Source organism: Capsicum annuum, chromosome 3, assembly GCF_002878395.1.
Source record: "Capsicum annuum cultivar UCD-10X-F1 chromosome 3, UCD10Xv1.1, whole genome shotgun sequence".
Classification (NCBI taxonomy): domain Eukaryota; kingdom Viridiplantae; phylum Streptophyta; class Magnoliopsida; order Solanales; family Solanaceae; genus Capsicum; species Capsicum annuum.
Genome location: NC_061113.1, coordinates 32,040,251 through 32,112,339, shown reverse-complemented (window position 1 = coordinate 32,112,339; position 72,089 = coordinate 32,040,251). Strand labels below are relative to the sequence as shown.

The 72,089-nt window shown below is 32.3% G+C and overlaps 1 pseudogene; it reads right to left on the bottom strand.

The window, feature by feature from the left end:
* Positions 1 to 39,814: 39,814 nt before the first annotated feature.
* Positions 39,815 to 63,773, bottom strand: LOC107865482 (annotated as a pseudogene).
* Between the last annotated feature and the right edge of the window lie 8,316 nt (positions 63,774 to 72,089).

Sequence of the window (72,089 nt, the reverse complement as noted above, 5' to 3'; positions counted from 1 at the left end):
ATAAGGTTTAAACATTTATAATATCTCTAAAATAGTATGCCTGAAAAAAATACTATAAAGACTGTCAATAACAACTAATAAACTGACTATCTGAAAATGTCTAAAAGCCTCTAACTAACTGAACTATAGAGTTGATGGGACAAGTCCCCAAATAACTCCAACTGACTACTTGACTGAAATAATGAAATAAGCATAATCTATTCTTAAAGTATGAGGACTCACCACTGCTGCTGATGCTGGTGCATTAAAATTTCTAGGTGTGGTCGAGAACTTGAGTATCTAAACCTATACTATGAGACATCATAGCATAAGAAAAGAGTATAAGGTTAGTACTTTGAATGTACTAGTATGCTAGATGAGGTTAGGCTGATATGCATGGGCTCATTTGTATAAATAATAACTGGCTGAAAAGAATGGCATGAGATAACTGATGAAAAACATGCATGGAAACTATAAAATCTGAGAATGTATGAACAAGCATATAACATGACTCTAAGACATCTGTTAACTAAAAGTACTGAGAACCTGATAATGAATAACTGATAACTTTATGATATGGTCAATATAAACCTGAATTGAATTACACTGAAAAACTAAATTGAAACTGTAGTAGCTAGCTATAACCGACATGCCCTAATATATTATCAGGTTCCAACCTGTAACCCCAGTTGGAAGGGTGAGAACCGTACTACGGGTACTAACATTGGCTGTGTGGATCCACTATCTAATGTCCCAAAGGACGAGAGTGTCATTCCTAACTAATGGAGGGGCCCTCAAAGTCTACGGTTGTGCCATAGGTCTAGAATCTAGGGACTCCTACTAATGCCTTATGCCTAACTAATGGGGAAGACGCCATCCATAATTTCTCTCGGTGCTAATTCTTACTCCCAACTGAAGACACTAATTCCTAAACTGAACTAATCTTGACTGAACCAACAACTGATCCTACTAACTGATTTGAGGATGATGCCTATGGTTTATATGAGATCGTTCTACAAATACTGAAACTATGTAAAAAAACTAATTTTTTTGGGTATTCATAACCTCCAGGACTCGATAAAAATAATAGTAGAAACATACCAAAACTTCAAAGCATAATAAGTAGTCATTGTTCAAAATTCATCTCTTAGGAATTCCATCAAACACTTGAAATTCATGTACTTAAGCATAGGAATGATTGAAATATGTGGGAATAACATAACCATAACACTAAAGCCATTATTTGGGGATTTAATCATGGTATTTCATTCTTCAAACGTGTAAAGGCTACTTTTCAACTAAAACACTTATACCCATCATGTATAATTGAAAATTCCCAAAAGATTCATGAAAATAACTATTTGTAAACATGTAAATTCATGGTTTAAAAAACAAAAATAGGTTCTTGGACTCCATAGGTGAAAAGTGCCCATGGATGAACATTTAACATACCTAAAGGCTTTAATCTTGCAAGAGAATTGACATTCTTGATTGTTCTTGGGTGGTGAAGCTTAAATTTGTGAGTCTCCTTGAATAGGTAACGGATGAACTTGATAAATTTGGGTGAGGTCTAGGGTTTATTTTAAAGAGGAATTGTGGAAATTGGGCATATAATGCTTTAACTGATGATAAATCTCGTATTTTTATGGATTGGGCCCATGGGAATAGACCAGACTAGCCCTGAGAAATTTAAATTCATAATTGGAACGTTGATTGAGCCCTCACCACGATGTGCTAAGTCCTCCATCACTATTCCACTGCGACGCATCCCAATAACGGTGACTTACTATTTTTGAAATCTAAATATGGTCTAAACGGCCTCGTCTAAAAAATCTAAAACTTACCCAAGACATACTACTTACACCCCTGAACATGAATTATCTTAAAAACCATCGTCTTAGGGTCGGGAAGGCCACTTTAAAAATCATCGAAGTTAAGAGGCCAAAAATAAAACTAAGTCTCCAACACTTCAGTAAATTTTTAGGTGCTAAGCCTCTTATGCATGCACTATGGGCTGAACTGAGATAAAGCATATACGGGGTATTACAACTTGGAAAGAGGAAGTACATTAGAAATCTAGGTTGATAATCAAAACATCAGTATCACTATGGAGCAATATGGAAATCTTACTAATCTACTTCAACAGTTTCAGAACCAAAATTTCAGATAACTCAGACAACATATAGATGACTAGTCTAATTGTGAACTTTGCAGGTATTATTGCTTGCACTTCTTCTATAGACTTTGACAAACTCTCATGTATATGTTATAAGTCAAAACCTGATCTATGGATTTTGGACTCGGGAGCATCTTATCTTATTACTTTTGACAAAAAACATCTCACAAAAGTCCTAGTATTACTATATCCTCTTCTAGTTAGATTGCTTAATGGATATAGAGTGAAGGTCACAGAAGTGGAAAATGTGCAACTTACTCCCAAAATCACATTGAACAATGTCCTTTTTATTCTATCTTTAAAGTATAATCTGATATCCATCAAAACTTTGACAGTACATTTGAAGTGTATTGTGTAATATTTCGACACTTCTTGTTTTCTACAGGCCGCTTCACTGAAGAGGCCTCTGGAGATTGGAAAAGTGAATGATGGTTTGTACCTCCTCTGTTTAGAGTGTTTTCAAAAGAGTAATTCTAGTATACCAACACAAGTTTCTGTTGCTTGTTTTTCTTTTAATAGCAATGATAAAGTGCATTGTCAGTGTAGTTTTTATTCCTACTTGTCTCACTCAACTACATCAACTTTGCAAATACCATTTCTGATAATAAAGACAATGTTGTTAGTGTTGATGTTAATATAGTCTCTAGTTTTTTTCCTATTGATAATGCAAATCCGTTATGGCATTACAGACTTGGTCTTGTTCCTTTTGTAAAGATGAAGGGTATATTCTCAATTCCTATAGTTTTCAATACCAAACAATCCTTTTTTGTCCTATGACAAGACAAATAAGATTACCTTTTCAGCAAAACATTCACAAAGTGTTTCCATGTTGATCTAGTTCATGTTGATCTAATTCACCATTGAATCCACCTTGTTTTTTCAATCCAAAGACATCCTTCATAAAAAATCTTGCCCCCACACACCTCAACAGAATGGTGTGGTGAAAAAAAAATTATAAGTACTTTCTTAAGATATCCAGGACACTCTTTTTTTAGTTAAAACTACCAATAAGATATTGGGGAAAATGTATTTTAACTTACACCTATATCATAAATAGACTTTATTCTGCATCTTTCAACAACAAATGTCCTTGAGTTGTTGTACAACTAAAAACCCTTCTATTCACATTTAAAAAGTTTTGGATGCTTTTGTTTTCCAACTACACCTAAGTCCCAAAGAACCAGGTTTGATCATAAAACATCTCCATATGTGTTTGTTAAATATTCCTTTGGTACAAAAGGATATAAGGTGTTGAGTTTGGTAACTAAGAAATTGCATATCTCTAGAGATGTTACTTTTCATGAAATAAGGTGTTGAGTCTGGTCACTAAGAAACTGCATATCTCTAGAGATGTTACCTTTCATGAAACAATTTTCCCTTTTACACTCATTGAAGATCCTATTTATTTTTATTTTTTCTCCTCTTAAGTCTTCTTCTTTGTCTAAGTATTCTTTGTTTCCCACTTCCTATTCCTTTTTCAGATACTTTTTCTAATTTTGTCTGATGTGATCAGAGGGTGCCAAGTGATATAGTTCCTATTTTGTCATCGAATTTCTCCTTCTCTTATTCCTATTCCCCAGTTATTCCTTCACCTTCTCCTCTTTAAGGGTATTCACCCCTGCCTCAGCCTGCTCCACCACTTAATTTTGAACCTAGAAAGTCTACTAGGATCCACAAGGCACCCAGTATCTTATTTGATTTTGTACATTATCTTCCCACCTCACACTCAACTTTATTAAATCCTTCATTACTTACTGCATGTTTCTCTCTTAATAACCATATTGCTCCAGAAGATTTGATTTCTACTAGTCAAATTTTTGCATTAAACGTTACTCGTGATTGTGAGCCATCTAACTATGAAAAGGCAGCTCTTGATCTTGCTTGGCAGACAGACATACATTAAGAATTTACTGCTTTGCATGACCACAATACTTGGTCTCTTGTTAATGTACTTGTTGGGAAGAAATCAATTGGTAGTAGGTGGGTGTATGAAACAAAACACAAAGCTGATGGGACTGTGTATAGATATAAAGCTAGGCTAGTGGTAAAGGGTTACACCCAATATCATGTCATAGATAGAAACTTTCTCACCAGTAGTCAATGACAACTACGAGACCACTAATTACTACTGCAAAAAAGAAACATCAGAATATATATCAATTTGATGTGAATAATGTATTTTTACATATTGATTTGCATGAGAAAGTATATATGAAAGTGCCTCCAGGTCTTATTGTACCTAACACAGGAGTGGTATTTAAGTTTAAAAAGTCTCTTTATAGTTTAAAACAAGCAAGTAGACAATGGTATGAGAATTTAACTGCAACGAGCTCTCAGTTCAAGAGGTTACACGCATTCACTGTATGACTATTCCTTGTTTTATAGAAAGAGGGATACTTTCATTATTTTCTTGGGGATTTATGTGTATGATATTTTTATCATAGGAACTGACATTGAAGATATCACTCTACTCTAGAGCTTTCTTCGTGATGAGTTCAAATTTAAGGACCTTGGGAATCTGCACTATTTCCTAGACATAGAGATCTTGTATAAAGCTGATGGATTCCTTATCTCTTAAAGAAAATTTGTACATGACCTTCTTAAGGAGTTCCATTGTAGTAGTCTCACCCCCTTAACATCTCCTTTGGATCCAACAGTGAAACTTAGAGCTCGTAAAGGGAAGCCTTTGAATGATCCTACTCTATATAGAAAACTAGTTGGGAAATTAAATTTCCTCACAAACACCAGACTTGACATTGCATATAAAGTGCAACATTTGAGTCAAATACATCCAAGATCCCAGGAAACCCCACCTTCTAGCTGTTTTTCATATCTTGAGATATCTCACGAAAGATCCTACCCTAGGTATTTTCATGTCATTTATTCCTGATTTTGGAGTTCAAGCCTTTGGCGACTCTAATTGGGATTCTTGTCCTAATTCTAGAAAATTTGCCACTGGTTAACTTGTTTTATTGCGAGGCAGCCATATCAGCTGATAGTCTAAGAAGCAAAAAATCCTTTCCTTATCTTCAACAGAAGTTGAATACAGGTCCTTAAGAAAGGTAGTTAGAGAGCTAGTCTGGTTGTATAAGTTGTTCAATAAACTGAAAATTCCTTCTCTTGGTCCTTTTATTATATATTGTGACAGTTAATCTGCACTTCACATTGCAAAGAAGTCAGTTTTCTATGAAAGAACCAAATATATAGAGGTAGATTGTCACTTTGTCAGATCTAATCTTCAAGAGAGACTGACTTCACTCCGCCATATCAACACTTGTGATCAGTTGGCGTATGTTCTTACCAAGGCTCTCATTGGTATCAAACACTCTATTATGATGGACAAGTTAGTTGTGCTTACCTTACCTCCAACTTAAGGGGGAGGGGGGTATTGAGATTATTTATTGACATTGTATTGATTTTAGTTAGTTAGTTAACAATATTAATTTACATTGTTAGTTATTAGTTAGTTAGTTAGTTAGTTAGTTAGCATTTTTTGTTAAGTCAGCTGTCACCGGCTACTAGAAGCAGTAGGTTAGTTAGATATTTTTCCATTCTCTATAAATATTGTACTACATTTAGTTTTTCATTTTTTTAGCTTCGCAATATAGAAATGATAATTCCTTTTTCTCTTAATTTTTTTCTCTCTGTTTCAGAGCTTGGTAGCTTCTAGAGTCCACCACTAATGGTGAGTTTCAAGCTCCTCATCACACTTTAGCTTAAACTTAACAATATATATTGACGCTAAGCACAAATCTTACAAAAAAACATGACCTATATATATACAAACAATTGAAGTGAGAGGGCAACCAAAATAGGCCAGCCAATTAAAAAAAAGTACCAAAGTATGTCATGTATATAAAGTGACACCAAAATATGCTTAACTCAAAAAATAAGTGAGTTATGCCTTTATTTTTTAACGAAAAGATTGCTGAAAACTTTATAAAAAGTGTATAACCCACTCTTTTTATTAGTTATCCTTTTTATTTATACATAACTCACAAAAAAGGTGAGTTATATTTATCAAAATTATAAGACTCACTTTTTTTGAGAGTTATGTATAAATAAAAAGGATAACTCACAAAAAAAGTGAGTTATATCTATGAAAAGTATAAGACTCACTTTTTTTGTGAGTTATCTTTCTTATTTATGCAAATCACAGAAAAAGTGAGTTATATTTATTTTTATAATTTATGTGATTTTTTATAAAATATGATGTGAAATATGAATATAGCTCTAAAAATATATGAATTATGTGCACAACTTTATTAGTAATGTGAAATATGAATATGGTGCTAAAAATATATGAATTATGCAAGACAAATTATATAATACAACTAGACATGCGGATAAAGTGTATACAAATTAATTTTAAATACTACAACTAAAATCTTATTTTTTTTAAAAAAAACACATAGATATGTGAGTTTTATAAAATAAAAGTTAGAAAAGAAAAAATAGAAAGCTCACACGTCTATTCTTCTTTTTAATAATTTTTTATTTTATAAAGCTCACTGATTATGTATTTGACCTTTATTTTTATCAGATGCCTCTATTTTATTATATAAAACCTTCTAATTATGTGAATTATTCAAATATAAAATAAGTAACTCATTTTTTAAGTGAGTTATCCATTATATGAATATAACTCTAAAAATATATGAGTTATTTGTACATAACTTTTTCCCCCAGATCTCAAAATTCTCCTATTTAAATAGATGTATGCATTCATTCTTTGTTCACTCTCTTCTTTTCAAATTCCATTCAATTCTTCTTATTCAAACTTATTCAAATCCAATTCTTCTTTTCAAAACTTAATTAAATCTTAAAGAATAAATTTTGAACGTGTTAAAGTTGCATTTTTTTGGGCTAACAAAATTATTCACGAGGTAATTACAATATATTATAGTATTTTTCCCAAGTCCAACACCAAGTATCCAATTTCAATTGGTTACAGAGAATCTGTAGAATCAATTTTTAAAAAGGCAGCCCGGTGCACTAAAGCTACTGCTGTGCGCGGTGTTCGGAAAAGGGCCCCACCATAAGGGTGTAGAATCAATTTTTAGAAGAATGAAAATAAAAAGTGATGATTTTGATTTATTTATAATAAGAAAATATACAAATTTCTTCTCATCACAAGGATTGGTAAATTATGGAGAATGAATTATCAGTGACGATGAGAAGTTGACTGAATTTCTGAGGGCTCCTTATGACTAGGTTAGTCAAATAAAGCTGAGCATTCTTCAAATTTATGTTAAGGAGTGTAAATTAAAAATCGTTTGTTCACTCTTCGACACAGACGAATGTGTATATGCAATTTGATGAACCAACTAGTGTGAGTTATCTATATAACTCATTTTTTTTGTGAGTTACGTATAAATTAAAATGATAACTCAAAAAAAAGTAAGTTATATACTTTTTATAAAGCTGACGCCATCAACAACCTTTCCGTTAAGAAAAATAAAGGTATAACTGACTTTTTTTGTGAGTTGAACATATTTTGATACCATTTTACATACATGACATATTTTGATTTTTTTTTTTTTTTACAAATTTTCATATATCAGTAGAATACATTAGATAATATAAAGTGTGATAAATATCAAGGATATAAGAAATAAAAAAACATATTCATATAAAACAAAAATAATATTTATAAACAAAATGGTGGGATGAACCTTACACATAATATGCCTACTTTCCTAGATGTACTCCAGAACAGAGTAGATAGAGCCATTTTATATCACACATCATGAAGCATTCACAAATTCTCTCTTACATGCAGGGAGGAGCTACAGTGTTGTATGGGGTTCGGCCGAACCCACTAAATTTTGTGTAGATCCTATATTTATAAATAAAAAATTTGAAAAACATATATGATTATATATGTCCGAACTCACATTCAATATAGTCTGTTGGTCTAGTGGTAGGTGTATCAGCCTAGTGGCCCCAAGATGGGGGTTCAAACCCCACTAGGTAGGTAGGTAGGTAGGTAGGTAGGTAGGTAGGTAGGTAGGTAGGTAGATAGATAGATAGATAGATAGATAGATAGATAGATAGATAGATAGAAAATTGGATTATTGGTATTGGATCTTAAATCAGACCCTGTTGAAAGAAAATCAACTACAGAATTTCCTCCAAATGTACGTGATCGGATAAGGAGATATTACATAAAAAAAAAACCTTGTCAACCAGATAAATTTGAGTTTCCCATAAGAGATATTGGAGGTACACCACGTCACTTTAATCCTGAATGGTTTAAACCTCTATATTCTTAATGTTTAGAATATAGCATTAAAGAAGATGCAACATTTTGCTTATGTTGTTATTTGTTTAAAAATGATCTTAGAGGATATGGAAAAAAGTGAGTGAATCTTTCGCAATGAAAAATTTTTGAAGTTGGAACAAAGTCATAGAAAGGCTTAAAAAGTATGTGGGTGGAGTGAATAGTGTTCATCATCGATGTCCAAGATGATGCTAGGTTTGATGAATTCGGAACAATCAATTTTAGCCTCACTTGATAAGCAATCCGAGAAAATTAAAGGTGAACATCGTATTCGCTTGAATGCTTCGATTGATGTGACAAGATATCTTTTAAAATGAGGTTTATCTTTTTGGGGTCATAATGAGTGTGTAATATAACTTCTACAAGAAGAGGCAATTTTATTGATCTCTTGAAGTGGTATGCGAACAAAAAGGAAGAAGTAAAAACTGTTGTATTAGAAAAAGTTCGAAAAAATAGCATCATGACTTCTCCCAATATTCAAAAAGACATTGTAAGTTCTTGTGCAAAAGAAAAGGTGAAAGAAATTATTAGACTTAAATGGGGATTTCTTTGAAATTTTGGTTGATGAGTCTAAAGATGTTTCTCATAAGGAATAAATGGTGCTTTTTTTGCAGTATTTCAACAAAAACAGTAAACTTATTGAGCGATTTCTTGGTCTTGTGCATGTTAAAGACACATCAGCGAAGTCGTTAAAAGAAGTGATCTATTCTTTGCTTTTAGATCATTCTTTGAGTCGATCCCAAATATGGAAACGAGGTTATGATGGAGCTAGTAACATGCAGGGAGAGCTTAATGGTCTTAAAACTTTGATTTTGAAAGCTAATACTTTAGCATATTGCCTACATTGTTTTGCTCATCAGTTTCAATTGATTTTTGTAGCTGTTGCGAATAAACACGATGATGTGAATAATTTTTTTGACATTCTTGATAATGTTTTAAATATTGATAGAGATTCTTTTAAGCACAGGGATATGCTTCGAGATGATCAAGCTGAAAAATTAGAGGAATTATTAGTGCTTGGTGAAGTTCATACGGGAAATGGATTAAATCAGGAACTTGGACTTCAAATACCCGGTGATACTCGTCGGGGGTCCCATTTTAAGACAATACGTAACTTCATTTCTTTATTCTCATGAATTGTTCATGTACTTGGAGTTCTTGAAAAAGAAGGTGCAAATTATCACGAGATAGCATTGGCAAAAAGTCTAGTGAAAGATATTCGATCTTATGAGTTTGTCTACATGTTGCATTTGATGTTGAAAATTTTAGTAGTTACATATGATTTGTATATGGCTTTACGACGAAAATATCAAGATATCGTTAGTGCTATGAAGCTTGTGGATTTCTCAAAGAGATAATTTCAATTGATGAGGGAATATAAATGGAATTCTTTGTTAGAAGAAGTCTCTTTATTTTGTGAAAAGAAATATTATGATTCCTCAAAGAGACAATTTCAATAAATATCCTTATTTGGTAGTTACTTTGGCTAAGATTATACATTAGCTTGAGGTCGTTGTGTTAACATAAAATTCTGAACCCCCAGACTTTAAATTTTGGCTCTGTCTCTGCTTACATGCACTCATTCACAGAACTTAAATGAGGATAAAAATAGTTGTGGATTCAGGATTTTCCCTTGAGGGAGTTTGAAAAATAAAAGTGTAGTGCTTAGGATTTGAAATGGAACCTCAACGTTAATTTTTAACCCCTCAACCACCAAGTCAAACTCTAACCTTATGTCAAGAGATTCAAAATCTCTATATATATAAATAAAAAAATAAAATTAAAATAACCTTATATATACGGTGTAACTTTTTGTCGAGGGAATCCTTTCACTACCCTATAGATCCGCCCTGAATAAAAAAAAATCCACAGAAGTTGAAACTCTTTAACTTCTTCCATTTTTAGATCAAAGAAGAGTCACATCTTATCTAAAGTGAAATTAAGGAGGGTATGCTTGATGTCACTCATTTAAAGGGTAAAATAGTCATTCAGTTATGTAAGAGCATTTTGGTACTTCAACATTTCAGTCGAGGTGTTCTCATTTCTAATATAGTGTAGTATAATTAGTACCAGAATTGTTATTAAATGTGTAGCACTTTCTATAGTGCCTCCACACTAAATTGTTATGAACACTAGATCATATGTCTGCATAAAACAGACGAACTATATTTATAAAGAGGCAAATAATACGCAGAATGAAAAGCAAACATGTTTGTGTCTGAGAGGATCGAGTTTCTAGGTTCCTCGAAATGTCTGATAGCAACAATATATTAGGATCAATTGACTCTGAGCGAAGAAGAAGGAATTTAAGAAGCAAGATAGGTTGTTGCCAATAGCTATTATGGGATGAATTATGAAGCATATTATTCTTCCTCAAAACACTAAGATTTCCAAAGAGGCCAAAGAAACAATGCAAGAATGTACATGTGTATCCGAGTTCATTAGCTTAGTTACTAGAGAAACATCAGATAAGTGTCACAAGGAAAAGCGCAAGAAGGTGAATGGAGATGATATTTGCTGGTGAAGGGTTGGGATGGGTTGAGCATCAACTCTGGGACCTTTTCCCAGATGTACATACACAACAAGAACCAGGAGATATATCAAGTAGATATGGTGGAGTACAGTAAATAAAAGATATAGAGTTTTTACGTGGAAACTCCTTGTTTAAGGGAGAAAAATCACGACCTATCTCCAGGATTTCTAAGCTCTACTATATCCAAGAATCTTCTTGAATACAGACTCCAAAGAGTATTCTCCTAATCCTTTGTTTCCTAGCAACAACTCTATTACAAGGAAACCAAGCAGTAACTCTACTGCTACACCCCCAGCTAACTCTAATTGGACTCCTCAATCTAACTCTAGCTTTGACAATTACCTAACTCTAGATAATTTATAAAGAAAGTTACACCACAACACCTACTATAATCATAAGCAAGTGTAGGCAATAATTTAAGAACAATATTACAAAGACTTAACTACAATAAGGAAATAAAGATACAATTCGATAAACAATAGGTTTCTTGTTGCAACTACAACCTTTGATTTTACCACTTCAGAAAGATATTTAGTTGTGAGAATATGAAAGTGTTGGTTTACTTGTCGAGGAAGATGGGTAATATATATATGATACAAGAAAACCTAGGAGCGATCTCACTGGTCAAGGCAAAACAATGGCAACAACTTTTTCCACCAATTTTTGTGTTATGTGTCAGCTGCAACTGTTGACTGTGATAGTGACTAGTAGCCCAACCTGTTCCCTAATTTTTAGCAGCATTATCATCATAAGACTCTAGGAAACAGGTCACAACATACAACTTACATACAATTTGTCAAACATCAAAACTAAGAACTTAACAATTTCCCCCTTTTTGATGATGACAAACCTATGCAAACATTCAAAATTTTCAAAACATCCACAAAAAGCACACAGTCTATACTTCAGCAATACACCACAAGCCAGAAGGTCAAGCCAAACCAGTTTACCCAACCAATCCCCCCTATCACTAATTCCTATAAGAATACATGCATCATCTACCTTATTCCCTCTAATTATGAACATCAAGTTCCCCCTGAGTGAGAGAACATCCTGTCCTTATCAGCATAACCACAAAACTACATTATACATCAAGTTCCTCCAGAGTGAGAGAACATCCTATCCTTATCATCACAACCACACAACTACATTATACATACATATCTTATACCTCACATCCCATTTCTCAAATGTATAAGTTGCCTCAACTTTCCCCCTTTTGACATCATCAAATAGGACAAGCAGTAAACCAGGTAGGACAAGCATACATTTTAATTAGATAAAGATAAAGGAAGAAATAGCACACAAAAGTTGACATCAAAATAGATCAGACCAAAACTATTCAAAGACAATGACAGTGAAATAATTGTATATCACCGAAATAATAAGAGTATGGGTTGAGCAAGAGGGGGTAGGGATGGGAGAAGGGGATTTTAGGGAAAAACTTTTGACTGTCGAAGAAGGATTGTCATCCTCTCACTTTCCTTAGCAAGGGCCTTAAGAATCTATTAAGTCAGTTTTTAATTTTTGATAGTCAATGTAGCAACCTTGTCTTCAAACTTTTTCACCCTTTCCTGTAGGGCAACATTTTTAGAGCATAACTTTTCTTCCGAATCTATTCCTACTTTACCTCCCTTAGTAGATGTTGCCTTCAACACAACAATCTCAGTATCTTAGAGGCCAATTATGGCAGTCATAGACTCCAGTTCTTCTTTAAACCTCTTTTGGATCTCCTTCAATTCAGATACAAGAGATTTGGACTTCCCACTACCTCTTCTGGGGACACACTCATTATCCTACAGAGTGGTCAAGTTGAACACTTATTTAACTAATCTAACTTTCCCTTTCTCACATACCATATTGAAATAATCAAAGACTGTTGAGCCAAAACCCATATTTGAGTCCATGTTTCCTATCCTTTGCAGTTATCATTGTATGCAAGTTCTTATCATTGCAGCTAATATTTTCATGAGATATAGATCAAGACCTATTATAGTGGTTCATTTTTCTGATCTGGGAAGAAGACACTTATTCAGCAACTCAAAGAGGAGTTGGTACTTACCCTTCAGTGCCTTCTTTTTTACATTCTTCACATTCATATCATCCAAATTTTACATTATTCACATTTATATCATCCAAATCACTATAAATTAGCAAGAACTTGGTGGATCCTTCTTCCTTCCTTACTGATTTTATCCCCTCAATAAGGACTCCCAAAATCTTAGATAAAATTTCATTATCAATAATAATATTTATTCTATTTATCTGAGAGGTTAGGTACATATAATCCATAGAGAAAGTCTAGTGGTGATAAAACATATGCACTTCCTATTCATAAAAAAGAGGAATAGGTCCCTCAGAAAGTGCTCCCATCCTTGAAACCTAACCTACTCAAGTAGTGCCCTCATTCCTGGAAACTCAGCTACTGCAAGGTTAAACACTCTACCTTTTAACACTTTTTGAGTTCTTAAAATTTCTTACCTTATTTCTCTTGACAGCCCTTTACCTTTTCAGCAGAAGAAGAGGCTTTTTCAAAGGCACTCATTCCCTTAAGAGATGAATTAGGACCTCTTGAGGTCTTTACAACTTTGGGATTGCTACCAGATATTTGTTGCCTGCAGATTGTCCCCTTTTTCTTTTCCTAGTTATTTTAGACACAGAATCTTCTAGTTGTACTTTTTTTTATTCTCTTAGAGATATAATTTTATTTTCTCTCTTAGAAGAAGATACTCTCTTCTATTGTGCCTTAACTTTATAGGCCTTCATACTTTTCTCCATATCTAAATCCATAGTGTCGCTGTTAAAGATGCTATCATTGTTATCATCATCATCGGGTAGGGTAGCAAACAGATCATTAATATAGTCAAAATCATTGTCCTGGCAATCATCCTCCTCTGTTTCCTTATCAAACTCGTCAACAACAACTGGTTCAGCTATATTTGTTCCTTTTTTCTTCTCCAACCTTCTCCTTTTGGTGTCATCCTTGTTTTTAGCTAAGGCTTCTTTCATTACATTTTTGGAGCTTACCTTGGTTTCTTGCGTCTTACCTTCTCCCAAAGACAATGATCCTTTCTTAGATAATTTCTAAGACAATTGCTTATCGGCATCACTATCTGAGCCATTTTGTCCATCCTTATTTCCTCCTATGAGATCAAACACTGGGGGAGGTGTCTCAAGTTTATCATTACCAACAATTTGAGAAATATTTTTCCTATAGGTAAAAAAAGTTGCAGGAGGAGTATCCCATCTAGGAGGTTCTGCACTTAAATTAGTACGACCCTGTACTCTTATCTTTTCACTTATATCTTGAATGTTAGAAAAAGGGTCCTTAGAAGTCAGTAAGTCTTCAAATAGAGATTCATCTAAGGAAGCACTCCCTAACTTTCTACAGACAATAGACTTATCAGAGAAGAGGGTTTGGGTTTTTGAATAAGAGTTAAAATCCTGACTAGAAGGAACTGGTTGATTAGAAATCGATTCCTTAGATCTATTGATTTGAGAGACAAATGCAAAAAAATATGCTCTTAAGAATTTCAATTTTAGATTTTCCCTCACCATGAATAGGTTTTCTAGATGAGACAATTTTGGTATTTTATAGGGCATCTGTAATATTTTATCCCTTAAGGTGAGAGTCATCAGGAATCTCTTTCTTCTTAGAGATGAAATCCCTAGAAATTTTGTGTAGGGACAAGGGGGAAAATTCAGTGATGGTAAACATCTCCTCAGACCTGGATGAAATGAAAGGTGTGTCAATGACTTTTAGGGGAGTGGGTTCATTATTTTGGTAGGATGACGAGGGCTTTGATATAGTAGAGATCGAATGAACTAGTGCAAGAGTAGCTAGTATAAGTTTTAAGTGTGTCAGGGAACTAATGAGGCTCGTGAGAAAGAGATAGAGTTTTTCACAATGAAGGAGAGAGAATTTGATTTATGATTTTAAATAGGACAAAAGAGAATGGTTCAAATTTTTTAAAAGATATGTCTTTAGAGATATGTCTAGTTCGATGAGCGCATCTCTTGGACTTAAAGTACATGATAACTTTTTAGAAAAGGGTAGGAGAGTGATGTGGCACATATCATTATGTCTAAATAGTCACTATATAAGAAAAGCAAATGATACTGACCTGATTTGGGACCTAGTCCATAATTGATCTTTGAAGACAACATTCTGTGCTAACTCACTGTCCCTTTTTTTTATCTTCTCCTTCTTGCCGAAGGTGTATATCTACAAAAGATATGGAGCTGAATTAGACATGTAAGAGATAATCCAACCAGCATACCTACTTACCAGTTCATAGCCATGTCAGGAGAATTATGAGAGTAGTTACATTTCATCTAGATCCCATAGACTCTATCTCTCCTTTGTTCTTTTGGTCATTTCCCTATTACCATTTTCAAGAAACACAAATGATCACTAGGAAACTTTGTCTCCTTTAAGGTCCTAATTCAAGAGGTACTCTTTTCAAACTTTTAATTGTATGCACTAGACAGCTATCCCTAAGCAAAGCTGCATTAGCTTGCACCCTTGCATTGTTCTGTATCACACATCAGTTATTAGTTTTGGGAACCCATTCCAGTCTGAGTTCTCAATAAAGAGATAGAGGCTGAATTTACTTTTTCTTAGTCCGGCTGGGCAATATCTTTCCTTCCTTTTGGAGTGGCAAGTTTTCCCATCTTTCTCTTTTTTATTTCTCTAAAGGAACATATTTCTCTTGAGTGAATAACCTCTCTACATTGTGAGCATAAATGATCATCCCTACCTTTTTCATGCCTGTCAGCACAGTTATAACCTTTGCCTTGATAGTAGTACTTTGAACCACTCCTGCTATTTAGATTTTGACATATAAGAATAGTGAGAGTTTGTGGTGAAGAAGTCCACTTAAGTGCCTTTTGTAAGCTCAGTTCTTACTCTATCCAGTTTCTTTTCAAGAAGGGAGTATCTTTCAAGAGAAGTGACCATATTAACTTTAGCTTCAACAACTTCTTCCTCTAACTAAAATTGTATATTATTTCCCTCTTCCTTATTTTTAGAGTTTGACTTGGTGATTTGACTTAACTATTCACTCAGGAGATCATTTTCACATGAGAGATTCTTACAAGTTGTGTAATGACCCTTCAGGTCATTAGCCTATTCTTGATTATTTTCACCGATAGAGCTTCTCCATAGCTGTCCCAAATCATTAGTGACTTTCTAGAGCTAATATTTTGGTTACCTGATGATTCGTTTGGCTTTTAGAATCAATTTTTTATTTAGAAGTCTTCGTCAATTTCAATTAGTCGCCTAGAAAAAAATTTAATAAAATAATTTTGGATGCAAATTTTAACTACACCAGCAGCTATGTAATATCAATTTTAGGGTAAGTAGACCCTTGATTTGGATCCCACAACATCCGAGCTTATTTTGACCCATTAGTCGAAAAGTCAAAAATCGAGATATATGGGTGTAGGAAATACAAGTGGCTTAAATGACCTTGGATGGAAAATATTACTTTACTAATACATCTAGAATGTCAAATTTAGTGGGGTTACATACTTCATTTGCAAAAAACAAAGTCTGAATGAGTCCGTAAGGCCAAAAACAAGTCTTGACCTTGCAGGCCCATCTAAACTCGTATAAAAGGGTCTTTTGGCAGATTTTGGGGCATTCTTCAAAATTTTAAAAACCATAGCAGCCCTAAATGTTTGTTGACAAAAAAATGAGTCTTGTGGGTTGATTAGAAGATTAGTAACTTGTGTAATTCATCTTTTTGCTACAAATCTAAGGTAAGAATTCCTCTAATTTGATATTGATTTTAGGATTTCTGACTCAAAAACCCATAAATCATTATGGGTCAGTTGTATCCTCCAAATTGAGTGATTGACTCAAATTACTTGAGGGTTTTAACTCCTTAAAAATAATTAGGCTATGGGTCGATCTTGGAAACTCCTTTCCAATAGTGAAACTCAATAGGAGTTTTGGTGTCCATTTGAAACCCATAGCACAATGGTGCTATAAAGGGTATTATCATTCTTGTTGTAATTCTTAGATTATTTTGTTGATAACATTGCTTGTGGAAGGGGAAGCTTCTCGAAAAAAAAGTTTATGGGTTCATGAGTTGCTTGGATTCAAGGTAGGTTAGGCTTACGTGTAGTATAGATTGAGCTTGTTGTAATATAATCATTGATATATTGTGACATTGGGTGGGGAATTGAGATGATAGTTGATTAAATGGTGAACTTGGAATTTACTAATTGTTATAGGTCATGGATTTGTAAGGTATGATATTTGACCCTTAGTCTAGGACCTTGGTTAGCTTAATTATTGTCGCATTATTTGTGTAAGAACACTATAGTTGTTCTAAGTAGACATGAATGTTATACTTCTCTATCCTTAGGAGTGTATTGACCTATATAATCCCTAGATAAGAGATGACCTTGGTGTTGGGTTGACTTAGGAAGAATACTTGAAGAAGATTCTCCTATAGGTTTAGTAAGGATTGATAAGCCCTTATGGTGTGACTTAGATAACCTAGCCTAAATCCGGATAGAAGTTAGTCCTGTAGAAGCGACTTTAGTATTATGGGAGTTAGAAGTGGGACTTAACCCACCTTAATCTTGAACTATATAACTCCTTGGTAACCTAGATACTTGATGAGCGTCTAAATTAAATTATTAAGAGGGTTAAACCCAATTGTCGGTTTATGAATAAGGTCGATGGTTGGAAAATATGTATACTTGATTGTTGTCTTATTACCGTGTTATGGATAACCATGTAAATATGGTAATTGTGTATCCCATCTAGATACTCATGCCTATGGTCCTACTCACATATCATGATGATGACTAGTAATAAAGTGTGATGGTTTATGTATCTTACATCTCTATTACTCAATTATTGTGAACTTGTGTATGTTTATTAATTTGGGGCCATTTATGTGTATGTTGCTATCTTGGAAAATATTAATACTATGATGGTGCCCGGTAACTCCGGAGGAATTATTGATACTATGATGATGCCCAGTAAATTTGGAGGAAATATTGATACTATGATGATGCCCGATTAATTCGGAGGAAATATTGATACTATGATGATGCCTGGTAAGTTCGAAGGACTATGTGATATTATGATGATGCCTGGTTTGAGTACGAAGAAATATGTGATATTACGATGATGTTCGGTCCGAGTCTGGAGGAATATGTGATATCATGATGATGTTCGGTTTGAGTTCGGAAGAATGTGTGATATTATGATGATGTTCGATGAATCCGGAGGAATATGTTGATATTGTGATGATGCCCGGTGAATTGGGAAGAGGTAAGAACATTATGATGTTGTGTGGGGTAAAATTACTTATATGCATTGATATTTGTAAGGTTAGGCCATGTGGGGCCAACCGCCTATGTTCTTGAATTATAAGGTCTCTCTTGATAAATTGTTATTCATTTCTTGTTCCAAATCACTATATAAGATATGTGACCCTTGTTGATGCTAAATTAGCTACTAGAGGAAATTTTATGCCTAATATTAAGTTAAGACTTAGCATTATATGTAAACTTGCATAAAAATTCAAGGGCTAATATAATAGATATACTTGACTTTAATAAGAGGTTATATTATGAAATCTTGCCTAGTAAGGTGGCTTATGTGATAACTAGCTACTCCTAAAATATATGATCATTATTTGGAACCTAGAAACCTAGTAAACTAGTTGGTGGACTTTACTTGATTAAAATATGAAAACTAGTCCTTAAGGTTCTGACATGCTTAGTGATGATGGATCTAGTATTGCGTGATGATTAGTTAAATTATCTCCTAAAATGTGAAGTTGAGATGGCTTAGTTGATAACTTATGTCATGATGATGTTAGTTAAAGAATGGCCTTATGATAGTTGAATAACCTATATACTATGGGTGGCTTGTAGTTTTTTCCCAATTTGATGTCTAGTGATTTTAAGACTTGTAATCTTTTGACTTTTGAAAAAATAAGGTTAACTAGTATGGACTTTTCAGTATTTATCAATGAATTATAGAATTAATGATTACATGCCTATGCTATGACAATGTTGCTTTCTTTATGTTGAATTATGGCATGGGTATTTGGAAGTGGATTTAGGTAATGAGTCATGGCAGGGTTGTGCTACACGTGGTTTTCAGTAAATTGATGGAGTAGTTGTGCTTTATGATATTATTGGTTGTATTCTTTTGTATACTCTCCGATAGTATGGGATACCGTGATGAGTTCTTTGTTGTGCTCTCTTTTGTGTACTTTCCAGCGGTATGGGACGTCATGGTAAGTTCTTGTGTGTATGTTCTAAAGATGGTTGATGATGATTATGGCAAGTAGATGTTTTGCTATTGTGTATATGGTTGTACTCTTTTGAAATGATATTCAGTTGTTATGGTGATTATGGAGTATATTGAAATAGTATGTTATGTTATTGTTTTAGTAGTATAGATGTTGTTACAGTGGTATCAAAGCAGATTTAGGTCCGATCCTACCCCTTGACTTTAAGATCATTGTCTTAATTTATATCGTCTTTACATTATATTTGAGCTTAGTCAGCCAATGATACCTACTGAGTACCCGTGTTTTGGTACTCATAATACACTTCTGTACCTTTTTGGTGCAGACCCAGGTTCTAGTTGCCGCCGTTGAGCTAGTTCGTGCGAGTTGACTATTCAGAGACAGGGTAAGCTCTTGGAGATTGAGTTTTCCTCTTTTCTCTCTATCCTTATTTGTCTTTTTCTTTTGAGACAAATGTATTAGATTATTTAAGATATTTTAGATTCTAGGATTGTAAATTCCTCTTGTCAAGTTTAGAAGCTCTTGCATTAATATTATCAGGTCGTGGGATTTGTGTTTGAATATTGGTTGTCCTTAGTTGTGAAATGTTGTTGTTATATATTGTGTTTATATATAGAGTCCATGTTGGACGTTCTTACCGAGGTAACCCATTGCCACAGCTTCAGGTTACGGTATTGTCTTACCTACCGGTAGGATGTGATAGGTGCCACCATTACTCTAAAATTGGGTCGTGACAAGTTGCTTGATGCTCAACCACTTGTACACTTAGTTCAACCAACTGTTCTTCGCACTTACCTATATCATCGTGTAGTTTTTCTTTTCACTAGTGAGTTCTATCACTTGGACGCTCAACCTTTGTTTTTGTCTTCAACAATCTCATTTAAGGAGTCAATCAGTACAAAGGCAAGAGATCTTAGCTTGTTGAGGGAATAATCCTCTAGATTCTCTTTCATATCCAGGAGAGTCGTAGGCTTATCCTCATTTTCATCGGTGTCTGCCATCAAAGTAAAAAATGAATCATGGACTTGCATCCTTTATTCTGTTACCAAGGTGGAGATTCCCTTCCTTTGTTCAGATCCATTTGAGTCACTAGTTGAATCGTTCAAACAAGTTGCAAGCACCTGACTAGCAATCGTGTCATCTTTAGCTTTCCAGTTATAATTCATAGGAACCTTCTTCTTTCTTGTTTCCTTAAACATTAGATAGTCATTGATATAGTGACCCAGCTTGCCACACATGTGATAGGTATCAATACTCATTTCTTCATAGCATTGCTTGCTAGATTCACCCCTTCTGGATGCAACACTTGACATTTTCAAGGCTTTGAGCATCCTTTTTGCAATGTGATCTGTTTCATCTTCTGTAGAACTGTAGATAGCTTGTGAAGCCTTCAGAATTGGTTGAGCCTCTATTTATTAAGATCCTTTCAAGGTGTTAGCCTTATTACGGAAGACCTGCTCTGATACCAAATGAAAGGTTGGGGTGTGTTGCGCGTCAACTTAGGGACCTGTTCTCTCAGATGCACACACACAACAAGAACCAGGAGATATAAAAAGTAAAAGTGCAGGAATATAGTAAATAAAAGACACAATTTTTATGTGAAAACTCCTTGCTCAAGGGAGAAAAACCACGACCTGCCTCCAGGATTTCTAAGCTTTACTATATTCAAGCAATTTCTTGAATATAGGACCCAAGGATTATTCTCCTAATCTTCTGTTTCCTAGAAACAACTCTATTATAAGAAAACCAAGAAGTAACTCTACTGCTCCACCCTCCAACTAACTCTAACTGTACTCTTCAAGATAACTCTAGCTTGGACAATCACCTAATTCTAGATGATTTACAAAGGAAGTTACACCATAGAACCTACTACAATCATAAGCAAGCGTAAGCAAGAATTTAAGAACAATATTACAAAGACTTAACTACAACAAGGAAATAAAGATACAACTCGGTAAACAATAGGTTCCCTGTTGCAACTACAACCTTTGATTTTACCACTTCAGAAAGATATTTAATTGTGAGAATATGAAAGTGTTGGTTTTCTTGTTGAGGAAGATAAGCAATATATATACATACATATATATATATATATATATATATGTGTGTGTGTGTGTGTGTGTATGTGTGTGTTAGTTGTGACTATTGACTGTGATAGTGACTGGTGAGCCCAACCTATTCCCTAATTTTAGCAGCTTTGTCATCATAAAACTCCAGGAAATAAGTCCCGACATACAACTTACATACAATTTGTCAAACATCACAATTAAGAACTTAACAGCTAGGGTTTGGGAAATTTAGGATTTGAAGATTATGCTGAGCCATTGAAGAGGTATTTGGATAGGTATAGAGAGTTAGAAGATGAAAATGCTAACCAAAATAAGGCTGTTACTTGCAACAATAGTACTCATGAAGAAAGAGAGATCGATGAACTTTGAAATCTCCAGGGAAGTTTTTATGGTCCTTAAGATTTGTCAAATAACAATAACATCCTTGATTATGCTTGGATTTTTCAACTTTCTATTTTATTCTTAAGAAGAAGTTCTTACTAGTAATAAGAATTATTCTAGTGTATGAAAATATTCTCAAAAACTTTCTTTGCATTTAGTTCTTTCAGCTTAAAATGAGTAAATGCACTGTTTTCACCCTGAACTATAAACAAAATAGTTGAAACACACCCCAACTTAAAGGGGGTCCTATTACCCCCCTTGGACTAATTAAAATCGTATTTTTGGCAACCTTAAGTGCCTACGTGGCTCATACATGTGCCTACGTGGACCTTCAGTATGTTGATTCACGCAATGTGTCATGTGTGTGCATGTAGGCCTTGGGGTTGCAAAAAATACGGTTTTAATTACTCCAGGGGTAATAGGACCTCCTTTAAGTTGGGAGTGTGTAACAGCAATTTCGTTTATAGTTCAGGGAGAAAATAGTGCATTTTCTCGCTTAAAATCAATAAAGTGTGGAGTACTCGTGTTATATTCTTAGCTCTCTCCAAATCAATCCCTTAGGCCCTGATTTATAATCTTTAATTTTTCTACAAGTTTTCAATTAATTAAATTCCCAACATGATCTTAGTTTCTTGTTTTATAGCACTCATGTCATTTCAGGATATTTCTGCTTATAACTCGAAACATAAGACCTTTTTTCTCATAGTTCGGATAGAGTTCATCCTTCTAATTAATAATCGAATGAAGAGAGTTAATTATAATCGTAAGGACTCTGGGGAATTCCCAACGTCTTGTAGAAAAGGAGTATGTATGTAATGCAAAAATTTCAGAATCTTCGAAACAAAACAACAGAGTTCTCATTATTTTTGGTCATTAATAATTGATAACAAGAATTTGATTCTTGTCACAAACTTCATGCCAATAAATCTAAGAATCTTGAATTTCATTTAGGTCAATTAATTGAACCTTCTCAAACTCTTTCTTTTTAAGAATCAAGAGAAATTGTTCCAAGAAAAGAAATACTTGGACATGTATTATATGAAGTACTGTTTCTGCATCTTCCTGATCAAATCTGCTTGATTTGCTTTCCTAAAGTTGTTTAAAATGGAACCAGAAATTTGTCTCTGCCTATGTAGAGCAGATTTAGGTTTTATTTGTTTGCACTTAGTGGAGGTCTGAATTTAGATGGTTCAAACCTTTCATCATTAAGTTTGATTTGTTTTCAAGATTTAAGCACTTAATTGGTCTGTATAAGTTTTAATTATTATATCTTGAATAATGTCTTAATTATTATTAGGAGAAATTCTTGAGTGAGATAATATTACCACCACTCTATCCATAATCACCAGACATCACTTCTAATCACCTTTGCCATCACCACCATTTTCAGCCACCAACCACTAGGGGAAACTAGGATCGCTGCCAACCATTACACTCACCCACTACCACACCTACCTCCTTCGTCATTATAATTATATCCTTTGTCATCATCATCATCACCACTGCGACCAATCTCTACTACGAACTAACTCCACAATCACAACTAGTATGACCACCACCAACTATCACCATCACATCATCAACCACTACTCATTCTTCAGTCACCACCAATACAGTCGTCACCAATACTGTTGCTGCCACCACCATTGCCACCACTTATAAGCCACTACCACTACTGTGGTCATTCCCTGCTGCCAACCACATCTGCCATCAAAACTAGCACCCCACTAATTACCACTAACAGATTGTCAACCACCACACATTCATCAACCACCATAACGATTACCATCAACTACTAACGTCAACCAACTTCACCATTATAACCATCACCACCAGTACCAACTGTCACCATCATGATAGCTACTACAACTCCAACCACCTTCACCATCACAATAATCACCACCATCATTATCAACCACTATAACACCAATTGTTACTGTCACCACAATCACTACAAACCATCCCCAACATCTCTAGCGATTTTTTTATTCAAATAATGCTTTTATTTTATTTAACTACTATTTATTTAATTTTTTATTGAAATTAAATATTTATTATGTTTACAAATGAATAAATTATGCACATTCTAATGTGGAATACAAATGGTCTTAATCATTCTGTGTTCCAATATAAAAACATCTTGACCTTCCAAATATGCATTTTGATCACACACTTTAATCTTAATAAAAATAATTAAGGACTCAATGACGTTCCTCAATTTGTAGTTGTTTGTGTACTTGTCTTGCAACATCTTTGTAACAATCTCAAGAGTCCAACTCAAATTGATCTAGTTCAGTAAAGCCATGCTGAATACACAATTCCACTCCAAAGTTGATAGCTAAGGTCTCAGTTTACAATTCCCTTGCTAGAAGCTGGAATTTAATTCACCATACAAAATTACGTATATTGCACACTAAATCTTTAATCATCAAATATTTTTTGATTTCGAAGTCCGATGCTAGTAAGCAGGTCATAAACCCGCAGTTTTGTCACAGCTTTGAAATCCACATGCTAGATGCGAGGCTTCTTGTCGAGGCAAAGCTACTCTTTACTCCATGGTTGTTACTATTGCCTTTTTGTGTTCCAGTAGCGGCACTTACTACTGTCTTGGTATTCCAAGGCTTTCTATCTGGCTTAGCAGCCCTTCTTGTTCTGGTGTGCCAACTCACTCCTCAAAATAATCACAGGCCATTGTTTGATAGATATAGATATCCTCTATGTATTGTCCCCGTGTTTGTGGAGTGCACAGTTTCGCCCATCATACAGTGACAACTTTGAAGGGAGTGGTATAAAGTTATTGTCATGTGACCAAGAGATCATAGGCGATGCCAGGAATTCAACTAAGAGGGTTTAATATTTGAAGAATACCTAGCCGAAGGGGGTTCAACACCTACTATAGAAACATAAAAATAATTTTAACCATGTACAAATGGTGTATTTTTCTGGCGAAGGGGGTTCGGCCGAACCCCCTAACAAGGCCTGGCTCCGCCCCAACAAGAGATGACAGGTTCAAGCCTTGGAAACAGCCCCTGACAGAAATACAAGGTAAGACTGTGTATAATAGAGTATAGACGGCAGACCTTGTGGTCGTACCCTTCTCCGGACCGTGCGCATAGCTGCACCGGGCAGCTATATATATTGACAACTTTAAATTTGAATGATGTTTAATTTGCAAAAGACTAGATTAACGTCATAATAGCAGGACTCATATAAATATGTTCAAATGCATCTTTTTAGGTGCACGTTGTATGGTCGTAATAAGCTTTCTGGTACAACCAAAGCTGCATTATACATAGTTATTCCACAAATTTCAATATTTCAAGCATGCATTGTTTAAAGACATAGGTTACTTAAATTTGTACGAACGATTAAACATTAACAAGTGGGTAGGGAGAGAGGGAGGGGACCATTTAATCCATAATTCACTAAATCTAGTGCTTTTAATAAAGGTTACTAATAAAATGTTGCTAAATTTCTTTTAAAAGACTCCTCTTTCAGGACATTCTAAAAATATACAAATACTTGTTATTTTCCTTCTACGGGTACAAGAATCTGTATACTAGAAACAACCACTTCAACTAGTTCAAGTTTGTAAACCAAGAACACAATGAAGTGCAGAAAATACCCTCAACACAAGATCAAAGTGATCTTTCCAAGAGGTGTATTTTATTTTTAGAAATAAAGATGAAACAGAAATGGCCAAGTCGCCCGAATTCACGGACTTTCCTTAAGGAAATAATTCCCCTCACTGTACCCGAGGTTTCGAAATTTTCCTTCTAGGATAAAATGGCCAAACAAACCAACTGTAGCGGTACCTCAAACAACTGGAATATCTTCGAACTCACTAAACATTTTGAGTGATCACACAGAATATTTTTAAGGCAAGAAGAGTGTTTTTATTCTGAAATTTTTGTTCATATCAAAACCTGTGAATGAAACCAGGTTTATATAGCCATAACATGCCTCTTTGAAAAGGTGGCAGTGGTTCAACTTAGAGGTCTAACTTTTCTGAAAATGCATGTCTGTTTACCCAAAACAGTACAGTATTTTTGCTGAAACTGTATACCATTTCACAAAATAGTGCACCAGTTCAAAACAGTGTATCACTTCGTTGAAGAATTGCATCTGTTCGAACCAATGTATTAGTTCAGGAAACATTGTTTCAAAAATCTGCATCAGTTCAGTCGAAACATTACATCTGTTACTGTTACTACATGCATATAAATAGAGTATTAAACACACAGAAAAATTTTCTACATTTTTGTCATTGATCAGATTTCGTCAAATAAAGTTTATCCAAAAAGATAGATCTCATCGATCGATCATTTTCCAAATCCAAATCCAAATCCAAATCCGAAGCTGAGCCGAGCGAGCAACGATGACGGCGCGAGGCATCTCTTATTTCTTGCCTCACTTATCTTGTGGAGTAAGTGCTCTTGAGTGTAAATACTTTCAAGTTATCTTCTTCCACCAATGTGGGAGAAAGAGTAAACTTTCTAATTCGGGAGTACACTTTCCATTTTAGTGTCTCCTTCTCTCCACCATTTTACTCTCCATTTTTCCATTCACATTTCTTTCATATACTATGAACCCAACAATCCCCCACATGAATAGGGAATGGCTATTTTTCGTAAAAGTTTTACGGACAAGTATATGATCATCAAGCAAAAACTGATTGCATCTGGATAAGTGGATTTCCCTTTGAATTTTTCATAGTGAACATGCATCGGATGCACTCGGTTAATCGGTAGATTTGATATCTTTGAACCATTGAGCTTTAATGTACACCTAGATAATACATGTCATACAACCAGCCTTTTAACATTTATGGTTCTCACGTTTTTGTTCTTTTCAGCCATGAACACGTTCCAATTTCATGAGAGCTTTGAGAATAGCCCGTTACTAACATTCTCCTTGAAGCGGCTTCCACTTCGCCCTCACATAGGTGATTTCTAAACATTCAATCATATAGATTAAACTATTTGGTCAAATCTGCCAAATTTAGATAATCATTAAAAAAAATTTCACCTTAAGTCTTATCCTTGTTTACTATACATTGTCTACATCATGAGAATGGGTTGGGTAATTAACAATCTTGAACCTGTTAGACACAACTTTGTTTGATCTCCTTGAACCTAGCTCTTGGGATCTCCAGTCTGCTAGGTAGAGTTACTGCCATGCTGACTTGTCCTAGGCCTTAAACCCATTCTCCTGGATGTCATTTCCACTCCTTCTCTAGATAGGCCTTTTGTAAGTGGATCCGACACATTATCCTTTGACTTTATATAATCAATAGTGATAATTCCACTAGAGAAAAGTTTCCTAACGGTATTATGTCTTCGTCGTATGTGACGAGATTTACCATTGTACATCATGCTCCCTACCCTACCTATAGTCGCTTGGCTATCACAGTGTATACATACTGGTGCCACTAGCTTGGGCCAATACAGAATATCTTCCAAGAAATTTCGGAGCCATATACTTCTTTACTGGCTTTATCCAATGCTATAAATTCAGATTCCATTGTAGAGCGAGCAATACAAGTCTGTTTGGATGATTTCCAAGAGACTACTCCTCCACCGATAGTAAATATATATCCACTTATGGATTTTACTTTGTTCGATCTGGTGATCTAATTTGCATCACTATATCCTTCAAGTACTGCAGGATATTTATTATAATGCAAGGCATAGTCTTGAGTGTATTTAAGATACCCCAAAACTCTTTTCATTGCTATCCAATGAGTTTTGTTGGGATTACTCGTGTACCGACTCAATTTAATAATAGCGCATGCTATGTCTGGTCGTGTACAATTCATTATATACATTAAACATCCCAATACTCTTATGTACTCCAATTGTGATTCACGTTCACCTTCATTATTTTGAAGTGCAAAGCTCACATCTAATGGAGTCTTGGCAATACCGAATTCCATATACTTGAATTTTTGTCAAGTACCTTTTCGATATAATGAGACTGTGGCAATGCCAACCCTTTTGGAGTTCTATGGATTCTTATACCTAAGATCACATCCGCAACTCCAAGGTCTTTATATCAAACTTGCTCTCGAGTATTCGTTTTGTTGCATTTATGTTAGAAATGTCTCTACTAATGATTAAAATATATCCATATATAAACAAACAATGACTTGGTGATTTGGAGTGTCTTTAATATAAACACATTTATCACATTCATTTATTTTGAATCCGTTTGCCAACATGGTTTGGTCAAACTTCGCATGCCATTATTTAGGTGCTTGCTTTAGTCTATACAATGACTTAATAAGTTTACACACCTTGTTTTCCTTTCCTAGAACCACAAAACCCTAGGTTGTTCCATATATATTTTTTCCTCCAATTCTTCATTTAGGAAAGTGGTTTTCACATCCATTTGATGGATTTCAAGACCATATACCGCAGCCAAGGCAATTAACATTTGAATCGATGTTATCCTTGTTACTGGCAAGTATGTATCAAAGTAATGAAGGCCTTCTTTTTGTTTGAAGCCTTTTACTACAAGTCTTGCCTTGTATTTGTCAATAGTACCATTGCTTTCATTTTCCTTTTGAAGATCTATTTAGAACCTAAAGGTTTATTTCCTGGAGGAAGATCAACCAATTCCCATATATGGTTGCTTAAGATTGAATCAATATCACTATTGACTGTCTTATTCCAAAAGGATGAGTCTGATGACGACATTACTTCTTTAAACTTTTGAGGCTCATTTTCTAAGAGAAATGTTACAAAATTTGATCCAAACGAAGTTGATGTTCTTTGACATGTACTACATCTTGGATTCTCTTCATTATGTACATTCTCATTTGGTTCATCTCGAGATCATTTAGACCCTCCACTAGACTATTTATGTCTAAGTTTATACGGGTAAATATTGTCAAAGAATTCAGCATTATCTGATTCAATTAGTGTATTTTCATTTATTTTTGGATGTTCGGATTTATGAACCAAAAACTGACATGCTTTACTACTTTTAGTATATCCTATGAACATACAGTCCACCGTCTTAGGTCCTTTCTTAACCCTTTTATGCACAGGAACTTGGACATTTGCTAAACACCCCCACACTTTGAAATATTTTAAGTTGGGTTTTCTTCCTTTCCACTTTTCATAAGGAATTGATTGTATCTTACTATGGGGAACTCGATTGAGTATACGGTTGGCCGTAAGGATAGTCTCCCCCATAAGTTTTGCGGTAAATTAGAACTTATAAGTAAGGCGTTCATCATTTTCTTCAAAGTTTGGTTTTTCCTTTTTGCAATTCCATTAGATTGAGGTGAATATGGGGCCGTATTTTGATGGATGATTCTATTCTTTACACATATTTGCGTAAAGGGAGATTCAAATTCTCCGCCCCTATCGCTTCTTATTATTTTGATCTTTTTGTCTATCTGATTTTCAACTTCAGTTTTATATTGCCTAAACGCATCTATTGTTTTATCCTTACTATTTAGCAAGTAGACATAACAGTATCTAGCACAATCATCAATGAAAGTTATGAAATACTTTTTCCCATCACGTGATGGTGTTGACTTCATATCACAAATATCAGTGTGTACTAAGTCTAAAGGATTGGAATTCCTTTCAACGGACTTATAAGGATGCTTTGCATACTTTGATTCTACACACGTTTGATACTTTGATTTATTGCACTCAAAGTTTGGCAAAACTTCTAAATTAATCAGTTTTCGTAACGTTTTGTAATTAACATGGCCTAAACGTTCATGCCATAAATCATAAGACTCAAGAAAATAAAAAGAATTTGAACTTTTATTTATTCCAACATTCACTACATTTATCTTATAAAGGCCTTCGGTGAGATAGCCTTTTCCTACATACATTTCTCCTTTGCTAATTACAATTTTTTTAGAAACGGTTACACATTTGAATCCGTTCTTGTCTAGAAGTGAAACAAAAATTAAATTCCTACGTAACTCAGGAATATACAAGACATTGTTAAGTGTCAAGACCTTTCCTGAAGTCATTTTCAAGCATAATTTTCCTGTTCCTTCTACCTTAGCAGCAGCGGAGTTAGCCATGTAGATCATTTCTTCTATTTGAGCCGGAGCGAATGACGAAAACAACTCTTTGTTGGCACATACATGGCGGGTGGCACCAGAATCCATCCACCATTCGCGAAGATTTCCCACCAAGTTGCATTCTGAGAACATAGCACACAAATCATCGCATTCTTTGTTGGATTCAATCATATTTGCTTGATCCATTTTCTTGCCTTTCTTCGGGGCATGACAATCCGTGGACTTCTGGCCAATCTTTTCACAATTGAAGCATTTTTCCTTAAATTTCTTCTTGGGTTGATAGCTTCCTTATTCATTTTTCTTCCTTTTCTTAGAATTGTTTTGGTCATCTTCTACAATATGTACTCCATTAATTGTAGAATTTCCTTTTGACCTTCTCTCGACAACCTTATTATCCTCTTTAATATGTAATCGGACAATAAGATCTTTGATAGTCATCTTCTTGCGTTTGTGCTTCAAGTAGTTTTTGAAATTTTTCCATAGAGGTGGCAGCTTCTCAATGATTGCTGTTACTTGAAATGCATCATTCACAATCAAACCTACAAAACAGTTTATGTGAGTTCTAAGAACATTTTTAATTTGTTCAACTAAGGTATTTTTCAAAGATATACCTTCTTCTAGGAGATCGTGAATGATTACTTACAATTCCTGCACTTGAGAGACAACTGATTTGCTATCTAGCATTTTAAAGTCCAGGAACCTTGCAACAAGGAATTTCTTAATTCCCACATCCTCCGTCTTATATTTTCGTTCAAGTGCCCCCCACAACTCCTTTGATGTCTTACTTCTACTATAAACATTGTAAAGGTTGTCTTGGAGACCACTTAAAATATAATTCCTGCAAAGAAAGTCTGAATGTTTCCAAGCCTCTACAATTACGAAACGCTCTTTGTCCGAGGTTCCCTCGGGCACCTCAGGAGTTCTTCGCTAGTGAACCGTTGCAGATACAAAGTGGTGAGATAAAAGAACATCTTTTGCTTCCATCTCTTAAAGTCGATGCCCGCAAACTTTCCGAGCCTTTCCGTAGGTGCCATATGTTGTGGAGCATTTGCGCGGCTTGTCGTAGCAATGCTAGTCGCCGCCACAGTCGTAGCATCATCATGCATTTAACTTTCGCTTGTCATTTTTTCTGTCACCACAAGACAGAAAAATTTAGTATTTTCAGAATACTACTTATAAAGTTAAATAACTTTTAAACTTTCCTTCTTGTTTCTAGTTAACGATGAAGATTTTATAACTTCAAATCGCCAACCGAGTGAACTTTAACTTGTGATGAAGATTTTATGTCTTCTAATCACTAGTTAAATTCAAGCAGAGTAGAAAGCTTAAAACTTTAATCTCCAAAAACAAGTAATACAGATTATGTAAAATTATTGCCTTAAGAGTGTTTTTATTCTAAAATTTTCGTTCATATCAAAACCTGTGAATGAAACCAGGTTTATATAGCCATAACATGCCTCTTTGAAAAGGTGGCAGTGGTTCAATTTAGAGGTGTGACTTTTCAGAAAATGCATGTTTGTTTACCCAAAATAGTGCATTATTTTTGCTGAAACAGTATATCATTTCATGAAACAGTGCACCAATTCGAAACAGTGCATCACTTCGTTGAAGAATTGCATCTGTTCTAACCAATGTATTAGTTCAGGAAATATTATTTCGACAATCTCCATCAGTTCAGTCGAAACATTGCATCTTTTACTGTTACTGCATGCATATAAATGGAGTATTAAACACACAGAAAAATTTCCTGAGTTTTTGTCATTGATCAGATTTCGTCAAATAAAGTTTATCCAAAAAGATAGATCTCATCAATCATTTTCCGAATTCGAAGCCGAGCAAGCGACAACAACGACACAAGGAATCTCTTATTTCTTGCCTCACTGATCATGTGGAGTAAGTGTTCTTGATTATAAACACTTCCAAGTTCTCTTCTTCCACCAATGTGGGAGAAAGAGTAAACTTTCTAATTTGGGAGTACACTTTTCATTTTAGTATCTCCTTCCCTCCATCATTTTACTCTCCATTTTTCCATTCACATTTCTTTCATATACTATGAACACAACAGTACTCTTATAACAAAATATGACTCAACTTTGTACTATCTACCCAATTTTGCCCGTCATTGTGCCTCCTCGCTAGTACTGGATACTTTTATATATATCGTAGAATCTTTACTATTATAATGTACGCTATATTATAAACATGTGATTATAGGTTAGCGTAAAACAGATAAACTTATATTAATTGTAAAGAGGCAAATAATACGCAAAATAAAATGCAAACATGTTTATATATGAGATGATCAAGTCTCTAGCTAGGTATCCCAAGATGGTTGATAATATTAGATAGAGCCCTAATAACTCAAGTGATGAAGGAGGGATTAAGGAGCAAGATAGGCTGTTACTACTAAAAGAACATGATTTAGTGATTAATTAATTTTGTAGCTAAACAATATAAGTATATCACTAATCCCATTTAGCATGGATTTTTGTTAGCTACGGCCTACAAGAGAAGCAGCGATCAATTAGCCCATAAAATCTCAGTGTTTTTTGGTACTAGTAAGACTGCTACTATTTGAAAAATAATCTCTCTATTGGGGTCATTGTATATACAATTTCTTTGGATTGCGCAATGTGGTTTTGACCACTTAAACTTCTTATTCATGTATGTTGGTTTCACATTTGGCTAGATTGTCAAGTTTCTTGATTAAGGGCCATTTTTGACATTCCCTTTTCTGTTGTATGCTCTTCACAAGATGAAATAACGAGGATGAAGCTAAAAAGTAACTTCACTGCCCAACTATCGGAGGTAAGCACAAATATAATTTCTCAATTCCCTAGCCATTTCTTCATTCACTAGTGAATTATCTGCTCTTCGCGCGGTCATAAAAATACAAATAATAGATTAAATAATATATAAATAGATCCTTTTATGAAAATGATATAAAATTTAAAGCTACTAAGAAAATAAATAATTATTTTTCAAAGTTAAAAGGAAAGAAAGAAAAAGAAATAAATAAAACATAAAGGGTTCTTTTTCTTGTATATAATTTTTTTTAAAATTACCTCACTATGTATATAAAATGTTTAGAATTAATTACCTTGTTTTTCTCTTTCACCTTCATGTTCCTTTATATTTCTCAGTTCCATGTCATGCATATTTGCTGATAGTCTTAATACTTTAAACATAGCAAAAATCAAATAACAGATATTTAGCTAATAGTGGATGTTGGCTGCTTTCTATTGCTTTGCAAGTGATTAATGGAAATAAGTTTGCTACCTAAGAAATAAATATTATAAATTAAGAAACTTAATTAATAATTAGCAAATTTTCAACTACAGAGTTATTAATTTGAAACAAAAGAAATTATAAACTTGCAATAATTATAAATTCCTATAAATACTGAACTTAAGAGGCACCATATATAGAGATAGAAATAAGACAATACATATCATTACGTTTGTAAATATTAGTTGAAAAACGGAAAGATAGACAAAATTAATGCATAATATATTGTTTGTGCTCTTGTAGATATCCATTTCCACAAGTCTTTCATCATTCACGAACATTTTCTTTTTCAAGTGAAATAAAAACATGAACATCATAGTGAAATAAAGGATAATCTTGAGTAAAGTCGTATAAAACAAAAAATACGAACTTCTATAGAAAGAAAAATGAAATGATTACACAATTGTCCAAACTCTTGTTGATATCTACTTCTACAAGCATATCATCATTCAAGAGCCTTGAAGAGATAGAAATAAGACAATACACATATCATTATGTTTATAATTATTAGTTGAAAAATAAAAAATAAGATGAAATTAATAAATAATTATCTGTGCTCTTGTAGATATCCACATCCACAAGTCTTTCACCATTTAAGAACATCTTCTTCTTTTTTTAAGTGAAATAAAAACATGAACATCATAGTGAAAATGAAGGATAACCTTGAGTAAAATTGAATGAAACAAAAAATATAAATTTCTATAAAAAGAAAAATGGAATGATTACATAATTGTCCCAACTCTTGTCGATGTTTACTTCTACAAGCATATCACCATTCAAGAGCCTTTTTCTTCTTTTTCAAGTCAAACAAAAATTAGAATATAATAGTGAAAATGAAGGATAACCTTAGAGTTGAAAAACATAAAGAAAAGCAAAATTAATCAATGCATAATTGTCCGTACTCTTGTCTATATCTACATCCACAAGCCTATCACCATGTAAGAGCATTCTTCTTCTTTTTCAAGTGAAATAAAAACATGAACATAGTGAAAATGAAGGATAACCTTGATTAGAATCACATGAAATATAAAATATGAACGTTTATAGAAAGGAAAATGAAATGAATACTTAATTGTTCAAACTCTTGTTGGTATCTACTTCCACAAGCCTATCACCGTCAAGAACCTTTTTCTTCTTTTTAAGTCAAACAAAACATAAATATAATTACAAAAATAAAGGGTACCTTGGATAAAATCTTATTAAAAAAAATATCAATTTTATATACATAAAAATGAAGGAATACCATAAGGTATCTTTTAACTTTTATATTAAATATTTAGATGTTATAAATATAAAACAATGAATAGTTTGAGAGTTACAAATCTATATATAATATAAAAGAGAAATATTAGAGTGATGATGTGGCATGTCTCTAAAGTCAAGAATAATATTTATCTTTATTCTCAATTTTTTAAATTTTCTTTACATTTTTAAATTAAAAAAAAATTCAATACTCTTGCTGATAATTAAATTGCCACATTAAGTATGGAAGAAAAACATTATTGCAGTTTTAAAAATTTCTTACTGAAACATTCCTACCTCTTAATTACACATTTATTACTCTTCCAATTGCTGCAACGTTTCATTTTTTTATTTTTTTTGTAATACTTTCCTCCTTTCAAGTTTCATTTTCCTTACCCATTAAACATATATGTTTTTCTTTATGTTAATCTCTCCATGTGACTCTCGTATAGTTATTCTTTTTATCTTTCATTTGCTTACACTTTTATGTGATCGTTTGCATAGACAAACAATTAATTATAGAATAATTGTTGCACAAATTTCACAACGTATATTAATATATATATACTTGGTTGTTTGTCAGGTTTCATTTGTAAAGATTCACAACGTATATTAATATATATATACTTGGTTGTTTGGCAGGTTTCATTTGTAAAGATTCGGATGCTACAAAATAGTGTATAAGATTTTTGAAGAAGGTTAGACGAAGATGCTTTGAATGTATATTGCATAAAACTATGTATTTACTTATAGTAGGCGATTGATCATGAATATTATTCACAATATTTTGAAATATGTTTTCATTTTATTTCACAATTTCACAATATTTATTTGATCATTAATATTTTGAAATACGTTTTCACAATATTTGAATTTTTGAAAGAACATCTCAAGAGGTATTTTCACTATTTTTGGATTCACTTTTTACACTTTTTAATTTATTATTTCAAAAATATCTAAATTTTTATTTTCATAAATACAACCCATTTTTCATAAAACTTTAAATTTTTTAAAATTTATTTTCACTTTTATATTTTTTTTAAACTTCAAAATAGCCCATTTTTAAAGTCCCAATAAAGTAAATATATTTTTAATTTTCATGTCAAACGGGTCCTTACGGAGGAACTAGCAAGTTAGGTGGAACAAAAGAGGAGTAAAAACAAAGAAAGATACGTATGTTTTTTTTTTTTTTTCTCTTTTGATATCTATACTTTTTCTTTTTTTTTTTCTAAAGAAAGGTGATAGAGGCACTAGAGGGTGAAAAGAGTTTGAGAAAGAAAAGAGAGAAATAAATTTAAAAAAAAATACTTCCTTTCTAATCCTTTTTTGCATAGCTTATCAAAGCGTTTTAATTCATGACATCTTTTTTTTTTGTTTTTAAATTTCTCTATTTCATTATTTTAAAAAAATTAGTGTGACTATATAAGAAGGTGATGAAATGAAGATGTTTTGCATATAAATTGCATAGATTTATATATTTTATTATACAAAATAAAAAGTAAATTACATAAATGGCTTATTTAATTTATGAGATACTATATTTTATAGATGTATTTAGAATTTGTTATAAAGCCAAATTATAAGAAGAAAAAGTAGAGTTTAGCTTAGTAACAAGGTAGGGTGGAGAAGGGAAAAGGAAAAGACGAAAAAGAATGAAAATTAAAAACTGCTAGATACAATTTTTTTATTCTCTCTCTATATATAGAGAGAGAGGGAGTGATAGAGTGATATATATATATATATATATATATATATATATATATATAGAGGGAGTGAATAAGGACAAAAGAAAAAAAAGAGAAAAATTAAAGCAAATAATAGATTTAATTTCAAATTTTCTTTTCTTTGTGATATTACAAGAAAATTTTAACAATACAAAAGATAGTGTGAAGTGTAGATTTCAACCATCTTAAGCGTGACGTTATCTACTTTAACTTATAATTTCTAATCACAATTTTTTTTTTTTATCTATTATACTAAAAAATAAAAATCTTAAATGGTGCGAGATGTAAAAGAATTATTTGTTTGAAAGAGTTGATTTGTATGCATTGACAGAGAAAGTTGCTCGGATGGTAAACACTCCTCACTTTCAATTTGAAGGTTGTGAGTTTGAGTCATCATAAAAGCAAAAGAGATGGGAGCTTCTAGGAATGGGTAAAAAAAATTTGGTACACATCGAGTTGTAGAAAAAAGTTACATAGTAAATATATATTTTATTTGATTATACATAAAATATAAACATTATGAGCAAAATATGAAGAAAACTGACATTACAATAATATTTCCTCTACTATATAATTGTCTTTATATTCTCGACTATTTATGAATCACATCACGCATATGTAAAATAAAATTTTTATTTAATTTAGTTCTGAAAAATGTCTAAATCTTAATGGTGTATTGGTGTTTCATTAAAAAGTTAAATGAAAAAAAATATATTGAAATATCTAGGACGGTTCATAGGAAAAAAATCATCAAAAATACGTGGAAAAAAAATTTTCATAGTTCTCCGATATTAATGACAAGACAACTTTGTTATGAATCAACCAAAGCAATGATTTATTATATATGCATATTTTAATTAGTTTTATTTTCTATTCTTACCCACCACCCTCCCACACCCCCCCAAAAAATGTTTGTTACTAAATAATTTTATCTATATAAATATTAAATATACATTATTTTAGTCACATTATCATTTTTTTTTTGCCTTCAAATTAATATTTTTTAAAACTAATTAAAAATTTTAAATATATATTAAAATATTTTTAAGACCGCGCGAAGCGTGGACATAATCACTAGTATATTATTATGAGTAGAAATTAATTAGTGAGTTAAGGGTTATAAATAATTTTTTTCTTTATTATATAATAAATAGATGTAAATATAGTGTCTTTTGAATTTTGTTTTAATACATAAATATTTAAAATAAGGAGAAAATTCAATTAATATTTAAAAAAATCACAAAAAGGATAAATAGTGCCACATAGGATGGACTAATATTCTCCTTTATATATATATATATATATATACTAGAGGTGCATTGCCCGTGTCAGCACGGGCCCAACACTATAGACATCTTTTAGCACCAATATTCGATATTGATGAGATATAAACATAAATGTACATTGATTTAAAATGATAAATTTTTAAATAATAACTATTTTGACGGTACTCGCTAAGGAGTGAAGTTTTATAAGATATTTTTTTTCCACATGATAAAAAAGTGTGATGTATCGTGTAGTCGAGTTATTTTAATTGTTTGATGATAAGATTAAGAACTGTTACAAAATATAGAAAAGATGTAGAATTAATATTCATAGGATTATTTCATATAAAAACTGAAACAAAAGATACTTCAACTAACAATAAAGTCTTGGATCATCTTCTCAAAGATAATTATGGTTGAAGCAGCTGCAACAAACATGTCATAAACGCATATTTTTCTTGTTTTAATTAAATACTATTAATTTTCTAATACATAAATAACTTATAATAATTAAATAGGGGTGATATAGTAAAATTACGACGTAGCTCTTGAAGTAGCCATGTTGAAACCAATGTTTTAATTAAATATTATAATTTTTTTAATATATAAATAACTATAATAATTAATTAAGGATGATACAGTTAAATCACGGTTGAAGGAGGTCAACTTAATTTAATACAACAGGAGTTAATTTATCATTTTATGTCTATTTTATTTTTTAAAAAATATGATTAAATTTTTAACACTTAGATGACTCATAATAATTAATTATAAGCAATATTTAGTAAAATTATGGTTGAAGCAGCTGCAGCAGACATGTCATCTATTTTTTTAATTAAATATTATTAATTTTTTAATACATAAATGACTTATAATGATTAATTAGGGATGATATAATAAAATAACGGTTAAAGCAGTTGAAACAAACGTCATAAATATCTATTTTTTTAATTAAATATTATTAATTCTAATATGTAAATGACTTACAATAATTAATTAGGGGTAATATAGTAAAAAAAATTACTAATTCTAATATATAAATGACTTATAATAATTAATTTAGGGTAATATAGTAAATCAGGGAGCAATTAGGGATAACATAGGCAGACATGTCATCTATTTTTTAATTAAATATTATTAATTTTATAATACATAAATAACTTAATAATTAATTAGGGATGATATAGTAAAATCACGGTTAAAGTAGCTGAAACAAATGCCATAAATATCTATTTTTAATTAAATATTATTAATTGTAATATATAAATGACTTATAATAATTAATTAAGGGTAATATAATAAAAAATATTATTAATTCTAATATATAAATGACTTATAATAATTAATTAGGGGTAATATAGACGAAGCACTGGTCCAAACCATAGACAGACATGTCATCTATTTTTTTAATTAAATATTATTAATTTTTTAATACATAAATGACTTGTAATAATTAATTAGGAATGATATAGTAAAATCACAGTTAAAGCAGCTGAAATAAACATCATAAATATCTATTTTTTAATTAAATAACATTAATTCTAATATATAAATGACTCATAATAATAAATTAGGGGTAATATAGTAAATTACGGAGAAATTAGGGATAATATAGTAAATGACGAAGCAACTGATTTTTAATTAAATATTATTAACTTTTTAATACATAAATTACTTATAATAATTAATCAGGGATGATATAGTAAAATCGCGGTTAAAGGAGCCGAAACAAACGTCATAAATATCTATTTTTTTAATTAAATATTATTAATTCTAATACATAAATGACTTATAATAATTAATTAGGGTAATATAGTAAAAAAATATTATTAATTCTAATATATAAATAACTTTTAATAATTAATTAGGGATGATATAATAAATCACGGAGCAATTAGGGGTAATATAGGTAGACATGTCATCTATTTATTTAATTAAATATTATTAATTTTTTAATACATAAATGACTTATAATAATTAATTAAGGATGATATAGTAAAATCACGATTAAAGCATCTGAAACAAATGTTATAAATATCTTTTTTTAATTAAATATTATTAATTCTAATATATAAATAACTTATAATAATTAATTAGGGGTAATATAATAATAAAATATTATTAATTATAATATACAAATGAATTATAATAATTAATTAGGGGTAATATAGTAAATCACAGAATAATTAGGGATAGTATTATAATTGATGAAGCACCGGTGGAAACCAGTGCTTCTATTATATAGAAATATTGATTTTTGAACTTGATGGATTTGGTTCTCTAACAGGAAAATAATACTCGACTGTTTTCGATTTATTTGTGGTTGTTACTATTTGGACAATCAATTTTTTGACCACTTTTGAATTGTTTAATATTGTGATATAGAGTACTATTTATGTATATCGAGGATTCTCTGTCCAAATACACACCTACCAATAGTGAATTTGACCTAGCACTCTAAATCAAGCTAAACAAATTGAAAGTACAAACGAAAACAGTTTTACAAATTCTTTACGTACATTGTCACATTCTCTCAAATGATACACAAAATTTTCACATACAAAAAATTTTTTTTTCTTTTGTTTTTTTTAAAAAAAAACAAGAAATCTTCATTGACCTTTGGTCGGATGGAGACAGAGGGTGGCACATTTATTATTAGTTTTGAACTCTATCAAAATTGTAGTCAATCAACTGAGCTACTATTAATCCCCAGCTAAAACTCATATATCATTCCAACTTTTAGCATGTGCTTGCGAGGTATGTGTAAAAGTTTGCTACTTTGCCTCAAATTTCTCTCCAAGAAGTGATAAGCATAATCAATGACAAATTTCTTTGCAGTATTAGACCCTTTTCCTGCAATAACATCTAGTTCCCCAACAAAATGAACAACCCGAACACTATAAGCTCTTTCCACCGCTTCTACATCTCTCTCCATTAAAAACTTAGCATCCTCTTGTATCTCACAATCATTCTCCAATACCATATTGCTCTGTTCTGTTGATACTCTGTTACTCTTTGCTATGGAATCATCTCGTATAAATTCCTTCAGCCTCTCCACCAATAATCTCTCGAATGGCTCTTCCGTGTTGCACTCATCACTGTATCCATATCTCACCACACATTGAAACACATAGACATCACACGGCTTCACCCTCAGGAAGAGGAACCGTTTATCTACGGACACTTTGCTTATTGGAAGTGATTTGATGGAAACAAACACAAGAACAGAGTGTAACGCAGGCACATTGTCAACGTAATGCTTGAAGATTGGTGGAATTCCATGGACAAGTTCGGAATAGAAAATTGCAAGTCCAGGTAGTCGATGGTAATTTGCTTCATCTACCGTTTCTTTAACTTTTAAGGGAGAGATCTTGTGTTCTTGCTCGAAATGGTACTTCTTTCGATAAACATAATTCCACACGCACATGATAAACATTAGGAACGCAGAGAAAGCCAGTGGAAGGTAGCCACCATCATTGAACTTGTAAAGGACCGAGCTTAGGCACACAAGCTCAACCGTGCCAATGATTAGAACATAGACGATTACAAAAAGAATGCTAGTTTTCCAAATCATGATCATAACCAGCACGAGGTTAGTGCCATCACAAACATCACAGCTATTCCTGTAAGAAAATGATTTTGTCTCATGTTAGACATCTATTAAACATTGCCATTAAAAAGGATTTAAGTTATACGCAGAGACATGTAAGAATATAAAAAACCATATATATGAGAAGAGAGGGAACTCCTGGAAATCCTTACCATACGCATTGCTAAGTTTTTCTGTAGTCTTGAATCCAAAGGTGATGAGTACACAAGCCAACATGAGAAGGTGATTGATTTCAGGAATGTAGATTTGTCCATGATGTTTGGTTGACGTATGCACAATTTTAACACGAGGGAAGCATCCAAACGCCAGAGATTGTTGGATTATCGCGAAAGTCCCGGAAATCAAGGCTTGACTTGAAATGATGGACGCTAACATTGCCACAACAAATACTGGCCAATATAAACTATCTGCACTTATAAAGGAGAAAACAGAGCATGAGGCTTTTTTTTTTTTGTGGTAAACTGTGAATTATTACCATAGACAAAACATAATTTACACCTAAAGAGCACTCCAAGAGATCTTAAAAAAGGCACAATACATAAACATGTCCTTTAATTTGGCCTCAACTGACATTTATGCCCTCTAGCTTTGCGTGTGCATGAATAAACACTTAAACTTGTATAAAGTTGAACAAATAGGCACACACATTCTACGTGGCATCTAGTGGCAATTTGCGTAAGATTGTCATGTAGATTCCATGTGGCAATTCATTTTAGTGGGCTATTTGTGCACATTCAAAGTTGGAGGGTGTAAATATCAGCTGCCTTGTTAAGCTTCTTCAGCTAGGGTGAGAAACATAGAGAAAGTAATAGAGAAGCTAGGATGAGTAGAGAAATGAAATAAGGGAAGCTTCTAGAATGAATTTAGAAAACTGTATCAACTTGACACCAATGTAACAGTGTACAAGTATGTTAAGAGAAAGGGCAGAATAGACTTTGTACAATTAGTTAGTTAGTCGGTTACGAGTTGGTTATACACAATAGCCTACACTAGTATAAGTACTACTGCTGTTCAGTTTTACCAATCAATATGGTATCAGAGCCACAAACTGCCAATTGACAACTCTCTGTTTTCCGTTAATCTTTCCTCTTCTGTTAATTCTGGTTTGATTCAGTTTTGTTCGAAATTGGATTGATTGATCGTTTCTTTATATCAATTCTTTAAGATTCTCTGAAATTTTTGACTTATTCGATATGACGACTTTTGGAAGCCAAAGTAGTGGTCTGCCAAACGAATCTTTTTCTACAGCTGAGGAGGATTTTAGAGTTGGTGCTGCAGTTGATGCAACTCATCCCTTATTTCTTGCACCTGGAGATACCAGTGGCATATCCTTGATTTCTTTTCAACTTAAAAGGATAAAAAACTACTCCCTATGGTACAGGTCCATGAAAATTACTCTCTTGGGACGCAATAAACTTGGTATCGTGGATAAATCTTGGAAGAAAGAGAGACTTCATGAAAAATATTGGTATCAATGGGAGAGGTGCAATGCAATTGTACTTTCTTGGCTGATGAATTCACTTTCACAAAATCTGGTTAGTTGTATAGCCTATGCTTCAGATGCACACGCAGTGTGGACTGATTTGAAAGAGAGATTTAATAAAGTTGATGATTCTCGTTCATTCAACCTTCACAGAGAAATTTCTATGCTGGTTCAAGGTACTTCTTTAATCTCTGTGTATTTCTTAAAATTAAAGTATCTTTGGAATAAAGTTGAAGCATTGGTTCCAATACCTAGTTGTTATTGCAATAAGTCAAGGGATTTCTTGGATCATGTGCAAAGGAAAAAGTTGTACCAATTTTTGATGGGATTAAATGATTCTTACATTCAAGCAAGAAGTTAAATCTTGCTCATGACTCCTTTACCGACTGTAAATCAAGCTTACTCAATGCTAATGAGTGATAAAAGCCAAAAGGGCCTGACTACTATCTCAAGAATTCTTGGAACCTCTCTTGCAATGCCTACTGGAAATTATGAGGCCACAATAATGTATAGTTATAGGCCTAACAATGTCCAAAAGTTCAAGAAACACTATACTTTACAGTGTGATTTCTGTAAAATGAAAAGGCATACCAAAGACAATTGCTACAAGATTGTAGGGTATTCTAATGATAGGTTCAAAAAGAAGGCTGGAGGGCTCAATGTTGGTACTGGTGCATCTCAAGGATTCATTGATGATTCTAATCAAGGTTCAAAGACTGGTACATACTGAGCTTATGCTAGTGTTGATACTCAGAGCATTATGGAATTAAAAGACGTTGTTTGTGATCAAGTTCACCCATCCTCTCCAGCTGCACTTCCTAATAGTCAAATGTAAATGCCTTGCTTCTTTACAAGAGATCAGTATGATCAGATGTGACTATGCTAAACAACATATCTCATACTACTCATGTTGCCAACACAACAGGTATGAATACAATTTTAGGTTATGTAAACCATCAGAAAGAGTAGATAATTAATACAGGAGTTACCAACCATATGGTAGCAGATCCTGATCTTCTTACTAGCCTCACCAAACTAGACTTTAACAAGTCTGGAAAGGTGTTTTTACCTACTGGTGATGTAGCCTATGTCACTCATGTGAGCACAAGTATGATTACTGCAAAGTATAATATTAATAATGTTCTATATATACCCCAGTTTAAATTTAATTTTTCTCTTAGTATCCCAAGTAACAAAAGCTTTACAATGTGTAGTGGCATTTTTTTCTGACTTTTGCATATTTCAGGATCCCTTCAATGGGCAGGTGAAGGGAATTGGCAGACAAGATCATGGCCTATACCTGTTGCCTTCTTTCAATGTCAAATCAGTACAAGATGCAAATTCTTGTTTCTTAAAATCTAAAGATAGTCTAGTCGATGTTAATCTTTGGCACATGAGACTTGGTCCTAGTTCAGTCAAAGTACTAAACAAGTTGTTTGATTCTCCTTTGGACAAATGTAACTCAAACATTAGAAGTTGTTCCATTTGTCCTTGTGCAAAGCAAGTTAGAACTTCATTTCCTACTAGTAGTGGTATTAAAAGTAATTCTTATTTTGACATGCTACATCTTGATGTATGGGGACCTTATAAGACTGCTACGTATAATGAAAACAAATATTTTTTAATAATTGTTGATGATTTCTCTAGGATGACTTGGCTCTTCTTGCTTAAAATAAAATCTGATGTATGTGTTGCTCTAAAACAATTTCTAGCTTATGTTAAAACTCAGTTCAACAAGTGTGTTAAAGTTATTAGGAGTGATAATGGTACAAATTTTATAAACTCATTATATGACGCCATGTTTAAGTCCAGTAGTATCATTCATCAGACTTCATGTGCTTATACCCCTCAGCAAAATGGTGTTGCTGAGAGGAAACACAGGCACATTTTAGAAGTCTGTAGAGCAATCAAACTTCAAGGTCATATACCCTTGAAATTTTGGGGTCATTGTGTCCTAGCTGCTACATATCTTATTAATAGGATGCCTACACTTGTCCTTAAAGATAAATCTCCATTTGAAATTTTATATGGTAGAAAACCATCTCTGGAACATCTCAGAGTATTAGGATGCTTAGTCTTTGCTAAAAATGTTCATGAAACTGATAAGCTCAAAACTAGAGCTATAAAAGTTATTCATATGGGATATTCTCCAACCCAAAAGGGCTATATACTTTATGATCTTGCTCATGATGTTTTTTTTGTTAATAGAGATGTTGAATTTAGAGAGCCTATTTTTCCTTTTCAAGAAATCACCACCAAATCAATACCTTTCTTGGATGCATTCTTTGATAATCTGTTAGCAGTTGACTCAAGGCAGTTCATATCTAGTGAGCAACCACCTGAACAAGTTCCTGCACCTGTTGCATTTATATCTGTTAGTTTCACACAAACTACTACAACTAGCTCTACTCAACCACATCCATAGCCTGTCACTGAACAAAGAAGATCAACTAGATCTAAGGCACCACCTTTGTGGTTAAAAGACTTTGTTACAGCCAAGAAATCTACTATTACTCTTGCTTATGGTCTGTCAAATGACATAAGCTATGATCATCTATCAACCAACTATCAAGCATTTATTACTAGCAGTTCAGTAGAGGTGGAACCTACTTCATATACTGATGCTATTAAAGATCCCAGATGGGTTGAGGCCATGAAGACAGAAATAAGTGCTTTAGAAGACAATCAAATTTGGAAAGTTGTAAACTTACCTGAAGGAAAGAAGCCTATAGGCTGTAAATGGGTGTACAGAATAAAGTACAAGGATACGGGAGCCATAGAAAGGTTAAGGCAAGGCTTGTGGCCAAAGGTTATAGCTAGCAAGAGGGAATTGACTACTAGGAAACTTTCTCTCCGGTAGTCAAAATGGTTACAATTAGGTCTGTATTGGCACTTGCATCCATTAGGCAATAGTACATCCATCATTGATGGATGTATACAATGCTTTCTTGCAAGGTGACCTTCTAGATGAGATTTACATAGAATTACCCCAAGGATTTCAAAGCCAGGGGGAGAAAAGACCAGTGTGCAGGCTTTTTAAATCCTTGTACGACCTAAAATAGGCACCAAGACAGTGGAACTCAAGGATTTTGGAAGCTGTTGTGCATCTTGGCTTTGTTCAATCTCTATATGATCACTCATTGTTTATAAGAAAGGTTGAAAATAATCTAATCATCATACTGGTTTATGTAGATAATATGCTAGGTACTGGAAGCAGTTTACAGCTGATCAAAGACACTAAAGTTGCCCTGCATAAGATTTTCAAAATGAAAGACCTTGGGGAATTAAGATACTTCTTAGGCATTGAATTTTTAAGATCAAAAGAGGGAATTTTGATGCATCAAAGGAAATAAACTTTGGAATTAATATCTGAGTTAGGATTAGGAGCAGCAAAACCAGTAACTACTCCTCTTGAAGTAAATGTCAAGTTAACTACAAAAGAACTTGATGATCATATATGTGATTCTAGCAAGGAGGAGAATGATTTACTAACAGACATTGGACCTTACCAAAGAATCATTGGAAAAATACTATACTTGACCCTAACCAAACCTGATATAGCATTTAGTGTACAGACACTAAGTCAATTCCTACATCATCCTAAAAAGTCACCCCTAGAAGTTGCTATGAGGATAGTCAGGTATGTGAAAAATCAGCCTGGGCAAGGTATACTACTGTCAAGCAATAGTCAAGAACAAGTCTCAGCCTACTGTGATGCTAACTGGGCAGCTTGTCTAACTCAAGAAAGTCAGTAACTAGTTTTTTGGTTAAATTAGGAGATTCTTTAATCTCTTGGAAATCAAAGAAACAAATTACTGTTTCCAGAAGCTCAGCAGAAACTGAGTATAGAAGTCTTGCTTCTGCCACTGCTGATCTAGTATGGATACTTGGCCTATTTGGAGAACTTGGACTTCAGTTGACACTACCAGTTCAAGTGTATACCGACAGTAAATTAGCTATGTAGATAGTTGCAAATCTAGTGTTCCACGAAAGGACTAAACATATAGAAATTGATTGTCATTTTGTGAGGAAAAAAATACAAAAGGGTATAATCAAGACAAAATACATTTGCACAAGAGATCAACAAGCAGACCTACTAACTAAAGGATTATACAAAGTTCAACATGATCATCTATGTTCCAAGTTTGGATTGTTCAACATGTTTGCACCTCCCAAGCTTGAGGGGGAGTGTTAAGAGAAAGGGAAGAATAGACTTTGTACAATTAGTTAGTTAGTCGGTTACAAGGTAGTTACAAGTTGGTTATACACAATAGCCTACACTAGTATAAGTACTACTGCTGTTCAGTTTTATCAATCAATAATGAGAATTTCTCTTTGCTTTCTTCTTCTCTAATTATTTACTTCTCCCTCATTAATTCTGTTGTTACTCAACAAAGTATTTACACTACTCTTACAGTCTTAGCTAGCACTAACAAACTAACTGCTCTACTTGGTGACTACACTAATCATTTACAGCTCAAAACTACCTTCTAACTACAACTAAAGATAATCTCTTAAGTTATTCCATAGCTGTTTCCACATTTTTCTACATGCCTCTAAGTTAAAGCACGCATTTATGTATTATGCCATTACAAAAACTGCTAACTCAAACTACTACATTTTCCAGATTTTCTAGATCCTTTTAAGAACTTTATTCTTTCAATACTTCAATCTTAATATGTGTAACTACTATCTTAGTAGCTATAGTTATTTTATAAATTGTTTCAAAGTTCCTTGCTTTCCATGTATGGTAAATTCTTGATTCCAAAATTGTTGTTGCCAGTTTCTTCTTGAATTGCTTCGAATGTTTGCCTTTTATCCACCTCAAACAAAGCAGCATTTTCTTCCTTTGAACTCTAAAGCTTGACCATCCTTCCAAACCATCTCTCACTCAAAAAAATAGATGTAATTCGGATTCCTCTTTGTTATCACTACATATAAACTACATGTCCCATCTTCAACTAAAATATGCACTCTTTGCATTCTCTCCTTTTTAGCAGCCTGTCTTGATTTGTCAACTAGCATAATGGAATTTCAAACTAACTCATCTTTCTTTACTCTCTGCAATCTTCCCAACAAGTTTACATAGCTTCAAGTCACTGAATATGAACGATATCATAAAAGTAGCATGATCTATCATTGTACCACTCAGTCATACACCCTTTAATTGAATTCAGTTTCCTTCGGTATCAACTACAGTCTGCTGGAGAAATATGACACTAGATATCGTTGCTATCTTTCATATAAAGACCATGTACCCACTTGATCCATAGAGTATCTTCCGTGCAGACTAGTTGCCAAATCAACTTTCCTACTGATGTAATATTCCACAGTTTGCATTTTCTAACATTAAGTCATTCATTCTTCTTAGTTATGAATCTTTTCCCGTGATAGTAGTGCCACTTTCCTCTTATCCTTCTTTCTCCCCCATAGATAAACCATATACTTCTTTTTTGGGATAAACCCTGCCACAGAAATAATAATTCGCGGTAATAACAGTGGAATAATAATGTAGCACCGTGATGTGATATGGTAATAAACAAGAATTAAAAAAGGATAACAAGGACACAATGCTACATGGAAAACCTTTCTTAAATAAGGGAAAAAAATCACGGGTCCAAGAAGAGCAAAATAATCCACTTCAATGAGAGATTTACACTTCGTAGGTCTGAGTAAATACTCCAAGAATCACTACACATTCAAAAGAAATAACCCTTTTTAGATTTACTCACTTCACTACAATAACGCTCACACCCTCTTATCTTTTCTCATAATTATCTATATGTGAAACTCTCTCGCTCTCTGCAACTACTACAAGTTATTGTTTTTGTCGGCGTGTTTGAATGAGGAGCTAAGGATGCCCTTTAACAGCAGAAGAGGCCAACATCTCAGCCAATTAGAAAGGAGGAAACATTGCAATTTGGTTGTCAAGTTGCCAACCTTCTACGGTCAGTAAAATTCCTCTATTCCTTTTTCTTGTTTTGTTTTCTTCTTTTGTTTTTTTTCTTCACATGGGTATGGATTCCATCAATCTCTCCCTCTAGACCCGTTCATCGGAAAAAGATATCATCGGACTTCTAATTTGAGTGCATGCCGATAAGTTCCTTACATAATTCAAACTTGTCTTTTGGTACCACATTGATCAGTTATCTGTAAGATTCTCACTTGTATGGATTCCATCTTTTCTCGAATTCACTGATATCTTACATCTATTTGTTTCGTCCGTGCATGATACTTGAAGTTCTTGCTTAAGTCTATTGCACTTTGACTGTCACAATAAAGGACATACTCCTTTTAATGCAAATCAAGCTTCTGAAGGAACAATTTCAGCCATACAATCTCTTTGCCAGCTTCAGTAGCTGCAATGTACTCTGCTTCAGTAGTAGATAGTGCAATGCACTTCTGGAACCTCGACTATAATGATAGAGCTCCCCGCTAAACAAACAAACAAATATCCAGTAGTGGATTTACAGTTATCAAGTTGACCTGTCATATAAACATCAGTATAGCCCTACAAGATTGGTTTAGATCCTCCAAAATACAGAGAGTCTTGAGAGGTACTTCTTAGGCACCTGAGTTTCCACTTGACTTCTTCCTAGCATTCTTTTCAGGATTTTCAAGGAACTGCTAATAACACCAATTGCATGAGCAATATCCAATCTGGTACACACCATTGCATACATCAAACTCCTAAATGAAAGATGTTTTAGTAGTTGTAACCGCCAATACTTTGTTGTCCTCACGCTTGATGCACTTTATTTGGTCAAGGTCTCGGGCCCGCCGCTTCTCCCTAGCCTTGGCTAGCTTGTAGAACTTTTTATGCTCACCTTTATCCTTTAATTCTGTGTACAAAGTTTCAAACGCTGATGTTTTAGCAACCGTAACTACTAACTTATCTTCCTTCCTAGCCATCTTATACTCCTCCCTATTTATCCGCTTCTCCTCATTCGTGCTTTCCACCAACTTCGTGTAAACTCCCTTTATCTATTCCATCACCAGTCCCCTCGATGCCAGTTAGATCGACCTCTCAAGACACTGAATACCTCTCTAGGCGTTTCCCTAATGCAACTGGCAGTCTTGAAATGACATAGCATGATTGCTTCATTCATTTCCCCTCAAGACTGAAGCATAAAAGATATTAACTTTTATGACTCGACATTGTAAAAAATTGTTCCTGTAGATTAGCCTACTATAACAATTTAATTATCAATTTTACTTGGTTACCTCTTGATATAGATTATAGAGATTTGTCATTATTCCATTTCCATGATATGATTTGAACATAGTTTTAAAACTGTCATTGCATAGAACTTAAACTCAATAATAAATGTTATACTTACGAGGTATGGACTTGTAGAAAGTATCAGCAACATCATCAATGTGCTTCCTTAAAAAGGCACCCTGACCTAGATATGCTACTATGAGCGCTGGGTATGTCACAAAACACATACTTATTTGTACGGATAGCATGCTGAAATGACCAACATCTGCAAATAGGGCTTCTGCTCCTGCAATTACTTATTCAATTATTTCTCCTAGTAAATTAAATTTTCTCGATACATTCAAAGGTGGTTGGAGCTAACATATACCTGTTATGCACATAACAACTCCGCCAATAGAAATCCAAGCATTCTTTTTGTTTCTCTTGAAGTATTCTATGATGTACTTGGGATTAAGAGCTTTGAAAACAGTTGGATCATACTTGGCGATGTTGTAAATGCCAATACCAGCAATAGAAATGAACCACACACAAAGTACATACGCAAAAGTACCGCCAACTTTATCAGTTCCCAGTCTTTGAAACATAAACAACACTATCAAGATGGCTATTGAAATCCAAACACGTATTCCTGCATTCCATGACAACAAAGTCTTTCAATCTTTTTTTCATTATTCAAACTAAGTAGAAAAAAAAAAGTTCTTTGTAAACATTTTACTGTTAAGTATTGTTCAAAGCTAACTGAAATTCACGAGTAGAATTTTAGGCATGTTTCTTTCAGGGAAAAAGCAACAAGAAAATTTTATGAAAAATAAAAATAAAATACAATAAGTTACCTTCGGTCATGACTGAGGGAGCTGCTAGCTTGAGTCCATTGACAGCAGACAAAACTGACCAAATTAAATAAAAAACTTTATTTCATTTTCTTTCAACTTATTAGTACTTTTCGTATTAAGCTAGCAAGGTGACGTGCCTGAAATGCAGGGAGTGAGGACTCCATCCCCAATAACCATGGAAGTACAAAGCATTGTGGTAATTAGAATTAAAAACTTTGCAAAATTGCTGTTTTCTAACATGGATTTGAGTTTTAAAGCTCGACGTGTGCGTCTATCTGTCGAATCAAGTTTAAACACTGACACATTTTCCTCTTCTGGTGGTTGACTTGGAATTAATCCCACCTTTGAATATCTACATATCAATGAATACAAGGCAAATGTACCTCCTGCATTAAAAAGGATATATATATATATATATATATAAAATAAATTAAGTCATGAAAGTTTGTAGTAAAAGGAGAAAATGACAAAAATGATCTCTTATAGTATTATTTTTTGTAGTAGGTTCTAAGTGGTCCCTTAAATCACCTAAGGTAGTTTGGTTCTATGAGCAGTTTGGTCTCCGTTATACATTTACGAAATTATGATTATTAAATTTTAAAAACTATGGAAATAGAAAACATTCAATGGACACTCATATTTGAAAGGTACAATTTTTACAATTTATGTTACTTTTTTTGTCCCATTTTATGTGTCGTCTTTTGATCGGACGCAAAAAATAAATGATAACTTTATAAAATTTATAAAATTGCTCCTCTTAAAGTCACTTTAATATATTTTTTATAAGTGGGATCCACAAAGGATAAAATAGGGGTGGTATCATTAAATAGTTATCAAATAAAGAAACATAATATTCTTTTTATAACGAACTAAAAAAAATAACAACACATAAAATGAAACGAAAAGTATATTTTTTGTATCTTTCTCGAGTCAGTTCTTTTTCAAGCGCAATTTTTATCTTTTTTGGTCAATTTTTTGTGTGTAGTGCTGTTAAATTTAACAATTGGTAAAAAATTAACAATGATCAAAGGTGTTCAGTTTTGACAAACTCAAAAGTGTTGGGAATAGTGATAAAATAATAATAATAATAACAATATTAGTTAATTGTTAATAAAATGATAATATGACAATAATGTAACAGTGTATAATAATATTACTACTTTAATAATAATATTATAATCAATATAGTAACTATAACAGTAATATAATTACTTCTTAACAAATTAATAATATTGAATATTAAATAAATATTATAACAATATGATTTTAAGTAATATATTAATTATACTTGAGTCGTGTTGGGTTCTATTCTAAGAAACTATTTCAGCAGTGTGAAATGTTTTTTCAGGATTAAACAAACACTTCCCTGATTAATTAGAGGATATTCTGAGTTAAATAAGTCTTCCCTAATTAACCAGAGAATACAGAAATCAACAAAATTATTATTAAAAATACCAACAAGTTAATAGTTAGAAAAGCAACCAAACAAGGAAAAGGATAAAACAAGCAAAGATGGAGAACTTTAGATGGTTAAAAGAAAAAGAAAAGTGCTACCTGCATTTGTAAGATTTAATAAGCTATTTATAGAAGAAATGAACAAGTAATATTTAGACAGCTATCATGACACTTGTCTTAAAAATTTCATGCAAGGTTATATTCTTGACTAGTGTAAAGCTTGTCTAATACACTCCTTGCTTTCTAAGTAAATTTAATTATTTTAAAATAAAATAATATTTCCTACAATCCCCACATTATTTCAAAATAATTTATATAAAAAAAAATATTTTAATTTGTTGGATTTGTATGGACAACATGCAGTAAGTTTGGTATCTTCTGGATTATGAACCAAACTTAGACCAATAAAATTTAACTTACAGAATTATCGGTGAAATATAATATTTCTATGAACCGAATAATTCTTGTTGTAAGCCAGAGATTTTATCAATCACATTTTGATCGTAATTTTATTGTTCAACGTGATTCTGCGCTAATAGGCCATGTGCGCGCCTGGTATTCATGAAAACTCTACAAACTAAGGCCAAAAGTTCCTTAGGAACAGTCTCATTCCACTTCTCATGTAGGTGAATTCATCAAGTGTACACTGCTTTAAATACACCATCCATAAGGACTATGAATTCATTAAGAGTTAATAACTCATCCCTCCATTTTAGTAGCAGTTCAAGCACTCTCAATAAGTGCGCAGAGTCAATATTGACTTGTTATTACCCATATGAACCTACTTCATGGAATCTTCAATCAAATAGGTTGGGTTACCATTTCTATTTACAATCATATTCGTCTTAACCCTATCTCTTTTGAGGTTTGAAGAATTAATTTTCTTTCCTCAGGTTTAGTCAGTGAATCGACCGAATTCAATTCTGACTTGACATAATTAATGAAAATTATTCCATCTTTCAGCAATTTCTTAATAATATCATGCCTCAATTTTGTATGTTTACTCTTACAATTGTAAGACTTATTCTTCGCAATAATAATTATGGATTGACAATCACAGTGTATATACACCGGAGGCACCAGATCAAGCTTTTTTAAAGGGATATGAGGTGACAGATCATTCTTTTTAAAAGGGATATTTGCTAAGAAATTAGTCATTCAGCCTTAGTACCAGCTAACTCCAGATTCATAAAATCTGATTCCATAGTTGATCTAGCAATGATCGTCTGCTTAGCTGATCTCCATGATACTGCACCACCACCAACGGTGAACACATAATCACTAGTGGATTTTCTCTCATTTGAATCAGATATCCAATTTGTATCACAATACCCTTCTAAAGTAGAAGGAAATTCACTATACAAGATGCCATGGTTCGTGGTTCCTTTTAAATATTTCATTAATCTCATTAATGCAGATCAATGCTCATTATTGGGATCATGAGGATATCTACTCAGTTTACACACAACATAGACTATATCAGGCCTTGTAAAATTTATTAAATGCATCAGACTCTCAATAATCTGTGCATATTTATACTGAGCTACTGGGTCACCATTATTTTTTTTAATTTAGAATTAGTGTCATAAGGAGTGGCTACCGGAGTTACTTCCCAACATTCAAATTTCTTAAAAAGTCTTTCTACATGATGTTCTTGTGACAATATTATACCATCTTCACTTTAATTCCCAATATCATATCCACTTCACCCAGATATTTCATATCAAAGTTAGTAGATAAAAATAATTTGGTATGTTCCACAATATTTAAACATGTACCAAATATAAGCATGTCATCAACATATAAGTAAATTATCACATAATCATTGTCTACCACTTTTGTATAAACACATTTATCCACCTCAACAGAAGAAAAGCCGTCTTTTATTAAGACTTGATCAAATTTCTCATGCCACTATTTAGGAGCTTGTTCAAGTCCATAAAGAGATTTAATTAATTTGTAAACTTTATTTTCTTGTCCAGATATAATGCACTCTTCAGGTTGAACCATATAAATTTCTTCTTCTAAATCGCCATTTAAGAAAGCTGTTTTTACATTCATTTAATGGATAAAAAGCTTATGAATTGATACTAAAACAATTAATATTCGAATAGAAGAAATTCTTGTTACTGGTGCAAATGTATCAAAATAATTAATATTTTGCTTTTGAAAAAATCTTTTAGCTACTAACCGAGCTTTATATTTATCTATAGATCCATCCGGACTAAGTTTCTTTTTGAAAATACATTTACAATCAATTGGTTTTGCACCAGGAGGTAAATCAGTTAAAACCCATGTATTATTTTTCATAATTGAATCAAGTTCAATTTTTATTGCCTATTTTCAAAATTTAGCATCAGATGAAGATACAACTTCAAAATAATTTGATGGTTCATTATCAATAAGAAAAGTTTGAAAATCATTTCTATAAGAAAAATATTGTTTTCTAGGCCTTTTACTCCTTCTCAGTTCCTCAATATTAAAGGTTGATTCATTTTCTCTTTCAACAGGTGCATGAGAGATTTTATCACATAGTGAAAAAATATGTTTAAAGAATTCAACATTCTTTGTCTCAATTATAGTATTACTATTGAGTACATCACTTATTAATACAAGAAATCTATATGCAACACTATGTTCACCATATCCAATGAGCATGCAATCAACAATTTTAGAACTTATTTTTCTCTTTTTAGGTTCAGGAAGAAGAACTTTAGCAATGCAACCCCACACTTTTAAATATTCCAAATTAGGTTTATAACTTTTCCACAATTCATAAGGAGTTTTACCAGTTCTTTTATGAGGAATTCTATTTTGTAAACGACATGCAGATAAAATAGCTTCACCCCACAAATTATCAGGTGCATTAGAGCTAATTAACATAGAGTTCATCATTTCTTTCAATATCCTATTTTTTCTTTCAACTACACCATTAGACTCAAGAGAATAAGGCGGAGTTACTTCATGAATAATTTTTTTTTTCACAAAAAGCATTTTAAGATACATATTCTCCACTTCTATCAGATCTAATCCTCTTGATTTTTTTACTAAGTTGATTTTTAACTTCAGATTTATAAGATACAAAAGCATCAAATGCATCCTCTTCATTTATAAGCAAATACAACTTAGAAAATCTAGAGAAATCATCAATAAAAGTCACATAATATCTTTTTCCACCTCTAGTCATAGTTTGTTTTAAATCACCCAAATCAGAATGAATCAAAGATAATAATTCAGTTTCTCTATTAACTGAAAAATATGCCTTTTTAGTAATTTTAGTTTCAGCATATATTTCACATTTATCAAAATTACTTGAGTTTAAACTAGATATTAAATCAAATGATTACATATTTTTTATATAAGAGAAATTAACATGTCCTAATCTAGTATTTCATAAAGAAATAGACTCAATCAAATACGTAGAAGTAGATATATTTTTAGAAGTATCATTATAGTATTAAGCATATATAATCCATGATTACAATGTCCATTTCCAATAAGGATATTACTTTTAGTTAGTATGACCTCATTGTTTTCAAATATAACCTTTATTTCAACTTTTTCTAATAATGCCACAGAAATTAAATTAATTATGATATTAGGAACATGCAACACATTACTCAATGTCAAAGTTTTACCAGATGTGAGTTTGAGAAGAACTTTGCCTTTTTCAAGAACTTGAATAGTTCTCGAGGTCCCAAGATAATAATTTTTTATTCTTTCTCAACTTAGGTGTATGATACAAAATTATCTTTATTAATACAAATTTTTCTAGTAGCACTACAGTCTACCACCCAATTTCTCACGTTGGCCTCAATTTTCATTTCAGAAATGACCGAAATAATTATATCATTTGTTTTAGTCAAATTTAATTTTAACTTAACGGGATTATTATTTCTTTCGCATATTCTCTTGCATTGAGATGCATTTTCTATGAAGATTTTATTATTAGTTATGTAATCAAATTCATTTTCATACCTGTATTCTGTAGTACCATAATTTTCTGACAAACTAACTGGAATGGAAACAGCCAGAGCAACACCAGCATTAGTATTATCAACGATCTTAGGGCCAATATTAAATTCCATAGTTTCTTAGATTGTTGGGGAAAAGTGATAAAATAATAATAACAATATTATTTAATTGTTAACAAAATGATAATATAACAATAACGTAACAGTGTATAATAATATTACTACGTCAATAATAATATTATTCAATATAGTAACTATAACAGTAATATAATTACTTCTTAACAAGTTAATAATACTGAATATTAAATAAATATTATAACGATATAATTTTGAGTAATATATTAATTATACTTGAGTCGTGCTGACACTGTCCTATGAAACTATTTCAGCAGTGTAAAATATTTTTTCAGGATTAAAAAAGCACTTTCCTAATTAACTAAAGGATATTCTGAGTTAAATAAGTCTTTCCTAAGTAACCAGGGGATACAGGAATCAACAAAATTATTAATACAAATACCAATAAGTTAATAGTTAGAAAAGTAGCCAAACAAGAAAAAATGATAAAACAAGAAAAGATGGAGAACTTTAGATGGTTAAAAGAAAAAGAAAAATGTTACTTGCATTTGTAAGATTTAATAGGCTATTTATGGAAGAAATGAACAAGTAATATTTAGACAAGTGTCATGACACTTGTCTTACAAATTTCATGCAAGGCTATCTTCTTGACAAGTGTAAAGCTTGTCTAATACACTACATACTTTCCAAGTAAATTTAATTATTTTGAAATAAAATAATATTTCCTACAAAAAGATCGAAACTGCTCAGACAGTACTTAATTAGGAGACTATTTTGAGCCTTATTATAAAAAATAATTTAACAATCTTCTTGTCATTTTCTCTAAAAGAAGAGGAGAAATAAAGTTACCATCTCCCTTGTCATTGGCTTGGAGAACAATGAAGACATATTTGATGAGAGGAATCAAGGTGATAATGTAAAAGATCATAGATAATGCGCCAAGTATATCTTCTTCTACTTTTATACCATTTGGAAAAATGGTTGAAAACACGAACATTGGTGATGTTTCAATATCTCCATACACCACCCCTATGCTTTGAAACGACAATTTTAGTATTATTGACCATTCCAATGCCTGGTTAAAAAATTACAAGTTAATTATATATATTATTAGTTTATTTAAATATAATTCGATCAATCCAAACTTTCACCCCTCATGATGATGAGGGGTTTGGCATGGATCCATACATTGCATATTATTTGGCAAAAGAACAATAATCATATCTTCTAGCACAAATGCTAACACAATTGCTAAGGTCATAAAAAATGATGCTTTCTAATATGATTACTAGCATAATTATTTAGCATGATCATAATGATAAGCAATATTAAGATCAAGGGAACAAAAGGGTGGAACAAGGGGCAAATTAATAAAGATAGTGCAGTATTATTGTAAAATTATGTCATGGTCCAACTCACACACCTCAAAATAGCTCAAAAAGAAAAAAATTATTCAAGTCTTATAAGGAGATCACTGATCTCATTAATCATCAATGTGAGAACTTTTTCATTCTTCACACTTGATTGATATCTGATCTGTGGACCAATTTATTTTAAGAATTAATATTGGGTGAGATAGTCTTGCTCTGATACCATGTAAAAGTAGTTCAAGAGCCTAACTCACACCCCAAATACTAGCTTAAAGATAGAAAATTATCCAACTATTATAAAGAGGTCACTCATACTAATTAGCAATGTAGGAACTATGGGATCCAGCCTGATAAATGTCATTTGAAATTTTTCCATGAATCTAAAAAGATATTTTTCTTTCTTAGGCAAAATTTCAAGGATATGACAGAAGTATGATATATGGCCACAGTCCAATAAAATTTTTCACATAGCAATTTGAACTTTTATTTTTCTAGTGATGATGTTATTAATAACGTCAGTAGCAATATTAACTACTATAAACAGAGGTAACTTCAGCTCATTTTAACACACCAAAATAGAAAAAAAAATAATATAGAGAGAATAGTGAGGTATTTCACTGATTATGATAAAAAATAGTTTGTGAAGAAAAAATTAAAGTGAGCGATATTTTAGTAAGGTGGGAGTCAAAAGAAGTTATTTTTTTGGGTGTATAATAGTCACTTTGAGTATTGTACTTATAACTACAGTGTAAAATTTCTTTATAGTAATATTAGTTGCTCCTCTTGGTCCGTAATTTTTTTTATTTAAAAGAATTTTCACGTAAAATTTTTAGTGTATTATTTTTTATTTTTTCTATTATTTTGCCACAAATATTTTTATTGTTATTCTGCATTTACCCAATAAACTAGCATCAGAGCCACAGTTGCAATATCTGTATATTTTGATAATATAATGAAAGCCAACACAAATAGAATGGTTACTTTGAATAACATTAATCATGTCATTTGGAAGGAGAAAATCAAAGATCTGCTCTACATCAAGAATTTTTATCAATCGATCTTTGACATATAAAATCTGAAAATAAAACTGAAGAAGAGTGAAATCTGTTGCACAGACATGTTTGCGATTTTGTTAGGCAGTGGTTGATGATAATGTGTTAAACCATATTTCTGGGGAGACACATACTCAAGCTCTATGGGAGCATCTTGAAAGATTATGTGCTCGGAAGACTGTAAATAATAAGATGTTTATCAAATGTTGGGATTAAAATATCATGATGGTTCTCCGATGACAGATCACCTGAATAACTTTTAGGGAATCATGAATCGATTATTTTCCATAGAAATTAAGTTTGATGAAGAAATTCAAGGCTTGATTTTACTTGATTTCTTACAAGACTTATGAAATATTTAAAACTTCATTGTCAAATTATGCTCCCGATAGAGCGATCTCTATGAATTTTGCCAAAAATAGTGTTCTTAATAAAGAGATAAAATGAAAGTCTCAAGGTTTCTCATCGTCTGATGTCTTGATGACTGGCACTAGGAGAGAAGCAAGAATCGTGATTCTCAAAATTGAGAACATTATAGAAGTAAATCTAGAGGCAAATTTAAAGATATTGAGTGCTATCATTGTAGGTTAAAAATGCAAACAAAGAAATTTTACCGAAAGTTGAAGAAGGAGAATAGAGACAAAAAGGAAAATAAAAAAGATGATAATGAAAATTGCATAACTACCATCACCACTAAAGATTTTGTTACTATCCTTGATGGAAATCTAATAAATATTGCTTGTGATGAGTCAAGTTAGGTTGTGGATTCTGATACCGCATCTCACATGATATCAAGGAAGAATATTTTTCTCATCTTATACTCCAGGTGACTTTAGAACCTTAAGTATGGGAAATGAGACTATATCTAAGGTGATTTGTATTGGTAAAATTTATTTGGAAATTAGTACTAGATCTAAACTAGTTCTAAACAATGTAAAACATGCACCTAATGTTTGTTTGCACTTGATTTCTGTTGACATGCTGGATGATGAAGGATATGTTAGTACCAGTGATGGTGAAAAATAAAAACTTATTAATGGTTCTTTGGTTATGGCTCGTAGTGACAAGCATCGTAGTCTATACTGGAATACAACTTCTACTTGTGCTCATATGGTGAATGCAGTTGAAAGCACTAGCTTTAAACATTATGAGATATAAGGCTTAGCTACATTAGTGACAAAAGACTTAATATTCTGACAAAAAAAAGTGCTGTCAAATTTTGAAAGTGCTAAATTAAAAAAATGTGAGTACTGCTTGGCTAAAAAATAAAATATAGTTAATTTCAAGTCTTATCCTCTTTCAAGAAAGACTGAGTTGCTTGAGTTGGTACACTTAAGTTTATGTGGTCCAATGAAGACAATAACTTCGGATGGTGCACTTTACTTTGTTACTTTTATTGATGATTGCTCAAAGAAACTTTGAATCAATGTCATGAAAACGAAAGATTAAGCGTTTGGTGTCTTTAAGAAGTTCCAAACTTCCATTGAAAGAGAAAAAGGAAGAGAGCTGAAGTGTATTGATATTGTGGATAGTTTGACCAATACTACAAGTAACAAATTATCAAACACCAAAAGATCCCTCTTAGGACTCCCAGCTCAATAATTTGGCGAAAGGATAATCAGGACCTTGACGGAAACAGTAAGATGTTTACTTTCTAAAGCAAAGTTGTTGAACTCCTTTTGGGGTGAGGCTTTGTTGACTACTACAAATATTTTTAACCTATCTCCTATTATTACTTTGTAAAGTAATGTAACAAATAGAGTTTGGTATGGAAAGGATATTTCCTATGATCATTTGAGATCATTTGAGAGCATTTGGTTGTAAAACGTTTGTACATGTGCCCAAAGATGAGAGGTCAACGTTAGATACCAAGACAAGGCAGTGTATTTTCCTTAGTTATGGCCTTGATGAGTTTGGTTACAGGTTATATTATCCAATTGAGAAGAAACTTATAAGAAGTCGTGATATTGTGTTCATGGAGAATCAAACAATTAAAGACATTAACAAAGATAAGAAACTAGAATCTTCAAGTTCTGATGGTATGGTTAATCTTGATCAAGTTCCTCATACAAGTGCATAATGTTGGTGGACTTGATAATCATGAAAACACCCAGAACATGTCCCAAATCAGCATGTTGATGTTGATAATAAGAACAATGTTGTTGTTGATGATGCTCCTGTTCAAGAAGTTGTGGATGAGTCAAATGCTCCCCTTAGAAGGTTTATAAGACAACATATTTCTTTTTCTTGTTATTTTCCTAATGAGTATGTATTACTCACTGATAGGGGAGAACTTGAATGTTATGAGAAGGCCACGAACAATGAGCATAAGGATCAATAGATTGAAGCTATGCAAGATGAGATGAAATCTCTTCATGAAAATCACCCTTATGAATTGGTGAAATTTCCTAAGGGCATGAGAACTTTACAGAATTAGTGAGTATTCATAGTAAAATTTGAAGAAGACAATTTGAATACCAGATACAAAGCTAGATTGGTTGTCAAAATAATTTGGTCAAATAAAGGTATTGACTTTGACGAAATATTTTCTAGTGTCATTGAAATGACCTCAATTGTTACATTTCTTGGTTTGGCTTACTAGTCTTGATTTAGAGATTGAGCACATGGATGTAAAGGTAATTTTTCTTCACAGTAACCTCGAAGAGGAGATTTATATGGAATAATATGATAACTTCAAGATAAAAGGTAAAAAAAATCATGTGTGCAAACTTAAAAATAGTCTTTATAGCTTGAAGCAAGCTCCTAGACAGTGATATAAGAAATTTGAATCTGTCATGGAGGAGCAAGGCTACAAGAAGACTTCTTTAGATCATTGTGTATTTACATAAAATTTTCTAATGATGATTTTATCGTCCTCTTGCTATATATTGATGATATGTTGATTGTGGGCAAGAATACTTTCAGAATTGACGAGCTGAAGAAATGATTATGAAAGTTTTTTGCTATAAAAGACTTGGGTCATGCTAAGTAGATTTTGTACATGAGCATTACTTGTCTCAAAGATGAAAAGAAATTTTACTTGTCACAGGAGAAGTACATTGAACGTGTACTGGAGGGCTTCAACATGAAGAATGCTAAGGTTGTTAACACATCCCTTGCCGATCATATGAAGTTGAGTAAGAAGATATGTCCTATAACGAAAGAGGAAAAAGAGAGCATTGCTAAAAATTTCATATTCCTCCGTTGTTGAAAGTTTAGTGTATGCATAAGGTGTGTATCAGATTCGATATTACTTATAAAGTTGGTGTTGTCAATAAATTTCTTGAAAATCTAGGAAAGGAACACTGAGAAGTAGTCAAATGGATATAAAGGTACTTAAGAGGAACTATAAGTGATTGTTTGTGTTTTGGAGGATCTGATCCAATCTTAAAAGGGTATACAGATGCTGATATGATGAGTGACCTTAATAACAGAAAATCTACTGTTGGATTTTCGTTTACATTTTTAAGGGGAGCTATGTCATGACAGTCGAAGTTGCAGAAGCATGTCACACTATCTACAACTGAAGCTGAGTATATTATGGCTACTAAAGCTAGAAAGGAAATGCTATAGCTTAAGTGGTTTCTTCAAGAACTTGAATTGCATCAAATGAAGTATACGTTGTCTATTGTGACAGTCAATGTGCAATAGACTTGAGCAAGAACTCCATGTACCATGCAAGAACAAAGAATATTGATATGAGGTACTATTGAATTCGTGAACAAGTGAATAACAAATCGTTCCATATTAAAAAGATTCACATGAGTGAAAATTTCGTGGATATGCTGACAAAGGTGGTGTCAAAAGACAAGTTTAAATTGTGTAAAAAACTTGTCGTCATGAGCACTCTCTAAAAAGATAGAGATACCTCCTTCAGATACATGAAACTGGAGAGGGAGATTTGTGGAGTTCATCTCCATAAATGTCATTTGAAATTTGCCCATAAATCTAGGAACATGTTTGTCTTACTTAAGCAAAATTTTAAGGATATGATAGGATTATTGTACATGGCCACCGTCCAATAAATTTTTTCACATAATAATTTGGACTTTTGTTTCTATAGTGATGATGTCATCAATGATATCGGTAGCAACATTATTTACTATAAATAGAGGTAGCTTCAACTCATTTTAACACACCACATCAGAGAGAAAAATAATATAGAGAGAACAGTGAGGTATTTCACAGGCTGTGATAAAAAATAGTTTATGAAGAAAAAATTAGAGTGAGTGATATTTAGTAAGGTGGGAGTCAAAAGAGGTATTTCTTCTGAGTGCGTAGTAGTCGTTTGCACTTGTGACTATAGTGAAAAATTTCTTATTATAATAATTTTAGTTGCTCCTCTTGGTTCGAATTTTTCTTATTTAAAAGGATTTTCACGTAAAATTCTTGATTCATTATTTCTCATTTTTTTCCCTATTATTTTACCACAAATATTTTTGTTATTATTTCGCATTTATCCAACAGGAACTTTTTCATTTTTCAACAAGTATCAAACAACTGCCAATTACAAATGTTGGCCTATGCTAAGGTAAGTACATGAAAGGAGGATATTGAATCAGTTAATTCTAATATCCTATAATATTCAAAACTTACGGAGCAGCAATTAAGAAGATCTAAGACATTTTGTCATATGGACACGTCTAATTTAATCACCATTTTGCCATTTGACCAGTTATTAATTTTTCCTTTTAACTATTTCTTCAGTGAGGAGAGGATACTCTCAATTATTAGTTTGTCTATCACTGATTTTTTGAGATTATCTTAGGATAAAGAGGAGCTATTCTCAGAGAAGAAATTCTGAAAAGGATTTTTTTATAAGGAACCTTTTAAGTAAGAAAAGACACCTATTAGACTAAATTAAAAAAAGACATCTTTTTAGATGGCACCTTTCCATCTCACTCTTTCATTGTCTATAAATTAGAGGTCTTACTTCAGATTTTAGATACCTAATAAAATGAATACATTGAAAATCTAAAATTCTTCTTTATTTCCTGGTGCATCATTTTCAAATAAAATAGAAGTTTTGTATGATTTGCTCCGTGTGTTGAGTTTATTAGAGTTTTGTAATTTGCATTGTCTCTATTATAAAAATATTTTTCCATTATATCTTGAGGAAGTAACCCAAAACCTTGATAACAGTGACAGAAATAATTCCTTAAGAATACAATGAATTTTGTGGGCCCGAATATTTTAATAATAAGTAGTCTGAATCCAGTTTAATTTGGTCTCAAGGAAGGTTAAAAAAAAAAAGAACATATAATTCTCATAATTTGGGTAATTTATTACCTTCTTGCCCTCGGGGACCTTAGATTCCAAGTCTAAGGAGTCATAACGTTTTAACTTCTCACTTGGACGTTTCTTTCCTTTGAAGCGTTGTTGAAGAACATCTTGGTTTTGCTCATTGCCTAATATTTTAAAGATCGGTTACCTTAATTCCCCCTTCTTTTGGGGAAAAGTAAAAAGATACAAAATTGAGTAATAAAAAGTGTTGAATTTCCCCAACATTTTGTTCATGAGATATATTACATGTATTGATTACTCTAAAAAGAAGATGGAAAGTAAGAGGGAGACACTCACTGAAAGAATAACAAAAGGATAAAAGAACTCAATTTCTCACAACTGTTTTCCAACAGTGCAATTTTTAATTAGCAAACTTAAAAGAAAATAAATAAAAAATTCACAAAGTTTCTATTTGTAGGGAAGAAAACGATGTTCCTTCTCTAACCTCACACGTAAATGGTTACTTAAACATATTAGCAACAAACATATCAACAAACAGCCGCATCTCACGCTTCTACGTATAAAATAATAATCATGATGATGGATTAATGGTGTAGTCCTCCTAACTTATACTTTTTCCTAATCTCTTTTATTATTTATTAAAAAAAATTATACTGGATATATATTTGAGTGGTCCAATATTCACTTAGGGTGTAATATTTTCTATTAAGTGATCATCTCAAAAAAAAATTAGATAAAAGACGCACTTAGACAACTAGTGAATCGTATGGAACATAGACGCTAAGCACAAATCTTACAAACAAACATGACCCCTATATATGCAAACAATTGAAGTTCATTAGATTACCCATATATAATATATTTATGTCACGCATTACTCATTTACAAATTTTCGTATATTAGTAGAATACATTATATAATATTAAGTATGATAATTATTGAGGATATAAGAAATAACAAAATGTATTCATTTTCAATAAAACCATTTTCAATAGTGTAAAACAATTCTGCTTGTATCCTATGTTTTTTTTTTTCCTTTTTGTCGAATCAGAAAAAGATTTGAACTATCAAGCGAACACATGAAAATTTTTTGATCATTGCATAAATTCTCCAATAAAATTGAACAACAAAATCATGTTTCAACAGTACTACATTCAGTTTACATGCAATGCTTCTACAAATCCAGGAGACCCAAGTTATCCAAGTAGAAATTGAAGTCCTCTTCCCGGCCCGATTTCAGAAAATCAAAATCAAAGTTATCCGTGGTAGTAGCTTGTTGCTTCACTTGTTGCAAACTTTCCAACGTAACAAAAACAGAAGTCGGAAAAAAGAAAGATCATATGGTACATATTTATATATAGAGCTCATAATAACAAAATAATGAAGAAATTTATTAGACAAAAAGACAAAAAACATGAAAAATTAAATCAAGTAGATCCTTGTGTAAAAGTCCATAATTCCTTTGCACCTAATTATCAGCAAAGCTCAAAACCTTCTCAACATTATATAACTTCCTTCTTCTTTTGTTTTTGAAGCATACAATATTGTTCCTCACAAGATTAACTATACAAGGCTTTTTATTAGGGGTGTGCATCGGCCGGTTCGGTTCGATTTTATGAGTTATTGGTTCGGTTTATTGGGTTTCAATTTTTAAATATGCAAAACCAATAACCAACCAATAAGATATTTTCTTATCAATTTTCGGTTTATCGGTTTTTGGTGCTTAACAGTTCGATTTTCGGTTCAATCAATAAGAAAATAATCATAAAATAAAAATAATAACAACGAAAATAAAAAATAAATTCTTAGTTGCCGCCAAAATCATACGAAATGCGTTTTAGTTTACAAGAATCTTCAAACTTGAACTGAATGTTAGTTCGAAAAAACTGAATCCTAATTGTTGGAAGCTACTAAATGCTTCAAGCTTTCCAATACGACAATACTCGAGCTTTGCATTGTGCTTTTGTTGCCCCGGATAGGTTAATACTTTATGAATCTCTGAATTATGAATAAGTAGTGTGTGTGTATATATATATTAGTAATATAAATATTTATATATATAATACAAATAGGAGTAAAACAATAACTTAGTGTATCCTTATTGGGTTATCAGTTTAATCGATAACCCAATAAGCTAAAACCAAAATTGAACCATTTAATCAATAAAAGTTTTATAAAATCAATAAAAAACCGTTAACCCAATAACCCAATACCAATAATCCAATAATATTTTTATCGGTTCGATTTATTGGTCGGTTCGGTTTTTGCACACCCCTACTTTTTATGTAGAATTGAAATATTGTATATGGTGATCCTTCATTGTCTATTCATAACTCTTAATTTTCTTGAGTAACGAAGATTATTAAGAACATGAGTTATAAAGATGATAATATGTAAGTCAAAGACACAAAATTAATGAATATTATTAGATAGAAGTTATGAAAATATCAAGTGGTGTGAGTTATGAAAATGACTTAATAAGTAAATTATTTTAAAATAATAAGAAAAAAAATTTCAAATAGATTATTGTGTTATTATTATATAGTGAAATGGAAAAATTAATGTCAGCAAAATAAGAAAAAAAATACAATTGGAGGCATTAAAAGTATGCCACATCAACATATTTCTAAGTCTCTCTATCTATCTATATATAGAGAGAGATTCTCTCATTTATTAAAAATGGATGATATCCTATATTATACTAATAAAATACAACTATTAAGATTAAAATAATTTGATTTAACTAAAAATAAATTATTAAAAAATATTATATTTCAAAAAAGATATTGAATTAAAATCCCAATGCAACATGTAGTGTTTTATATCTTACATGAATATATATCAACTCTTCTTTTATTTTTTTAAAATTGAATTTTAATGCATTACATGTATAATGTTCTCTCTATAACCATTACATGCATATACATTATCTCTTCATTTGTATTTATACATTTCTCTCTATCATATTAAGTGAATCTTTTATCCTATACCTTTTAAAAGTAATTTCTCTTCCTCTAGTCAATGTTAAGTAAGGTACAAAATAAAAAAAAAAAAAGAGAAAATCTAAATTTTAAAATACTAAATAAAAGTTAAGGGAATATCATGTTGAAAATTAAATCAAAACTCAAACTAGCTTAATTAATATATTTTATGATAAATCTTCAGTATCAAGAAAACAAAATAAATTCAATACAAAATGGTACTAAATATAAATATTGTGATCTTTAAGATTTAGAAAATATCTTGATGAGGAAGAAAACTGCATGGTAATGACTCTTCACTGTCCTCATCGCTTAATATAATTATTTATATTTTCTTGCCTTCACACTTTTTTTATTTTCTTTAGTGACATTAATTTTACTGTTACGGCTACAGAATGCATAAATAGGAATTTAATTATCATTATGATCATTATTATAATAGTTACTCGAGAAAATTAAAGGAAAGGTGTCATTTAAGTCTTTAACGAAGGATTGATGACATTGACCAACTTAAATGGTCAAACATAGTTAGAAAACTTGATGAAGTTAATTGTGGACTTGATTAATATTTTCAAAACTTTCTAATCTTTTCGAAAATACAAATCAACCCACACCATCTCCTCTTTAAATGAACCGTCTCTCCCCCCTCTCTCCCTCGAGATAGTTTCTCTCAACTCTCTCCCAACTAATAATTCTGTAAAATTTTTTCCTTCAATCCTCGACGACTTCAACCTCTGATGAAAAGTAGTTGGGTGAGTTCCGTTTCGACTTCCAATCGTCAATCGATATGACAACAGTGTTCTCTGGCGACAATAATTTCGAGTTCTTTGTCATCCCATTTCTTCTTTTACTGGTAAAAAATTATGTCTTTTTAGTTATGAAGAAAAAGAGGAACTTGAGCCAATTTCTCTCCTAGTATTAGTTTACAATTCAATATTTATTGCTTAAATTTGAAATATGGACTGAAGAAAATCCTAATTTCTGGCATTTCTTCTCTACTCTTCTCAGAGTGAAATATAATTTTTTATTGTTATTGTAGTTCTTGTTGTCGAACTGTTGATTCAATTTGTTGGTGTCTATTGAGTTTTTTGAATTTTAATTTTTGTTGTTTGTGTTTGTACAAACGCAAAAAAACAATGTTGGTAATTTTTGGTCACTGTTGATATTTTTAGTGTGTGTTGTATTGGTGTTGTTGGGTTGATTTATTTTTTTTCTTGGTAAAAATGGTACATTTGATATTAAACAGTGATATTGTTGTTATTCTATTGAACAAAATCCTGGTATTATTTTTTTCTTCAACAGATGAACCATCTGATGCAAAAGATGAAAATCTGATGCAACAGATGAACAATCTAACAGATCATTTATCTATTGCGACATATTACTCTTCTGTTGGAAGAAATCTAAATAATTTTGACAGTTGATAAGAGTTCCAACAGATAACTCATTTTGCAACAGATGAGTGATCTGTTTCAATAGATAAGTGATCTATTTTTATTTTTTCAATAGATTACTCATCTATTGCAACAGGTTGGTTATATGTTTCAACAGACAACCTACCTGGTGCAATAGATGTGTGATCTGTTGGAACTGTTATTTTACTATTGTACATGTTAGATTTACTGTTATCCTTTTTTTAATGATGCATTAATCAATTATAATTTATTTTATGTTCCTGTTAATTTTTAGATAATATGACTCCCAAAAGAAAAGAAATTGAATCAAGTCCAAGTAAAGGAAGTGAAGCAGTTAGCCTATATCCACCACTCTATGAGCTTGCTTTACAAGCGTTATCTCAATCAGGAGCAGAAGATAATGAACATGGGGAGGAGGAATATTTCAAAAGAGATGATCCAAATGCTAATATCGCTTCCACTAAAGAGTTGGTCAAAACCTTCAGCATTAATAGTTATCCTATGAGAATGCAGTGCAACGGTGACACCGATTTAACTGGTGATTTTATGGTTAATTCAACCATGGAAAAATCTTTCGACGCCTTTCAAAAAATACTTTGAGAATAAAAATTGGATGCTTATTTCAGGGATAGCTACTTTGGGCAATATCTTGATTTGCCGGAGGACAACAATGATCGTTTTCAAATGAAAATGGTATATGATCTTTTCAAGCGTAGGTTTATTTATGAAAACAAAGATAAGATGGATGAGGTACGAATAAATTACTGTGGCAGCTTGTTTGTTTTGGTTGGAAGGATTTTGCCATAGTTACTGGATTAAAATGTTATCCTCGTTCTCCTTCTCAAGTTATACCTATTCTAACCCCCAAAAAGCACCTCGCTCACCCAAAAAAGGCAAAGACAAGTCCAGTGATAGTGATGACCTGGTGTCCTTTGTTGATCCAAACTTCAAAAATATAAATTTAATAGAAGCGTTGAAAGGCAAAAGACTTTCAAAGAAGCACAAGAAATCATTGTTCTTGGTTTGGTTTGTACATAATATTCTTTAAGCAAAAGACGTTAACAACAATATACCACTTGATTTAATAAAGATCTCCAAGGATCTTAAGGCATTTAACAACTATCCTTGGGGTTATGAAAGTTTCCAAATACTATCAAATGTTTGTTGATTCCATTAACACCAAAGAAAGTCAGCTTATATAGATTTTTATGGACTTTCATGGTAAATATTTCTTTTATTATGATATGATTCATTTTTTATCCAATAATTCTTTTGATTTATTGGCGTTATTTTGTAGGCTTGAGCATTTGAAGCCATTCCTTATTTGAGACAATAAGTGAACTACCCAGAAGAAGTTTCATGTCCAAGAATCCTGAGATGGTTGTCAGCCAAAACTAGTAAAAATGCAAAATTTCTTGATCTTTTCAACCCCCCGAAGGAAGCAGTAAGTCTATTTCGAATTAAGTTTTTATTTTAAATAATGATTTTTTTAAATGATTTCATCATCATTCTAATATATGTACTGATTTATGTTAGATTGTACATCCGTCACTTGTTCTGATAAATCAAGAGTTGAAGATGCTATTTTATTTTACTTTATGGTCTATGCAAACTTTATCAGACCCTGAGGTCATTAATAAAATAAAAAAAGAATTATTTGGAGCAACAACCATCACCAAAATTTTTTTTTGGAGGGTGGACTTGTTGTTAATGATGGTAGTGGTAGTGGTAGTGGTGCTGTTGTTGGGGCTAATGATGCTCGTCTTATAGTTTTTGAAACAACAAACCATTATGATTATGATCATACTAGTTATACAGATTTTGCCCCTTCTAGCAAATGTTCTACATGCAAATGTCAAGACTGCAAGGTAAAACATGATGGAGTGATTAATGTTATTAATGCATTAACTGCTTCTGTAAAGAAATTGACATCTAAGAGGGGTGTCATTCCATCAAAGAGGATTTCATATCCATACACTCCACTAGAGATTAAGGTGGCTAAGTGAAGAAGAAAAGAAATTTCTAAGGCATCATCAAACATCAAAAAAAGCAAAATTGCAACTCCTCTGTCTTTGTCTTGCACCTTTGATCATTGTACAAGGGCCATGGGAGAGCAGCATGAGCTAAATAAGGTGAATGTATATCATTTATTCCAACAAATAAATAAACACATATCTATTTCAACAGATGATACATTTGCTGAAATTATCAAACAGATATATACATTTGTTGTAACAGTTGTATAACCTGTTGCATCATATATTACATTTAGATGAGTTATCTATTGCAATATATGTCCGTCTGTTTCAGCAAATCAAATAGGTATTCATACCATTTTAATTTGTACCAACATATGAGTTATATAATGCAACAGTGGGTCATTTATTAGAAATTATTGTACAATTCTTCCTTCTGTTTGAATTTGTCGAAATAGATGATTTATCTATTGCAATATATAGATAATCTATTTATCTCTGTGATTAGCATTGACAATTTTGGCTTTTCAGGTAGTTGTCACAGTAGAAGCTACTGCTGAACAACATAATATCACAGTTGATAATCCATCAACTGCTTTCAAAAAAGAAAAAAAAAGTGTAGCCTATCAGTTCAGGAGAACGAAAAAATTACATGTTTGAAGGGTTTAGCATCTTGGACGAGGCTCTAAAAAAATTAATAAAGTTGATCAATGACTATTCAGAATGGATTACCGATGGATTCTTAAAGCATCATGCCGACAGGTACATAAATCATCTTTAAAGATATTTATGTATACAATTATTGTTGTACAAATATGACATTAACATATATAAATCATGTAGAAAATAAAATGATGAATGCTATAAAGTGAACAAATCGGGTCTTGGTTTTGATATGTTTGACTTTGTTATTGCACATCTCCGAACGAAAGATTGGTTCTATATGATATCACAGCCCTAAACATGCTGGAGTTATGAGGTTTATATGCCATGCATATTACTAGTAATAAATACTTTATTTAATTGCATTTGTGTATTGATTTTATTGTCACGTAATCTGAAATATTTGATAATATGTGCAGCACATCAATGCCATTTTTTACTACCTTTGAAAGAAAGCCAAGTTACAAACACAAGAATAATACAGATACACAATAGATAATTATTTGTATAAAATTTAAATCAATAATGCCTACGATAGGTATTGTCAACAACAGCTGGAAGTTTCCCAAAATAAGGAATGCTTAATCAACATCATCAAAGGTTTTAGCATTTCAGCTAGCTTAACTTGGCATTTGGTCAATGAAGTGAACATCCTAATCAATTATTGTGATGAATTCCATTGGGTGTTGGTTGTCATCATTCTAAAAGAGAGGCGCACCTGAGTTTATGACTCTATGTTGGGAATGAGTCATTCTAGGCCATCGTCTGAGATACAAAAGCTAGCCAAAATATTGCTTACTTACCTTGATTCAAGTGGGTTTTTGGATCAAAAGGTTTGTATTGATTGGTCAACGTTTGAATTATACCAGGATAAAATGGGTAATCCATTTGATGTAGAATATGTTGAAGGAATTTCTCAACAACCCATTGGTAGCCTATAAATATCATGATTTTAGTTTCATTTCATAAATTTCACAACGCTTAGATTAATTGCAAGATATAGATTATCTGATTTTTACAAATGCAGGGATTACAGTCTTTCTGTTGAAGCTTATGCCGAGTATTTGAGCGATGGATTATAAGTACCAAATAATGAACTTGACGTTAGATTACTCCGTAAAAGATATTCTACTCTTTTATGGAAATATGGAGAATCGAAATCTCAGAAATTGTATGCAAGCGACATTAAAAATCAATGACGACCAAAGCCAAATTTCATAGCACTGGATGAAGAACAACTTGTCCATATTGAGTAGATCTTTATAGCTTGAGTCTGTTAGTGTAATAACCTCTCCTTAGGAATTGTTGGCACCAGAGGTTAAATTATTGATTTATTTGTTGAGTAGATCATCTGTACCCATAATAATTTTTTGACATTTAATTTATTTGTTGAGTTATTTCATGTAATTTCTGAAGACTTTGATTTATTTTATGTTGTCTATGAATTTAATTTAATCC